The sequence below is a fragment of the Rhinopithecus roxellana genome, chromosome 2, assembly GCF_007565055.1.
Source record: "Rhinopithecus roxellana isolate Shanxi Qingling chromosome 2, ASM756505v1, whole genome shotgun sequence".
Classification (NCBI taxonomy): domain Eukaryota; kingdom Metazoa; phylum Chordata; class Mammalia; order Primates; family Cercopithecidae; genus Rhinopithecus; species Rhinopithecus roxellana.
The window spans coordinates 163,074,788-163,146,876 of NC_044550.1; the positions used below are offsets into that span (position 1 = coordinate 163,074,788).

General features: G+C 39.9%; 1 long non-coding RNA gene across 3 annotated transcripts; it reads right to left on the reverse strand.

Moving 5' to 3' along the window:
- Nucleotides 1-5,366: 5,366 nt before the first annotated feature.
- Nucleotides 5,367-46,722, reverse strand: LOC104656321. 3 transcript variants are annotated; one of them, XR_004055335.1, is made up of 5 exons: nucleotides 46,629-46,722; nucleotides 30,089-30,229; nucleotides 18,204-18,421; nucleotides 11,652-12,244; nucleotides 5,367-5,671 (listed from the first exon to the last, which is right to left on the reverse strand). It is a non-coding gene; the product is annotated as an uncharacterized LOC104656321 (long non-coding RNA). The 3 variants fall into 3 exon arrangements; XR_004055336.1 differs by lacking the exon at nucleotides 5,367-5,671 and adding an exon at nucleotides 18,772-18,878 and having other exon boundaries at nucleotides 10,336-12,244; XR_004055334.1 differs by lacking the exon at nucleotides 5,367-5,671 and having other exon boundaries at nucleotides 10,336-12,244.
- Nucleotides 46,723-72,089: the final 25,367 nt, after the last annotated feature.

Genomic DNA, 72,089 nt, shown 5'->3' on the forward strand with positions numbered 1-72,089 from the left:
GAATGCAAGATAAACAGAAATACCACGAAAAATTGTCTAGGAATTAGAAACATAAAACCTTTTATGTTTCAGAAATAAAGGCCATAAAAACAAAATATCTATATTTAACTGCTCCTGTGGATGGTAATGAGATATTTGTAGAAGAGAAAAAGCTTATAAGGCATCTGTGCACTGCCTTGTTTAGATCAGGTTAGATTACAATGTAATGACTAACCAACTGCAGGTTTTACGGTTAAACAAAACTTCATCTTATTTATGTATGTGGTCTCTTTATTGCTCTGCAAAATTTCTGCTTCTTAGCATTGAATATGGACTGAACTCTCATCTACTTAACATTCAGAAAAACAGGGTCATTTTTTTCTTAAGGGATCAAGTGTACCAATTGAAATAAATTACCAAAGTAAAGTAGTCATGAGGGAGTCTCAGAAGAGGTTCTGGTCTTCCCATTCAACAGCCTAGGAGATGTGCTCATTAGCTAAGCCTTGGGACCTCTGCCCAGACCTCAGTTTCTCTTGGTTTCTTCTCAGTCTATGACCTCTCCTTCCTCTAAGCTTGTGTCCTGTTGGGATCCACCTCCACATCCAGGCCTACCCCAATTCCTGTGCAAGTCCTTGAGAATGAAACAGCATCCTGAGTCTTCCATTCAACAGCATTTAGAATGCCAAGTAGGAATTGAGAAGATGTTAGTCATGTTATTAGAGCAATGATTAATAATAATTGCCATTTACTGAAAAGTCACAGTTGATTGCCAGAGGGTTTAGCATTTTGCATGGATTGTGTATTTCATTTACTCATCACAACAACTCTATGGGATAGATACCGTTATAGCCCCATTTTAAACTGAGGAAACTGAGGCCTAGAGGAGTCAAACCCTTTCCTAAGGCCATTCAATTGGTTTATGTCAAAACCAGGATTAAAACCCATCCTGGTAAACTACAGAGGTTGTGTGATTAGCCACTGGGTCAATGTTTCCCAAACTTTGGTCAGTTTCATACCACTGTAAATGTCTTTATTTATTTTCTTAAAATTCCATTTTTATTAAATCATTTGAAATAAATAAGATGTTTAAAAAGATGTTACCTGAGGTTTTTACATAATAGTTAAAAATTTTAAATGTTTAATAATAAAAGATGTATTAGATTTTACTATGCTAGAGAAGAAAACTTTGCGATCATTATAGATGAACATATATATATTAATACTTTCAGTTTATATGTTTAGTGTCTTTAAAAAGACATTATTGACTCCAGTTATATATCTTTCCTACAATATTAAAGTTAATATTGATATATGGAAATATAAGTTGTTTACCACGTACTTTCTAAGATCATCTTGAACACCACCCAAATTCATTTGACAAATATTTATTAGGTCTTTGCTAATGTGCCAGGCATGACATATAGCAAGAAAATAAGAAAGGCAAAAACCGTTGGAGAAAGACATGACCATTAAAGAATAGAACATTCTGCTGATGTCCCACAAGGAGCCCAAGGTGACAGTTATTCTAGAAGAGCACAGCTGGGTTGGAGTGGACAGATTTGATGGGGACAGAAGAGGCAGTGTCCCATTTTACGTCATGACTAGTGGGGGCTCTCAGGACAGGACACCAGAAACAAAGAGTAGGACTCAGCCCTACTCTAAGAGTACTCCAACTAAGAGAAGGTTGGACTCAGCTCACTGGTGGAGCATACTGGTCCTCCTCAGGTATCCATCCCCGCTGGTTTCTGGATGTGCAGTTAGAACCAGAATGGAGCTCAGTTTTTCAAAAAAGAAAAATATCCAAAGGAACAAGTGTGTGGAAAGGCCTAAGATCTTTCCATCTAGGCAGAGAGCAAATGAAACCAATTAGCCATTTTCCTGTCACCTCTGCAGGATTCTTACCTAGCCTGGATTTCTACCTCCTAATCATCTGTGAAAGAAGCACAACAACCAGGAAGCACAGAAATAAACATTAATAACTGCTGAAGCGAGTCTTGCTGGAATGGACACTCTCTGTGGGCAGGAACTTACTGTATCTTGATGCCTGGAACATCCCATGGCATAGGGTCGATCCTCAATAGCTATTTGTTGAATTAATAGATAAATTAGAACAAGTACCTTCCTTCCTTTGGAACAGTAAGTTGAAGAGGTAAACAAGTGATGCATATCAAAAATTCACTCATGTATTGTATAGTTTAGACTTTTCTAGTATCCCCTGAAGAAACACCCTTGCCCTAAGAGATGTGATATTCAATCTAGTTTTATACTGATGCAAGTTACTACACTTTCTCAGAATGCCTTTTCTCCCCAAATCCTTCTCCCATAAAAAATTCAAAATTTATTGGGGATTTACCACTCTGAGTGAATCATATATATTATTTAAATATTTAAATATGTAAAACTTACAACCAGGAAGCAGGTACTACATTATCACAACTTTACCAAAAAAAAAAAAGAAAAAATTGGGTTACAAAAGATTTTGAGAACATGCAGCTTGTGAGTGTTAGAAACAAGAGACAAACCCAGGCAGTCCGTGATCTTAACCACTGTTTTATTGCCCTCCCAGTGCTCTCAACACCAGCTCTAATCCCCAGTGCAGAATTGCAAGATACTGGCACCCACCTTCAGGGCCTCATCCTCTCCTCTCTGTGACCATTCATCCATTTCAGCCTTTAATACCACCCTCACTGCTTTGTCTAGAAACAGCATGTGATGGTTAATTTTATGTGTCATTTGACTGAGCCACGAAGTGCCCAGATATTGGTTAAAGATTATTTGGGTATGTCTGTGGATGCTTCTGGATGAGATTAACATTCAAATCAGTAGACTTGAGTAGATTGCCCTTCTCAATGGGAGTTGGCCCCCTCCAATCTGTTGAAGACTTAAATAGAATAAAAGTCCTCACTATTTTTGACCTGGGCTATTGGTCATCTCCTGCCTTCAGACTCAGACTCAGACTGAAACTACATCATCAGCTTTACTAGGTCTTAGCCTCTATAATTGTGTGAGTCAATTCCTTATAATAAATGTGTTTATATATATAAATAAACAAACACACATGCACACATCCTTTTTGGTTCTGTTTCTCTGGAAAACACTACATAGCCACACCAACCTATGCTTATTTCCAAATAGGAAGATAGGTCATTTATCAAAGCATACATTTACTAGGGCGTGATTCCCATGTTAACTGCCATGCATCTGCTGATGAGTAGAAAGAAAATGAATCATTTTTAGGTTAATAATTTATATTCCCTCTTTATCCTCCTGTCTCATTTGAATGAGAGTGAAGACAAGTCTTGACCAGTGCACCAAGATGGAAACAGTATGTGTGGAATAAACTAGGCCTCTGCAGTTAGACCCAGTCAACTGGGGCTAACTCCATGTCTGCCAGATTCCATCTTGTTCACTTCCTCTTGTGCTTCTCCACGATGGTTTCTCACATCAAACTCTAATGCTCAGCTCTAACATGGTTCATCTGGTGTCTTGGGTACCATCCTAGTGGTCTTTTTACCTCTCTTAGTTTGTCAGCCAAGAAGATGACTCTCCTTTTTGGATCTTATCTCTGTTCCTGGCACCTGATTAGTTTAACAATTTGGCTTAAGGAGCTCTCCAGGAGCTGATACATTAAGGCCTCACCTCCCAGTTCCCTTCATAAGTCAACTAGTTTCCAACGTTTTGACTAATTAGCTGCAATCATGTCTAATGCCTTTTCCCTGTCTCAGGTTCTACAATTCTACACACTGAGGGACAACTATTAAAAGGTTACTAATTTTTCACTTCATTATCTGTATAATCAGAAGCAGCAATGAGTCAATGAAAAGGTCATTGAGATTGAAATCAAAAGAACTAAATTTGAATCTCTACTTTAATACATTAAGTCCCTTAGATTCAGTCATCTCATCAGTGTAAATGATAATAAAGCCTCACTCACTAATGTTTTAAGGTTTCATTAAGATAATGTGCATGAAAGTGTGTGTTAATTATTGTAAGCTACAAAAAAAGTCAAATGAGTTTTTATTATTGTCAGCTTCATCCTGTACTGAGAAGATTTTCTAACATCATTGGAACTAAAAGAGAGGATCAATTCAGAGCAACACACATTTCCTGGTCACCTGCTTCTATGCCAGACTGTGTGTCTGTTGCTAGGTATAATGGGCACACGAGGAACTCACAGCTTGGTTGGCACCAGAGGTGGTAAATAACCCCAGTTAAGATTTGGAAATACCTAGCACTCAATAGGTATTTTTTCAAAAAGAGAGAAGAAAGAAAGAAAGAGAGAGAGAGAAAGAAAGAAGGAAAGAAAGAAAGAAAGAAAGAAAGAAAGAAAGAAAGAAAGAAAGAAAGAAAGAAAGAAAGAAAGAAAGAAAGAAAGAAAGAAAGAAAGAAAGAAAGGGAAACTTGTAAATACCAAATTATGTCTGAAGATTAGTGAAGACTCATTTGCCATTTGGAAAAGCAAGTCAGGCATGAGTCTCTCCAAATAAAAGTCTCTTAAATACCTGTATATCACCTTTAAAAACAAGTGCTTCCTGGAGTGATGTCTGGTATGTCTTCATTAACTAGATTCGATTTGTAGTAAGCCCTCTAGAGGCCGGTTGACATTATCGTCTGCATTTTCTCCTAGGAGCCATTAGTTCTTGCTTTAAGTAGTAACTAATTTTCCAGGTGTGGACGGAATTCAGTACTCAATATCAGTTTTTAAAAAGAAAAATAGGCCAGGCGCGGTGGCTCAAGCCTGTAATCCCAGCACTTTGGGAGGCCGAGACGGGCGGATCACGAGGTCAGGAGATTAAGACCATCCTGGCTAACACGGTGAAACCCCGTCTCTACTAAAAAAAAAAAAAATACAAAAAACTAGCTGGGCGAGGTGGCGGGCGCCTGTAGTCCCAGCTACTCAGGAGGCTGAGGCAGGAGAATGGCGTAAACCCAGGAGGCGGAGCTTGCAGTGAGCTGAGATGCGGCCACTGCGCTCGCTCCAGCCTGGGCGACAGAGCGAGACTCCGTCTCAAAAAAAAAAGAAAAATAATATTAAAATTGTAAAAATATTAATTTACTTGAACTTGGTTTATATTTTCAGAAAAATGAAAACCTTGGAAGCAAAATTTGAAGACGCATAATACTCTTGTATCCTCTGATATGTTTATTCCTAACTTACAGCTATCTTTATTCTTTGTTTAACTGAATTCTTATTTTCTCCTCTCACTACTTAGCAAAAACATATTCTTATGAACTTTGAAGTTTGTAAAGAATACTATCTGTTGAATGTTTGCTCAGGTTCTTGATGAACCCTTACATGTTCACTTTCTTTTATCTTTCACAAAAAATAAAAAAATAAAAAAAAACTTTTAGGCTTTAGAAAACAATGAGCTCTTTTTAATGTCTCATAAATTCTAGTGCTCCAGCTTATCTTTGTTTTGTGACAGGTATAAGTTTTGCACAACAAAGTAGTTTTTTAAGTTCCCTCCTCTATCATTATCTATGGGCCATATAGCTAATCTGGCAGTTGATCCTGGACCATCTTTTGAGAGTTGTATCTTGGATATCTTTTTTTAAAAACATGCAAGAATCAAACTTAATATTACTCTTTTTGAGATCAATCAGGATTTATACATGGTAAAAAGTCAGTGAATGGCTGGTGATTGAGTTGAAGTAATTCTAGGTTTCCAGTTTCTCTTCCCACCTTAAGCATCTGAAAGAAAGAAAAAGGTTTTAGAATTTGCTTGTACACAAGAGTAGATTCCCAGTGATAACCATAGATTTTCTCTGACCTTGATGACCTTGAAGCTGTTTAGTAATTATGTCTATATTGGAATAATGATTGTTTGAACTGCAAATGATAGATAGACTTGATATCCTTGTCAGTTTTTGGTATAATTTTTAAATGTCACTTGTCCCAGGAAGAGGAAAAGAATATAAAGACACTGGGACAGAAACCCAAAGTCCCTGTGGGAAAGAAAGGAGTTGCTGAAATGGAATTAGGGAAGGGGCAGAGGCTTGCCATTTATGCTAGCTACCTTGATGGAATAATCAGATCATTACTTGATTTTGTCTTTTTATTTTCTGGAAGATGTTCTCTTTCTTCCCTCTCTTCCTCCATTTCTTTCTGTATACCTGTTTTGGAAGAATTTTGACTCCCCTGAAAGCTTTGGTTTCCAAAAGAAGGGACTTATACTAGCCAAAGAAGGTTGACCTCTTTTAGCTCTCCCTGCTTCCCAGGTATATTCATCAGGGTTCTCTAGAGAAGAATAACTTTCTTTAACCTTCTCCAGAGAAACAAAGTTTTCTCTTATAAATATATTGTCATAGGTAGCAACAAACTGGAGCCTGTGGCATGGGCAGTAAAGGAATTTGCCAAGACAGTTGCAGATTAAAAAAAAAAAAGACAGATTTTTTTTTTTTGGAGAAATTATGAAAATACATTACAAGGGCCAGGCATGATGGCTCACACCTGTTATCCCAGCATTTTGGGAGACCAAGGTGGCCAGGTCATGTGAGGTCAGGAGTTCAAGGCCAGCCTGGTCAACATTACGAAACCTCGTCTCTACAGAAAAGAAAAAAATGCACACACAAAATTTGACCAGATGTGTTGGTGGGCACCTGTAAGCCCAGTTACTTGGGAGGCTGAGGTAGGAGAATCGCTTGAACCCAGGAGGCGAAGGTTGCAGTGAGATAAGATCACACCATTGCACTCCAGCCTGGGTGACAGAGAGAGACTCCATCTCAAAAATAAAAATAAAGATGAACATCAATGCAAAAATCCTCAATGAAATACTGGCAAACCGAATCCAGCAGCACATCAAAAAGCTTATCCACCATGATCAAGTGGCCTTCATCCCTGGGATGCAAGACTGGTTCAACATATGCAAATCAACAAATGTAATCCAGCATATAAACAGAACCAAAGAAAAAAATCATATGATTATCTCAATAGATGCAGAAAAGGCCTTTGACAAAATTCAACAGCCCTTCGTGCTAAAAACTCTCAATAAATTTGGTATTGATGGAACGTATCTCAAAATAATACTAGCTATTTATGACAAACCCACAGCCAATGTCATACTGAATGGGCAAAAACTGGAAGCATTCCCTTTGAAAACTGGCACAAGACAGGGATGCCCTCTCTCACCACTCCTATTCAACATAGCGTTGGAAGTTCTGGCTAGGGCAATCAGGCAAGAGAAAGAAATCAAGTGTATTCAGTTAGGAAAAGAAGAAGTCAAATTGTCCCTGTTTGCAGATGACATGATTGTATATTTAGAAAACCCCATCGTCTCAGCCCCACATATCCTTAAGCTGATAAACAACGTCAGCAAAGTCTCAGGATACAAAATTAATGTGCAAAAATCACAAGCATTCCTATACACCAGTAACAGACAAACAGAGAGCCAAATTATGAATGAACTCCCATTCACAATTGCTTCAAAGAGAATAAAATACCTAGGAATCCAACTTACAAGGGATGTAAAGGACCTCTTCAAGGAGAATTACAAACCACTGCTCAGTGAAATCAAAGAAGATACAAACAAATGGAAGAACATATCATGCTCATGGATAGGAAGAATCAATATCGTGAAAATGGCCATACTGCCCAAGGTAATTTATAGATTCAATGCCATCCCCATCAAGCTACCAATGAGTTTCTTCACAGAATTGGAAAAAACTGCTTTAAAGTTCATTTGGAACCAAAACAGAGCCAGCATTGCCAAGACAATCCTAAGTCAAAAAAACAAAGCTGAAGGCATCACACTACCTGACTTCAAACTATACTACAAGGCTACAGTAACCAAAACAGCATGGTACTGGTACGAAAACAGAGATATAAACCAATGGAACAGAACAGAGTCCTCAAAAATAATACCACACATCTACAGCCATCTGATCTTTGACAAACCTGAGAGAAACAAGAAATGGGGAAAGGATTCCCTATTTAATAAATGGTGCTGGGAAAATTGGCTAGCCATGAGTAGAAAGCTGAAACTGGATCCTTTCCTTACTCCTTATACGAAAATTAATTCAAGATGGATTAGAGACTTAAATGTTAGACCTAAAACCATAAAAACCCTAGAAGAAAACCTAGGTAATACCATTCAGGACATAGGCATGGGCAAGGACTTCATGTCTAAAACACCAAAAGCAACGGCAACAAAAGCCAAAATTGACAAATGGGATCTAATTAAACTAAAGAGCTTCTGTACAGCAAAAGAAACTACCATCAGAGTGAACAGGCAACCTACAGAATGGGAAAAAATTTTTGCAATCTACTCATCTGACAAAGGGCTAATATCCAGAACCTACAAAGAACTCAAACAAATTTACAAGAAAAAAACAAACAACCCCATCAAAAAGTGGGCAAAGGATATGAACAGACATTTCTCAAAAGAAGACATTCATACAGCCAACAGACACATGAAAAAATGCTCATCATCACTGGCCATCAGAGAAATGCAAATCAAAACCACAATGAGATACCATCTCACACAGTTAGAATGGCAATCATTAAAAAGTCAGGAAACAACAGGTGTTGGAGAGGGTGTGGAGAAACAGAAACACTTTTACACTGTTGATGGGACTGTAAACTAGTTCAACCATTATGGAAAACAGTATGGCGATTCCTCAAGGATCTATAACTAGAAGTACCATATGACCCAGCCATCCCATTACTGGGTATATACCCAAAGGATTATAAGTCATGCTGCTATAAAGACACATGCACACATATGTTCATTGCAGCACTATTCACAATAGCAAAGACTTGGAATCAACCCAAATCTCCATCTGTGACAGACTGGATTAAGAAAATGTGACACATATACACCATGGAATACTATGCAGCCATAAAAAAGGATGAGTTTGTACCCTTTGTAGGGACATGGATGCAACTGGAAACCATCATTCTCAGCAAACTATCACAAGAAGAGAAAACCAAACACCGCATGTTCTCACTCATAGGTGGGAACTGAACAATGAGATTACTTGGTCTCGGGAAGGGGAACATCACACACTGGGGCCTATCATGGGGAGGGGGGAGGGATTGCATTGGGAGTTATACATGATATAAATGATGAATTGATGGGTGCTGACGAGTTGATGGGTGCAGCACACCAACATGGCACAAATATACATATGTAACAAACCTGCACGTTATGCACATGTACCCTAGAACTTAAAGTATAATAATAAAAATAAAATAAAAATAAAAACAATAGAGAAAATACATTGCAAGGATGCAAGGGGCAGGCTAGCAAGGGAGGAAAGAGAGGAGCTGACTGCGAGGAGACAAAGGCTTGCTGGGAATTTTATAGGATGGTGCTTGTGCTGGAGAGGGCTATATGCAGTACTGATAATGTCAAGGTTGAGGGAGCTAACTTGTATTTTTCTATCAGCCGACCGTCTGGTGATAAGTCAGGTGCAGGATGATTGTGAGTTATTTGTGCTGGAGGGCTCTAAGTCCTGGACCATGATAAAGGCAGATTTATATCTTATCTCCTTTATCTTTTTGCTTTCCTGTGTTCCCATCAGTCTGAATCCTTTTTGTTATTAGTACTCCACATATATCTATAAGAGAATATTTTATTGAATGTAACTGTAAGAGAAGATTTATTATAGAAATTGACTTGCAAGATTAGGAAGACTAAGACTTCCATGATCTGTTATCTGCAAGATGGGGAAACTTGAAAGCCAGTGGTAAAATTCAGTCTGAGTCTGAAGGCCCAAGAACCAGGAGCACTGAGGTGCGAGAGCAGAAGAAGATAGATGTCCCAGCTTAGAGAGAGAGAGTGAATTTGTGATATTTAGATCCTCAAGAAATTGAATGATGCCCACGCACATTGGAGAGGGTGATCTTTTTTACTTAATCTACTGATTCAAATGCTAACATTCTGCAGAAACACCTGCACAGATGTACCCAGAAATAATGTTTAATCAGCTTTCTGGACATCCCAGTCAAGTTGACACATAAAACTGGCCATTACACCAGCAGAAGAGAAGTAGCTTATTTAAGAGGTGAACATGTGAGAAGTAATTAAAAAGGATCAGCTCAGCTCTTTCCAGGAGGAACCTGTGGCTGCCTATCTATGGCAATGGCTAGGTTTATAAGTCTGTGTAATTTGGGGGTAAAATACAAGCAAGTCTATTTGATTATAAACCTAAAGTCATGTTCTACCCCAGACTTTCTCCTGCATCTTACCCTCAATGGTTCTTGGGAGTATTACTTATAGCTACCTGAAATCTGAAATTTCCTTCCCTGTCCTTTTGATTTGAGGTGGATTTCAAAATTACATATAAAACAAACAAGATAAAATGCTAGTAAGTAGAAAAACAGAAGAGAAGGATAAAAAGTTAGAAAAAATAGAATAAAGGGAGTTGATTCTTTATTCATTCATTTGACACATGCTTTTTGCTACTCCACTGTGTCAGGTTCTATTCTCTGTTGGGCTGTGTAACAGACAGACAAGGTTCCTTCATCATGGATTTTATAGAGCACATACACAGGACCATGAGATCCTACACTTTTTGTAGAGGTAAGAGGCAAAGTGTGTACTGATCTTAAAATAACAGTCTAAGAAAAGAAAAACCATGATCAATAAACATGATGTGTGGAAATTTTTGCCTACTCAAAGGACAGTTGAACAACTATGTGAGGTTCACTTCCACTCTTCCACTAGGACACTGAGCTTTGAATAAGTTTAACTGCAGTCACAGAGAAGTACGACTATTTATTTTCAGTATCAAAGAGTTTCACACAACTTTTTCTACTTATCTACCTGCCTCATTCACTTTCCCCATTTAAAAAAAAAAAATCTAAAATCTGTGACAGTTTTGATACAATGAACAGTAAAACCCTAAAGCAAATATTGCACTTTGGCTTGTTCTTAATACGTATTAGAATGCATCCCTTGCTTCTCTTTTCTTCCATTTCCTGCCATGTTTTTGTTGATTTTTTAAAGTGCTTTTTATTAATTTATCACTTATGCATCCTGGATCCTTTCAAAAAGGTACCAACTGATGTAAGATGGTTATTTAACTTTTCAGAACACGTTGGGGGCTTGACATTTCATCTCTTCATCTAATTTCTGACTTGTCATTAAAACTGATTCTGAACAATCACTTCTGACTCCCAACAATCGTCAGCATTTGACGTTGTAAATATTTCTTCCTTGTATAATTTAAACCTCACGAGAGGCTAGAGATGAAATGTGGTCATTGACGTTTCACAACTTAGAAAAAAAGAAGAAAGATATTTAGATTAAATAAAATGCTATGTTCACCCTGTTGGAGCCATAGCAGCTAAAACAACATCCAGATAAAGGAGTAAAACAGTCTCTGAAACCCAGGTTGCTTTTCCACTCCAGGATGTCATACTTTCATGACAACACCTGGACATAGTTCACAGTGATGTCTACGATTCTGATAACGGCTTCTAAGTGGTTTCCTAATGGAAACCAAGCCAATTTTCTTTTGTCTAGTCTGTGATTAAGGAAACTAAAACTGAAGTATAATACACAAATCTTCCTCATATTAAAAACAAAGAACATCAACAATAAGAAAAAACAGAATCACAGCTCAGAGGGAGTGGTGAAGCCAAAAACGCAACTGTGTTGCAACATCTGGATAATCCAGACATTCTCAATAGTTGGCAATGAGAAAGCTCAGATAGAAGTCAGCATTACTTTTTCAACAGTGATGATCAGAAGCCTTGGCAGTTCAACAAATTCGTTGCACTTTACCACAAATCTGCATTGTTTATTCTCAGCGGTAGCTCTCTTGATCTAAAATCTTCACGGAATTTTGCTCCTTAACGTCAAAAGTATTCAGCTAGCTATTTAAACTATTGGATTTTGTAGCAGTAATACAAAAACAGGCTAATAAATTTTGTTCTTAGAGGCCTAATATTAGTCACTGACCAATTTTGAACAATTCAATAAGAATACAGTTATCGAAACGTGGTGTATTCTGTGAAGCACCTTCTCCATGTTAACCCCAAACTTGTGTCATTGAAAGTGGTTCAAAATCTCCATTTCAGTCATTTCCAAAGGGAATACCTTCCCGCAGAGCCCAATAGACCCAATATTACAGAATCTGTTCACATGGTTACTAATTGTTGGATGTCTCTGGGATGTTTTTATCCATTTCCCAAATTCTTATGCTGTGCCATCTTCTTGGCCATTGTCTTTTGCTTCTGGTTGAATCAGGTCTTCTGGAAACTTAGTCTCAAAGATGGAGCAGATGCTAAATGACTGAGATATACCCATAGAGTTGGAACCTAAAGGCAGACACAAAAACATAAGGTGTGATTCATGCCCATCAAACCTATGAATTGTTTCTGCAATTAGGTTTTCATTTCCACTGAATAGCTCTACAATTCTTTGACAGCTGTGATTCCATTGACTTCGGGGTAGTTTAGCAATGGGAATTGGCTACAGTCTCAAGTCACCATCTGTTCAATCCTCATGTCCAGCTTTCTCCTGAGTGGCTTTACTTTCTGAAACCAATCAGCAGAATTGAAATATATGTTGTCATTTTACAGCATCAAGTTTGGTGAATCCATATCTCTGCCATAACAGTCTAAAATTTTAGTTGAGGGTTTAAAGTTGTTGGTTGTTTAGTCATCTGATTTACCAAACTCTTTAATCTGAAAAAGCAGATCAAAGAACCTCTTTCAAATTTTTTCCTGACTTAATCATCCACCTATATTAAATACACAAAATTATATTTCAACTTTTTTTAAAGTAGGTAGTACTAAGTATGCAGAACATTTACAGCCTTTATCACCTCCTCCATTAAAATGTGCAATAAACTAATTTTTACAAAATTCAGAGCCTTATCTCTCTTGATGCTTGGGATAATTGAAACCAAGTTCACCAATGTACTCTTGTGACTCGTATTCATTACATACCTCTTCTTTTATTCCTTCATCGTAGGTCTTCCTATAATAATTGAATTCTACTTTTAGTGCAGACCAAAATGCTTTAATTTCTTATGGGAAGGTAGGTTCACACATTCTATGTCAGTAGGTAGTGTTTATGTTTTGTAGCATCCTCAAGGTAAATGCATTTGACCTCATGTTGATTGTCCCTCTGAGGTGGTCAGACAAGTGAGTAGGGAAGAGCTGGTGTCATAGTGTGCTTTGGGCTGCCATAACAGATGACTGGGGACTGCATAATTTTATAAAGAAAAGGGATTTATCTGTCACAGTTCTGGAGTCTGGAAAGTCCAAGATCAAGGCACCAGCATCTGTGGTGTCTGGTGTCTGGTGAGGGCCTTCTTGCTGCATGCTTACGTGCCAAGTAAAAAGACAGGCAGAGACCAATATTATGTCCTCGTATGGCAGAAGAGTAGAAGAGAGTGAACCCACTCCCATGAACACTTTCTACTGTGGCAATATCTATTCATGAGGAAGGAGGCCTCATGACATAAAAACTTCTTATTAGGATCCAACTCCCAATGCTGTTGCATTGGGAATAAGTTTCTGATACAGACGTTTTGGGGGACATTCAGACCATAGCAGCTGGCTACTGGAACTGGGGTTCCTGTGAATGCCCTTGACGCATTGGTATCTGATTCTAAACTCTGAGGTCTGCTACTTTACAGAGCTGCAGAGGGGACACCAAGGGAACTAAATCAAAGCCATTCACAAATGTTTTCCTCCAGAGGTCCCTCCTTGTTTCTGCAGCTCCTTCTTTTTATCAACACCTGATAGTCTGGCTTGTCAATCTCCTTTTGGATTTGGATAACTGTTTCTACATATCCCTTGTGTTCATATTTGGTAACTCGCTTGCCAGTGATTCTTCACCCTACTTTTCCCACTTGTTTTTGGTCCCTGTGTGTATATCATGCTTTGTTGAATTGCTTAAAATCTCCTTGTAACTGAAACTAGCCAGGATCCCATTTGGAACCTTGCTGTTCCTGCATGCTGGTGGTTACCCAAAGGGCCATTGTTTTACCCAGGAGAGGCCATGAGAGTCCTGACAGTGCCATGGGGAAGGGGTTGAGCTGGGGTAGGAGTGAGATACAGATGGTTTCTAGCCGTGTTCACTTCCTACTAAGGAAAAGCAGGCTTGTTTGTTTGTTTGTTTGTTTGTTTGTTTGTTTGTTTGTTTTTATTCTACTTGTGTCTGAGAAGTCAGTATCTGAACAAACACTGTGAAGTTAAATTCCGACTGTTTTCTGTCTGGTGTTAAACCAAAACACATTTCTTTGGGTTTCCTAAAATAATGCAACATATTAGGATAAGGAGGTTAAAAAACAAGTCTTTAGAGTCAGACAGGCCTAAACCCAACCTGTCCCATTCCTTTCACTACTCCTCTGAAGCCATGAATGCTTAACCTAGGTCCTCAGCCCCTCTGTGTCAGTTCCTGTCTGCAAAATGGGGATAAAAGTAGCACCTACCTCAAAAAATATTATGAACATTATGTGTAAAATCACATACAATGTGTCAAGTCAAGTACATGGAATACTTATGATGATAACAACATACCACATTCTGTTGACCAGGTTTTATTCTCTAACACTTTACATTAGATTTGCTCATTTAATCCTAGCAGGTGCTATCTTTGTCTTTACTTTGTAGATGACGAAGCCGAGGTTAAGAAAGATTAATATATGTTACCCGAGATCACAAAGCCAACAAGGAAATGGGCTGGGGTTTGACACCAGATCTCTTTTATTCTGTAGCTTCTGTTCTAAAGATAGTGCTTTAGAACAGAAAAGTAAGGCATCCTGTAGAGCTTTCTATTAAGTGGTGAAGTGAAGGTAGACCTCTAGTGAGAAATTGAAACTGGAAGCCAATTTTCAGATAAGTGTGCTATACAGTGTACCAGGAGGAGATCACAAAAATTATTGGTGAGATATTTGAATTATCAAAATCAGTCCTTCATTGCTATCAGTGTCCTTGATGCTTTGTGTGATTTTCTGCATTGATGAAACAGATATTGGGTGTCTACTCAGTACCAGGTGGTATAAAGTGCCATTGATACCAATAGAGATAATTGTTACCCCAACTCTCACCTTCCTTAGCCCCATTCCCTAAACCACATCTTTTACCATGACTTTTTAGGGGACCCCATGAGCGTTAGCTAAAAAGAAATTTTCCAGAATGGTATACTAAGAAAAATTTCATTAGGACTTGGGCCTGGGATCAAATCATGGCAATAAAACCTGATGTTTGAATATCTTAAGACTTGGTTTTCTCAGATATAAAATATGAAAAACTAGCAGGTAGTAAAACATCAGATCTCACCCCACTGCCCGGAGTCAAATCGTGTCCTCCCAAAAACACATGTTGAAGTCCTAACCCGGAGTACGTGCACAGGTGATCTTCTTTGGACATAGGGTTTTTGCAGATTTGATTAAATTAATATGAGGTCATTACATTGTGCATTAATTTAATATGACTAGTGTCCTAACAAGGGAAGAATTTGAACACAGACACAGAAACACAGGAATACTATCATGTGAATATACAAAGACATATAGACACAATGAGGGAAGGCCATGTGAAGATAGAGTCAGAGATTGGAGTGATACATCTACAAACCAAGGAATATCAAGGGTCGTTCGTCTACAGCCACCAGAGACTAGGAGAGAGGCCTGGAACAGATTCTCCTTCAGAATCTGCAGAAGAAATCAGCCCTCCCAACACCTTGATCTTGGACTTCTGGACTCCAGAACTGGGAAACAATAAATTTAGACTGTTTTAGGCCACAAATTTTGTGATACTTTGTTACAGGAGCAATAGGAAACTAATACACCTGCCAAGTAATGAAGTCAGGAAATAATTTCTTAGGAAATTTAAAATGATAGATGCCGGAGGAGAGAACCCGCTCTTAGGGGGCCTGTTGCATCAAACAATGGAAGCCAAGTCACGGTGAGTTGAAATCCAGTTCCTATTGGGGATTAGAAGGTTATCTGCTAACAACTTTCTCTCTTAGTCCAATTCTTCCTAGAGGAATGTAATCCTTACACCCACTAACCCACTGTTTTCAGCTTCTTCAATATGTACACTTGTCTTCACCCACCTGCCTTTTTTCTTTTTTCTGTTTATCTTTCAACACTACTTTTGTAGTCCACCTGTACCTCAATTCAAACTTCATCTACTTTCTACTATCCTTTATTACTTTAATTTAACTTGAGCACAGATATGCTGCTTCTGTGCCCAATAATTGACTTTGTTCTATTTGTTTTTCAACCTGGCCATGTGTAGGGGTCCCATCAACTCTCACATTTCACTCACTCCTTCTTGAAAAACCTGTTTCAACACTTCTGTAGATACAAGGAAGCTAGTAGCTTAGTTTTGTATCTAATGTATTTTAAATAGTCCCTAAATGTTTCATTCTTTGTTGAAGAAAGAAGCTAAGGGAAGGGGAAATGAAAGTGCCTTTTCCAAATTAGGTGATTGGTGAATTTCAACAGACCCAAGACTCCTTGATAACAATAGTAACAGCCAGATTCAGACAAGCTGGCTTTGAATTCCCAAATCTCTGCTCTGGCACGGGCTAGCTCAGTGCCCTGGCAGGAATTCCATAATTTCCATATGCCAAAATGGTCAGGCTGTAAAATGAGGTAACAGTGCTGCCTGTCTTAAAGAATAGTTGGGCTGGGCACAGTGGCTCACGCCTGTAATCCCAGCACTTTGGGAGGCCAAGGTGGGCGGATAATCTGAGGTCAGGAGTTTGAAACCAGCCTGGCCAACATGATGAAACCCCATCTCTACTAAAAATACAAAAATTAGCTGGGTGTAGGGGCAGAGGCCTGTTATCCCAGCTACTCGGGAGGCTGAGGCAGGAGAACTGCCGGGAGGCAGAGGTTGCAGTGAACTGAGATCATGCCATTGCACTCCAGCCTGGGCGACAAGAGCAAAACTCCGTCTCAAAACAAAACAACAAAAATGTTGGGAAGGTAAGAGGATTAATAATGCATGTGTATTTTATGCCTGGTTATTAGTAAGGTCTCAGTAAATGTTAGCTCTTCCTATTTGTCTCCTAGATTTTCGGCAAATATTTCATTTTTACAATAATGCATTCACACAGTTGTGTTCACTATTTGTTTAATAAAGACCTTTGCATACTTATTTTTATGCAGTCTCTTAATAAGAAATTAAAGCATAAAATTGAAATATAAATCTAATAAAAAACGGAATAAATTTTTAAAAATTCCATGCTAGTAAATCTTGGTGGATTTTTTTTTAACTGTTTGCTGCAGTTGATTTTACACCAGCATTTTATGAAGTATATTTTATTTTTTCTAAGTATTCAATTACATCAAATAGGTATACTAGTACAGGCTGATAGCTATACCTGGAAATAACAGTAAATTTTAAAAAGCTTTTTTTTTAAAAAAAAAAAAAAACCTTTCATTGTTACTGTCAAAGCTTTTCCTGTTTGTCTAGATTGTGCACTTTAGGAATGAAAAGAAAAATTGAATTATAGTGGAGGGAAGTTATACTCATTGGCATGAATTATAGGAGAAAAGCATGCAAGGAAAGCAGTCCAATAAACCAAGGCAATTCTAGCTCTGGTCATTATATAAATTTAACATTACATTGTGGATATAAATGTCTTGAGTGAGTAGTTGATTCCTACTGGGATGGAGAAAATGTAAAGGGAGCTGATATGCTTTCAAATAGACAATCTTAAGTCTTAATTTGAATAAATTTGGCCCAGAGGGTTTTTTTTGTTTCCTTTGATGAGTTTTTTTTTAATTTTCTTCTTTTATTTATCTGTTTTTGGAGGGGGCTACTATATTATATGATTTAGCAATTAAACGATTTAAGCTAATTAATGATTGAATGGAAAGATGAGTGGATCAATACATTTATAAAAGTCTGTTTTCTCCAAACATTCTAAAAGACAGATACCATATGTCTAGCATGTAATAGGCACTTGATAAACTATTTTGACGGACTAATTCAATTTTATAGATCCTTTATTATCCCGGATACCTGGCAAATTCTGCATCCAATAGGCATCAAAGTTGGTTGTTTGTGTACTGTCATTTGGCATGTATCTGTCTGATGTAAAGACAAATTTACATGAGCCAGAGGCAACGTGAGCAGATTCTGATCATCAAGATCTACTCCCAAGAAAAGGTGAGGACACAGGAGGTGGAAGTACTAAAGGAAAGAGGAAACTTCCCTCTTCCCACCACTTACTTTAATGGAGTGAGTCAAGCATAAGACTTTAAAATTAGAAGGAATGAATTTAGTGTCCATGTCTGTCACTTACTTGCTATAAGATACTGGACAATTTTCTTAGCTACGCCGAGTCTCATATTTTCTCACTTGTAAAAGGGGAAATATGCTTTCTCAGTGTTTTCCCAGTGGTGAGGATTCAATCAAAGAAATCTCATGAACGTGTGCATTAAACTTTAATGTGCTTTGCAGATATGAGACAATAACCACATCATCCACATCAGATGCAATAGAGAAGGTCAACTCTGTAAACTGTAAAAGCATAAAAGGTTAGAGACCATCCACAGACAACTGAGGTTTAGAGACCTGCGAACTTCATGATCATAGGACTCTGTTGAATGAACCTTTTAATCCTTCGTTTTTAAGCAGTTTGTATAATGTGAAATTAAATAGCAAAGCTTGACAGCAAAAGGAACAACAAAGGTATTTTTCAACATACTCAACCTCTTCCACAGTCATTCCTGTAACTCCCAATCATACTTTTACTAAGTAACAAAAACGATGCTTTCTTCCTAGCAAAACCCAAACAGCCACAATCTGGACTGTTCCTGGAATCTCAGATGTTGTGTAAGACAGAAATGCATTATAAAACATGAGCTTACCTCCCCTCAGTGCAGCTTTATTGCATATTTATGCTTGTAGTTCCTGGGTGCTTCTGAGGCAGGAGAAATGCTTGTTTACCACTTGGACTGGTTCCATTTCCACTCACCTGTGTGGAGTTTAATCTGAGAACCCCCTTCTGAGCCCCTTAAAGCTTTTTTTTTTTTTTTTTTTTTTTTTTTTTTTTTTTTTTTTTGATGCAAAAGGAGCCTGGGGAGTCTACATAAATCCAAAGACTCCACATCAGGCACTGGCAGAAAGAATGTGTTGAGCTATGAGGCTTTTCCAGACCTTGCAGGATCAAAAACACAAGGGTGATATAGCAAGTGCACAGTGTCACAAGAGACAGGCGCCAAATCACACATGCTAATCAGAATGCCTGAAGGTTGGCAGAATTCAGGCAGCAATTTCTCTTCCACCGATCTCCACTTGACTTTTCTTGGGAACCAACAGGGAGATGTTGAGTTTGACTATTAATGAGTCAGTGCACACTTTATTGGTCCTAAAGCACATTTGTCATGGCAATTTACATGAGTTAGCACCATGTTTCTAAAGCTTACTACGGAATCTAGCAAGCATTTGTTTTAATGAGCTAACACACCCAGAATGACTTATACTTTTTATGGTATTTATTACATATTGTCATAAACACTATTAACTTAAATTATGGAACCATTTGCACACTAAAAGAGAAAACAAAGTGTTCATCATTAGAGCAAGAAAGAATCTTTGGAGACACCCACTCCAGCACTTTGTATTCTGATGTATATAGAAGAAAATCTGGTGGCATTCTTTGTCTCATCTTAGCTAAAAGGAAATCTGAAGATCGGCAACTTGGCTGGGGTCCTGGAAGTCTGGGATGGAGAGGGAAGGACCATGGACTACAGTGGGTTAAATATAGGGACCTTCCATTGGGTAGAACCCATGAGAAAAACCGAGCCCATCTTTAGATAAACAGGGAGCCAAGTTATCAATCCTTAATAACTAGGAAGGATAGTCCAAGTCATGGGAAAATTTAAGGATAACATACAGATTAACAGAACCTGGAGAGACTCCTGGAGTAGGTAAAACATAGCACCAGGCACATTTCATGTTAGACTGTGCTCTTGGCTGTGTGGCAAGAAGCTCTGTCAACTTGGACTTAAGCTTTTCATAATAGTTACTAATTTCCTGGCTCTTAGTATACATGTCCACTTGTAACTGGCATAAACTGGTTTTAAAGGACATACTTTAATGTGATGTGTCTCTCTAGGATTTTCTGGAATGTGAATATTCATCGTCTCCCACATTTCATTAATCTCTCACACCCAAAGCTCTTTCCTGATGATGCTGCCTTCCCGAGAGTTAATGTGAAATGGTGATTTAAGAGTGTAGACTCTGGTTCACCAACAAGCTATCTGTCCTTGGGACACTTCTTAACCTCTGTGTTGTAGGCAAATAACTCAACCTCTGTGCTGTATGTAAACAGGCACAATAGTAATCTCTTTAGGGTTAGTGTGAGGATTGAGTTATAATATGCTGGATCCCTTCTGGAAGATGGCCGAATAGGAACAGCTCCAGTCTCCAACTTCCAGTGCGAGCGACACAGAAGACCGGTGATTTCTGCATTTTCAACTGAGGTACTGGGGACATCTCACTAGGGAGTGCCGGACAATCGGTGCTGGTCAGCTGCTGCAGCCTGACCAGCGAGAGCTGAAGCAGGGAGAGGCATCGCCTCACCTGGGAAGTGCAAGGGGGAAGGGAATCCCTTTTCCTAGCCAGGGGAACTGAGACACACAACACCTGGAAAATCGGGTAACTCCCACCCCAATACCGCGCTTTAAGCAACGGGCACACCAGAAGAATATATCCCTCACCTGGCAGGGAGGGTCCCACGCCCACGGAGCCTCCCTCATTGTTAACACAGCAGTCTGCGGCGATCTAACCGCAAGGCAGCAGCAAGGCTGGGGGAGGGGCGCCCGCCATTGCTGAGGCTTAAGTAGGTAAACAAAGCCGCTGGGAAGCTTGAACTGGGTGGAGCTCACAGCAGCTCAAGGAAACCTGCCTGTCTCTATAGTCTCCACCTCTGGGGGCAGGGCTCAGCTAAAAAACAACAGGGGAAACAGCAGAGGCCTGAGCAGACGCAAACGACTCTGTCTGACAGCTTTGAAGAGAGCAGTGGATCTCCCAACACGGAGTTTGAGATCTGAGAACGGACAGACTGCCTGCACAAGTGGGTCACTGACCACTGAGTAGCCTAACTGGGAGATATCCCCCACTAGGGGCAGTCTGACACCCCACACCTCACAGGGTGGAGTACACCCCTGAGAGGAAGCTTCCAAAGTAAGAATCAGACAGGTACACTCGCTGTTCAGCAATATTCTATCTTCTGCAACCTCTGCTGCTGATACCCAGGCAAACAGGGTCTGGAGTGGACCTCAAGCAATCTCCAACAGACCTATAGCTGAGGTTCCTGACTGTCAGAAGGAAAACTATCAAACAGGAAGGACACCTATACCAAATCCCCATCGGTACGTCACCATCATCAAAGACCAGAGACAGATAAAACCACAAAGATGGGGAAAAAGTGGGGCAGAAAAGCTGGAAATTCAAAAAATAAGAGCGCATCTCCCCCTGCAAAGGAGTGCAGCCCATCACCAGCAACAGATCGAAGCTGGTCAGAGAATGACTTTGATGAGATGAGAGAAGAAGGCTTCAGTCCATCAAACTTCTCAGAGAAAAAGGAGGAATTATGTACCCAGCGCAAAGAAACTAAAAATCTTGAAAAAAGAGTGGAAGAATTGACAGCTAGACTAATTAATGCAGAGAAGGTCATAAACGAAATGACAGAGATGAAAACCATGACACGAGAAATACTTGACAAATGCACAAGCTTCAGTAACCGACTCGATCAACTGGAAGAAAGAGTATCAGCGATTGAGGATCAAATGAATGAAATGAAGCGAGAAGAGAAACCAAAAGAAAAAAGAAGAAAAAGAAATGAACAAAGCCTGCAAGAAGTATGGGATTATGTAAAAAGACCAAATCTACGTCTGATTGGTGTGCCTGAAAGTGAGGGGGAAAATGGAACCAAGTTGGAAAACACTCTTCAGGATATCATCCAGGAGAACTTCCCCAACCTAGTAGGGCAGGCCAACATTCAAATTCAGGAAATACAGAGAACACCACAAAGATACTCCTCCAGAAGAGCAACTCCAAGACACATAATTGCCAGATTCACCAAAGTTGAAATGAAGGAAAAAATCTTAAGGGCAGCCAGAGAGAAAGGTCGGGTTACCCACAAAGGGAAGCCCATCAGACTAACAGCAGATCTCTTGGTAGAAACTCTACAAGCCAGAAGAGAGTGGGGGCCAATATTCAATGTTCTTAAAGAAAAGAATTTTCAACCCAGAATTTCATATCCAGCCAAACTAAGTTTCATAAGTGAGGGAGAAATAAAATCCTTTACAGATAAGCAAATGCTTAGAGATTTTGTCACCACCAGGCCTGCCTTACAAGAGACCCTGAAGGAAGCCCTAAACATGGAAAGGAACAAACAGTACCAGCCATTGCAAAAACATGCCAAAATGTAAAGACCATCGAGGCTAGGAAGAAACTGCATCAACTAACGAGCAAAATAACCAGTTAATATCATAATGGCAGGATCAAGTTCACACATAACAATATTAACCTTAAATGTAATGGACTAAATGCTCCAATTAAAAGACACAGACTGGCAAACTGGATAAAGAGTCAAGACCCATGAGTCTGCTGTATTCAGGAGACCCATCTCACATGCAGAGACATACATAGGCTCAAAATAAAAGGATGGAGGAAGATCTACCAAGCAAATGGAGAACAAAAAAAAGCAGGGGTTGCAATCCTTGTCTCTGATAAAACAGACTTTAAACCATCAAAGATCAAAAGAGACAAAGAAGGCCATTACATAATGGTAAAGGGATCAATTCAACAGGAAGAGCTAACTATCCTAAATATATATGCACCCAATACAGGAGCACCCAGATTCATAAAGCAAGTCCTTAGAGATTTACAAAGAGACTTCGACTCCCATACAATAATAATGGGAGACTTCAACACTCCACTGTCAACATTAGACAGATCAACGAGACAGAAAGTTAACAAGGATATCCAGGAATTGAACTCATCTCTGCACCAAGCGGACCTAATAGACATCTATAGAACTCTCCACCCCAAATCAACAGAATATACATTCTCCTCAGCACCACATCGCACTTATTCCAAAATTGACCACATAATTGGAAGTAAAGCACTCCTCAGCAAATGTAAAAGAACAGAAATTATAACAAACTGTCTCTCAGACCACAGTGCAATCAAACTAGAACTCAGGACTAAGAAACTCAATCAAAACCGCTCAACTACATGGAAACTGAACAACCTGCTCCTGAATGACTATTGGGTACATAATGAAATGAAGGCAGAAATAAAGATGTTCTTTGAAACCAATGAGAACAAAGATACAACATACCAGAATCTCTGGGACACATTTAAAGCAGTGTGTAGAGGGAAATTTATAGCACTAAATGCCCACAAGAGAAAGCAGGAAAGATCTAAAATTGACACTCTAACATCACAATTAAAAGAACTAGACAGGCAAGAGCAAACACATTCAAAAGCTAGCAGAAGGCAAGAAATAACTAAGATCAGAGCAGAACTGAAGGAGATAGAGACACAAAAATCCCTCCAAAAAATCAATGAATCCAGGAGTTGGTTTTTTGAAAAGATCAACAAAATTGACAGACCGCTAGCAAGACTAATAAAGAAGAAAAGAGAGAGGAATCAAATAGATACAATAAAAAATGATAAAGGGGATATCACCACCGACCCCACAGAAATACAAACTACCATCAGAGAATACTATAAACACCTCTACGCAAATCAACTAGAAAATCTAGAAGAAATGGATAATTTCCTGGACACTTACACTCTCCCAAAACTAAACCAGGAAGAAGTTGAATCCCTGAATAGACCAATAGCAGGCTCTGAAATTGAGGCAACAATTAATAGCCTACCCACCAAAAAAAGTCCAGGACCAGATGGATTCACAGCTGAATTCTACCAGAGGTACAAGGAGGAGCTGGTACCATTCCTTCTGAAACCATTCCAATCAATAGAAAAAGAGGGAATCCTCCCTAACTCATTTTATGAGGCCAACATCATCCTGATACCAAAGCCTGGCAGAGACACAACAAAAAAAGAGAATTTTAGACCAATATCCCTGATGAACATCGATGCAAAAATCTTCAATAAAATACTGGCAAACCAGATTCAGCAGCACATCAAAAAGCTTATCCACCATGATCAAGTGGGCTTCATCCCTGGGATGCAAGGCTGGTTCAACATTCGCAAATCAATAAACATAATCCAGCATATAAACAGAACCAAAGTCAAGAACCACATGATTATCTCAATAGATGCAGAAAAGACTTTTGACAAAATTCAACAGGCCTTCATGCTAAAAACGCTCAATAAATTCGGTATTGATGGAACGTACCTCAAAATAATAAGAGCTATTTATGACAAACCCACAGCTAATATCATACTGAATGGGAAAAAACTGGAAAAATTCCCTTTGAAAACTGGTACAAGACAGGGATGCCCTCTCTCACCACTCCTATTCAACATAGTGTTGGAAGTTCTGGCTAGGGCAATCAGACAAGAGAAAGAAATCAAGGGTATTCACTTAGGAAAAGAAGAAGTCAAATTGTCCCTGTTTGCAGATGACATGATTGTATATTTAGAAAACCCCATTGTCTCAGCCCAAAATCTCCTTAAGCTGATAAGCAACTTCAGCAAAGTCTCAGGATACAAAATTAATGTGCAAAAATCACAAGCATTCTTATACACCAGTAACAGACAAGCAGAGAGCCAAATCAGGAATGAACTTGCATTCACAATTGCTTCAAAGAGAATAAAATACCTAGGAATCCAACTTACAAGGGATGTAAAGGACCTCTTCAAGGAGAACTACAAACCACTGCTCAGTGAAATCAAAGAGGACACAAACAAATGGAAGAACACACCATGCTCATGGATAGGAAGAATCAATATCGTGAAAATGGCCATACTGCCCAAGGTTATTTATAGATTCAATGCCATCCCCATCATGCTACCAATGAGTTTCTTCACAGAATTGGAAAAAACTGCTTTAAAGTTCATATGGAGCCAAAAAAGAGCCTGCATTGCCAAGACAATCCTAAGTCAAAAGGACAAAGCTGGAGGCGTCACGCTACCTAACTTCAAACTATACTACAAGGCTACAGTAACCAAAACAGCATGGTACTGGTACCAAAACAGAGATATAGACCAATGGAACGGAACAGAGTCCTCAGAAATAATACCACACATCTACAGCCATCTGATCTTTGACAAACCTGAGAGAAACAAGAAATGGGGAAAGGATTCCCTATTTGATAAATGGTGCTGGGAAAATTGGCTAGCCATAAGTAGAAAGCTGAAACTGGATCCTTTCCTTACTCCTTATACGAAGATTAATTCAAGATGGATTAGAGACTTAAATGTTAGACCTAAAACCATAAAAACCCTAGAAGAAAATCTAGGTAGTACCATTCAGGACATAGGCATGGGCAAGGACTTCATGTCTAAAACACCAAAAGCAATGGCAGCAAAAGCCAAAATTGACAAATGGGATCTAATTAAACTAAAGAGTTTCTGCACAGCAAAAGAAACTACCATCAGAGTGAACAGGCAACCTACAGAATGGGAGAAAATTTTTGCAATCTACTCATCTGACAAAGGGCTAATATCCAGAATCTACAAAGAACTCAAACAAATATACAAGAAAAAAACAAACAACCCCATCAAAAAGTGGGCAAAGGATATGAACAGACATTTCTCAAAAGAAGACATTCATACAGCCAACAGACACATGAAAAAATGCTCATCATCACTCGCCATCAGAGAAATGCAAATCAAAACCACAATGAGATACCATCTCACACCAGTTAGAATGGCAATCATTAAAAAATCAGGAAACAACAGTTGTTGGAGAGGATGTGGAGAAATAGGAACACTTTTACACTGTTGGGGGGATTGTAAACTAGTTCAACCATGATGGAAAACAGTACGGCAATTCCTCAAGGATCTAGAACTAGATGTGCCATATGACCCAGCCATCCCACTACTGGGTATATACCCAAAGGATTATAAATTATTCTACTACAAAGACACATGCACACGTATGTTTATTACAGCACTATTCACAATAGCAAAGACTTGGAATCAACCCAAATGTCCATCTGTGACAGACTGGATTAAGAAAATGTGGCACATATACACCATGGAATACTATGCAGCCATAAAAAAGGATGAGTTTGCGTCCTTTGTAGGGACATGGATGCAGCTGGAAACCATCATTCTTAGCAAACTATCACAAGAAGAGAAAACCAAACACCGCATGTTCTCACTCATAGGTGGGAACTGAACAATGAGATCACTTGGACTCGGGAAGGGGAACATCACACACTGGGGCCTATCATGGGGAGGGTGGAGGGGGGAGGGATTGCATTGGGAGTTATACATGATATAAATGATGAATTGATGGGTGCTGACGAGTTGATGGGTGCAGCACACCAACATGGCACAAATATACATATGTAACAAACCTGCACGTTATGCACATGTACCCTAGAACTTAAAGTATAATAAAAAAAATGAAAAAAAAAATATGCTGGATCCTTAAAATAGTGCCTGGCAATTAATGAATGCTATTTAGGGGTTTCTAATATTTATTAATTTTAATTATGTATCATCCGTCCCCTGTTGTCTAAGGCTAGCAATGTGCAGAGAAGCAAGCATGTAACAGTTTGGAGTAAAAAAAACTTAACACCATTTGATTTTCAGCTTAATGGGTTTTTTAAAAATTGTTTTTCATTTCGAAATAAGAGAACGCGACACATTGGTGTAAATAAGCAGAATCCCTTTGAATGCAAACTGATGCAGTTATGTTAAATTGGTGACTCAAATTACATAACATTGTTATTACTTTTTTCCACATTTTATCAAGACTATAAACCTTTGGATTGGAAAAAGTTCAATGAACCCCAAATTGAGTAAATGTAAAATTCAAAATCATACAAAACCAATCACTATATCATTTAGAAATATATGTATATATATGAATAAAAACAATAAGTAGGAAAGACAAGATTAACAAAAATTCAGGATTGCAGTTACCCCTGGGGAGAAGAATGGGGGACTCAAAGGCTTTAAGTGTATTGGCAAATTTTTTCCCTCAAGTGACCTAAAGAGTATATTAGTAATATTATTATTCTTTAAATTGAATATGCAGAAGATATGTTTTTCAAGTATGCTAGATATCACAATAAATAGAAAATAAATTAACAAAGTTCATCCATTCTTTTTATGTGCTACTTATAATAACACAAGCCAGAAAGCTGGGAGTCATTCTTGACCACTCCCTCACCAAGCAAATCTAATTAATTATTGCATCTACTTCTCCTTACCTTCACTACCACAATAGACCCAAGCCACCTTGACTCTCACCAAAAACACTGAAGTCCCTCCTGTCTCTTAAACCCCTGCTCTAATCCAATCTCCGGATAGCAGCCAAAGGAAATGCTTTAAACCTTATCTCTCTTCAACTTGTCTATCTCTCCATCCTCTTTGCTATCAGAAGCAACAGAGTGACAAGTAAATTGCCCAAAGCCGCACAGCCAGGAAACAGCAGAGGCAGGACTTTGGGTGATACTGGGAAAGGCTTAGTCACTGCCTCACACAGGGTAATCTCTGGATAAAGGACAGATTTATTTCTCCTTGAATCACTATCTCACCTTCTTTGTCTGCTTAGTTTTCCTTAACTCTGACCTCAAACCACAATTTCCAAGAAATGCCTTCCTAAGCCCCTGGCCCCATTGCAGCAAGTCTCCACTGTTTGTCCTCCCAGCACTTTGTACATTTTTAGTAACATCCCTCCTCCACTGGATTGTGACCTCCACAAGGGTAGGAGCCTCTTTTGCCCACCATAACAGTGCACATCATATACCCTTGCTCACTCTGGTACTCTCCATGTCTATCTCTCAGCGAAAATGATAGGTCACCAACCAGATCTCTCATCTTACATTCCAACAAGAAACAATCTGGTCTGCCGACCCTACCCACAGGGCTGTGTGTGAGACAGGTGGGCTGGGGAACAGAGATCAGCCCTGGCCCATGGAACTCATGATAGCCTGCTTCATGGAAGGGACGTGGTGCCCAGGTGGAAATGAAAGTGACTTTGGACACCCACGACCTCAATCTCTGGAGCCAGTGAACAGGTCCCAAATTAGTCCCTTCTGCCCCTGTTCTTTCAATCATATCCACTCCTCTCACTTGGAGAGGTGGAAGGCATCTGACGTCCACCTCAAGTATGCTGGGGCTACTAGTGACACAGACAAAGATGGCCAAGCAAGATAAAGTCAGGGTAGGGGTGGGAGGGCAGGAGCAGGCATGGCCAAGGCTGTGGAGCTTCTCCAGAGAGCCGAATACGTTTGATCCTGCTCTTTTCCTTGGCAGCACTGAATATATTTACAATTATTGTCCATGATCTTTCTGCTCCACCATAGAGGAAGGGTACCTTCATGCTCCTCTGAATTCTTGTGTCCAGCACAGAGCATGACCAAGGGCGTATGTCCAAGAAATGGGTGATGCGGCCAGCCCCCGTGAGTCCTTCAGGTCTTACTCAGGTACTTCGTTGAGAAGCCTTTATTCCTTGACACATTTCTTAGTTGTTTTGGTGCTCTTCTCCATGGGACTGCATAGCCTTGGTGCTCTTGTATTGTGGGCTCAAAAGACATCTGCCGAATGAATGAATGGACACTTGCAGGCTGACTCTCTCCTGAACAGTTGCTAGGTCCAGTGCTCTCTGCCTGGAATCCTCTTTCCTCTTCATTTACCTGCTCAGTTTATTTCAACATTTGAGGGATTACTAGATGCTACACTCTCTTACTGGACTCAAGGGTCATTTCCTTCAGAAGGCCTCTCTTAATCTTTCCTTTAGGGCTCGTCTTCTCCATGGCCATTGTACCTAGGAGGACCTCTCTGCCCCAAGATCACGATGGTACCTTGAGCACAGAAACCAGATTTGATTCATCTCTCTGTAGCCATCATGCGGCCATGCGTGGCACCAGGGTGGGTTCAGGAAACACCTACAGAAGACATTATCTCTAAGGAGAGCGACAACCACTGAAGCAGACTGATCCTGATTGGGATTCCAGCCCTGCACTTGATAGCATAGCCAAGTTCCTTTCTCTCTATTAGCTTTCTGGGTTAAAACAGCCTACTCAGCCTGGAAACGAGGTCTAAACTATCTGACAGAGTTGCCAGGATAGTCATTATCCCCTCAACCTCAGGAGACAGCAGGGCAGGATAGACTCCCTTAATATCTGGTACTTGGTACTCCAGATAGCTGAGAAATGTGGGAGGAGGAGGAGAAGTTAGAGTGGAATTCATTCTTTTCTGCCCTAGTCTACGGTTCTCCTTTCCCTCCACCATCAAAGTCACCTAGAAAACAGAGCCAAAAAACTAAATACTGATGTTTTCTTTGGGGAGGTAAAAACTCAAGACATTAGGAGTGAGAAGCAAGGGAGGAAGCAAGAGAAGAACTAATGGGAAGTAATACAAGATGATCTATTACCAGGCTGGGCACTGCTTCATGACAAGCCTTGAGGAGGCACAGCAGTTGTGTCCACCTGCTACTTGGGAAGTCTCCCCATAGACTGTGCTATTTTGGAGAAATGGAACTTTGCAGCAATTCATGGAAGGAAGGAAAGAAGGGGGAATTTATCTGCCTGGGAGTTAGCTGTCTCCCATTTTCCATTAGTCAAATTTTACCCCATAAGTATTAACTCTCCCACACTTCTAAGTTTGCTGGTGGAAAATTGGGATGTCAGATCTCATGCCCTGTGGTAGGGCATTTTATCCATGTCTTTAAAGTGGTGGGAAGAGACACAGACTCTATGCATATGGCCAGTGAGTGCGAGGGTGAACCTGATATAGTACATATATCCTGTCCAATACGGTCCAACATTGGTTTTCTCATTTTCTGGAAGAGAACACAAGGCATAGTGATCAAAGATCTTTCCCAAGGTCACATGGTTATTAAGTGGTAAATTTAGGATTTGAGCGCTGCCTGGCTTTGGAAACTGTGGAAGGCCAAGATAAAGAAATTGAATTTTATGTAGCAGGCAAAGGAGTCACTAAAGGGTTTTAAGCTTGAGAGGGACATAAGATAAAGAGCTTTTTAATGAAGCTCCCAATCTCTACTGTGCCCCACCTTCCCACCTGGCTAAACTCCAGTAGAAACAGGTGGCTGCAGAAGAGTTCGAGCATTGAAGACAAGTTTTGAGAAGTCTCTGGGTCCTGAGCTTCATTTGGGCTTCAAGTGTTGCTCCATAATCTTCCTGTGTTCATCCAAGCCTCCACCTACCAAAGAGACAAGCTGGTCAGAGATAGATGTGATCTGGGTAGAAAAGCCAAAATGAGAAGAGACTGTCCTAAAGATGAGGAGAAGGAGGACCATCCATCTCTTCATCATCAGCCTATGCATCTGAAGATCTTGGCATCTGCTAATGAATCCTTTGGTGTTGCCTGAGGTGGTCAGATCTCATAAACTGTCAGCTGCACTGATCATATCTTTGTGATCTGTATCTGTTGTATATCCACATATTTCGCCCAAGCACATCAGAAGGGAGGAAAGGCCATGTATGTGTAGAGCCTGTTACTTTGGCAGTCTGGTGTGCCACCTGACACTGGCTTAGTTCCTCAGCCACCTGATCCATTTCAGCCTGGTATCAGCTGTACATGGGGACTGTGTGGGGTCCAGATCTACTTGAAGGCCAGACAGGAGACCGGTCACCGCAGTGTCACAGGTGGGTGTCCGGAAACCACCACATCTAATATTGCCTTATGGATCAACTACTTCAGTAAAGTTCTGAAAAACTTAAACAACAATTGCTTACTGATTTGTACCTTCATTGCATTTCTGGAATTCAAGCATATAATAAAAATAAGCAAAAAAATACTTTGGCATTTTATAAAAACTAGACATATGTTCTAGGCCCATGTAATTATAATCAGATCTTTTGCTTACGTGAGTGTCAGGCTGGCCATTCAAAATCATGTGGGGCATGGGATAATTCTCTATTTTGTGGGAAGGACTATGTAACGTATTATAGGACATCTAGCCTACCGAAGCCCTGCCCTCTAAACACCAGTAGGCCCCTTCTGTCATTCATCATAATAATAAAAAAGCATCTCCCCAGATTTTAAAAATGCCCCATTGGGTGAATTATTGCCCTCGAAAGTATCCAGGAATGGGAGGCAGCTAATTGGTGAAGTGAAAGCCACACAGTGGGCAAGATTGCCCAGGAAGTTCAGAAAGAATAATAAAAGCCCAGGGACCAGGTCAAGTAAAATACAAACATTTAATAAACAGGAAACGGTAAGAAACAGCCCGAAAAGACTGGAAACAGAAAGAGAACAAGTTTCAAGGCCAAAGGAGAAGAGGAACAGAAAAGGGCAAAGAACGTTTTCTCTAGAAGAGACATCAACAGTGTCAAATGAAGTAGATAAATTAGGTGAAATGAGGAGCTGATGTAAGTCTACTGAATTCGACAGTTCAGAAGTAATTTCTGAATTGTCCCAAGGCTGTCAGTGCTGCCTTTGTGGACTGAGAATGTATTGCAGCAAACTTGAAATTGGACATCAAAACTGGAGACACTGCATTGTCAAATCTTTCTGAAAGGGGGAGATAGATGAGAATTAACGATTGACATAACTCAGTGGATCAAGGCAACTGAATTTTAATTCACATTCCATTGCATTTCCTTCAAGAAGTACCTTATCGTTCCATGCTTGTAAAATGTATAAGCAATGCCTGGCTTCAATCAAACTCTAAAGAAATGTGTTTACTTATTCATTTATTTGCTTTGAAAGCAAAAAACCTTTCTGATTTAAACAAGTGAGACTTTCTTGAATAAATTCTACAGTGGGAAAGTGGACATGCATAGACTTCTCTCTTCCTCTTCTTGAAGTCCCTGGCAATATCTTTAAGTGTGGTCTGTGTACAGCTACAAACTACAGCTCATGTAAACAGTAGCATGTTTCTTTCTCTTTCCCCAACATTAGCGACTCTGACACTTCTCTTTCTTTCCAGGAGACACAGGTCAATATTGCTGTGTCTGAAATCTCATTGCAGGGCTTCACTAGGGCTCTTCACAATAATTACACCTCTTTTCAGAAACATCAACAATACCTGGGCTGTAAAGAATCTCTTTGCCAAAATGTGTCTTTAGTCTTAAAGTTGAATTGGTAAAGAATAGCATCCTCAGCATTTTACATTAAGAGTAGAAAACTTGAGCATGTTTATATGCCAATGAGGGCAAGATAAAGAGGGGAAGGCTGATGGAACTTGTGTTAAAATGATTCAATGATGAAACACGAACATCAAGACTGGAAGAAATTGAACCAAAACTCCTAGATAGAAGGAGACCTTGACCAGGTACGGTGGCTCACGCCGGTAATCCCAGCACTTTGGGAGACCGAGGCGGGTGGATCACGAGGTCAGGAGATCAAGACCATCCTGGCTAACATGGTGAAACCCCGTCTCTACTAAAAATACAAAAAATTAGCCGGGCATGATGGCAGGCGCCTGTAGTCCCAGCTATTCAGGAGGCTGAGGCAGGAGAATGGCGTGAATCCGGGAGGCGGAGGTTGCAGTGAGCGAGATGGCGCCACTGCACTCCAGCCTGGGCAACAGAGCAAGACTCCGTCTCAAAAAAGCCAAACCAAAACAAACAAACACACCAAAAAAAAAAAAAAAAAAAAAAAAAAAAAAAAAAAAAGGAGACCTTCTTTCAGTTTACAGAAGAAAAAAAGAAAGGTATAATCACACCTCTAGGGAGTGGGGCTTGGAGGGTGAGATGGTGCTTTTTAGAAGCTCATATAAAAGGGCCATGTCACTTGGGATGCATTAGACTGCAAATAACAGATGTCCTAAGTAAACTTGGGTTAAACAATAAAGATATTATTATCTCATTTAAGAAGAAATGTATCCAGATTTGTTTAATAATAATGTGAAACAATGAATCGAATTATCTGAAAATGACCATAAAAACTCACTCTCAGTTGCTAGGAAATTCATGAGGGAATGCAGAGTGATTGCTATCTTCTCTAAGTGGGTGGAACAGTAACCAGCCTAAGCATTCTATGGAGTGTGACCATAGCCTCCCTTCCCCTAGCATTCCCAGACAATTTTTGTAAACTCATCATTTTCAATAGATGATCCATGGTCCCTAAACCAGCAGCACCCACATCACCTGGGAACATGTTAGACATGCAAATTCTCAGGGCCACCTTGGAACGCTGAATTAGAAGCCCTGGGGGTGGGGTTCAGTAATCTGTATTTTATCAAGCACTACAAGTTCATGCTAATGGTTAAAAACCACTGCTGTGAACATCTGATACCCAAAATCCAGACGCAGGGACTAGATCATTGAGGGCTTCAAAAGCAATGAAAAGCACTTTACGGAGTCAAGCAGGAGAACAGTTCTGTGTGACACCAATACCATGCTGCCAGTAGCCACGCCCCTGGACCCATTTCAAGTTAATTCTCAAATTCAATTAGGAAAAGCAAAGGTTGCTGATTTTTAGCAAATGTTGCACAAATTTGATCAATCACAAGGGTATTCACAAGAGTATTGCAGAGACAATGTCCTAAAGGTCATGCTGATTCAGTTTTACCTGATAATTTGCCTCAATAATATAAATCTGAGAAGTATAGTAAGAGAAGACGAGACAGACCTAGACTGGCATCCGAGATCTATTTTTGACCATGTGTATCTTAACTTCTCTGAGATAACTTTACTCATAAAGCTCATATACACTGATCTCTTAAAGTTACTGTAAGAGAAAGAGGATAACGTACACTATACATAGTACAGTGTTTGATGTGTCAGAAGAGCTTAGTAAATGATGTGAAAAAAGCTCATTGCTGTGTGGTTTTTGTTGTGAATCTTGTAGCTATTGGTGTCTGGGTGTGATATTGAAAATGTAAAGAGGAGGAATGATAATAGCTGAAGTGAATGTCTTAGAGCTTTCGTAGGAAGTACAGACTGGGAGAGGAAGACACATAAAAAGCTTCCAATGCTGGAGATGCTTAAAATAAATCTTGAAGAATGAGTAAGAGAGAGAAGAGGCTTGAGGAAAGGTGATTCAAAGCTGAGGACACAACGTGGATATTGGCATGGAGGCACAAACAACTCTGCCTTTTAGGGAATATCTAAGGAGTATTGTTTGGATGAAGAGTAGGACCGATGACAAAGAGAGGGATGAGATGAAATTGTAGGCTAAGCCAGGGTCCTGACATGAAGACCCTACTTGGTCTACCTGAGGAATTGGATATATATTTGAAGAAAATGTGAGGACTGGTGAGTTTTTAGCAGGAAAAAGAGATCTGCTTTCAAAACCCTATAGAAGCTAAAGGGAGGAGAACGTATGGAAATAAAGAAGAACTTGGAGTCAGAGGACTTGTTTGGAGCTTGTCATCATGAATCAGGAGAGCAAGATGAGGGCCTGGGAAAAGCCATGAGGGGAGAGTGAGTGATTACACTAAGGTATTTTAATTAAAAAAAAAAAGTTTTCTGATAGATAACAGTATCCTGATTTTCAAGACTTCCCACATTAAGAAGAAAAGAATAAATGGAATGGACTCTGAATATGTCTTATGTGACTATCAATGTGCCGGGAACAATGTGACTTGGTTCTTGAGTTTAACACCTTATAGCATCACAGGGAGAACAAGGCACACGTGCCATGCACTGTTAGGAAAAGTCAAATTAAGTATGTGCTAAATGCTAGTAGGTGTGCTTGAGACACAACTAAAGCAAGATCTTGAAAGAACTATTCTGGCCCCAACCCCAGAGTCCCAGGATTTTTTTTTTTAGTTTCAACTTTGTCATTGCCTTGGAGAGCGGTGACCTTCACTGTCCCGTTTGGGTCTTATTTTTCTCCTTTATACAAATGACAAGATTGATTTGAATTGAAAAGATAAGAAAATGACCCAGGCAGTGCTTCTCCAAACAGAGCTTATGCCTGCAACCTGGCATACCAAAAGTTACAGAATAGAAAATAGGCGTCATCTCCTGATAATAAATAATTCAGATACTATCCGTCTGTTAAAATAAATGTAGACATAATGACTTTTGCATACAATGTAAATATTCATACATTTTAAAGATAAAACACAAAACTTCAAAGACGTATCTAGCTTGCAAGGTATAATAGACAGACTTCTAAGATGGCCCTCAATGATTTAACACCTTCTGGCATATACATCCTTTTGCATTTCCCGTCCCTTGAGTATATGCTAACCCTAGTCACATAAAAAGAAATAATTAGTAGGGTGAACAGACAAACTGCAGGATGGGAGAAAATATTTGCAATCTATACATACAACAAGGGTCTTGACATGGTTTGGACCTGTGCCTCACCCAAATCTCATATCACAGTGTAATCCCCAAAGTTGGAGGTGGGGCCTGATGGAAGGTGATTTGTTCATGGAGATGGTTTCTCATGAATGGTTTAATACCATCCCCTTTGTACTGTCCTCATGATAGTGAGTGAGTTATCATGAGATCTTGTCATTTTTAAAGTGTGTAATACACTCCTCTGTCTCTTCCTTCTGATCCAGCCATGTGTGAAAGTTTCTTGAGGTCACTGCAGAGGCCAAGCAGATGCTAGCATTGTGCTTCCTTTACAGCTGCCAAACCGTGAGCTCATTAAACCTCTTTGCTTTATAAATTACCCAGTCTCAGGTATTTCTTTATAGAGATGTGAGAATGGACTAATATAGGTCTAATATGCAGAATTTACAAGAAACTAAAACAACTCAACAAAAAACCCCAAGTAATCTCATTAAAAGTGGGCTAAAGACATTAACAGACATTGTTTAAAAGAATACAAATGGCCAACAAGCATACGAAAAGATGTTCAACATCACTAATTATCTGAGAAATGCAAATTAAAATCACAATGAGATACCATTTACACAAATCAGAATGGCTATTACTAAAAAGACAAAAAATAACAGATTGGTCAAAATTTTGGAGAAAAAGGAGCTCTTATACACTGTTGGTGGGAATGTAAATTAGTACAATCTCTATGGAAAACAGCATGGCTAGTTCTCAAACAACTAAAAATAGAACTACCATAGAATCTAGCAATTCTACTACTGAGTATCCATCCAAAGGCAGGAAAAAAATCATAAAAAGATACCTACACTGGTATATTTTTCCCAGCACAATTCACAATAAAAAAGATACAGAATCAACCTAAGTATCCAACAATGGAAGATGAGATTAAATGAGGTATATATACACAGTGAAATACTATTCATTCATAAAAAAGAATGTCTTTTACAGCGACATGCATGGAACTGAAGGCCATTATCTTAAGTGAAACAACTCTGACACAGAAAGAAAAATATTCTTACTTGTAAGTGGGAGCTAAAGAATGTGTAAACATGGAAACAAAGAGTAGAATGATGGACAATAAAAACCTAGAGGGGTGCTGGGGTGGGAGGGGGGTCTTGATGGGAGGTCACTTGGCAAGTTCAATGTGCGTTGCTCCAGTGCAAGCCTTGACTTCACCGCAACGAAATACATCAAATGTAGCAAATTGCACTTACACCCTATGAATGTATATATTTTTTAAAAAAGGAAATAGAATACAGCAAAAGTAATAGAAATAAATTTGCAAGTTTGGGTTAGAAAAAATTAGAAACTCTCACTCTCTCTTTCCTCTCATTTAATCCCACCGATGAAGCCAGTTTTCATGTTGTCAGCTGCCCTACTGAGATGACCACCCGGTCAGAAACAGCCAGCAAAGAACTAAAGCCCTCAGTCAGACCACCCAAAAGGACTGAACCCTGCCAATGACTAGATGCATGAACTTGCAAGCATATTCTTCCGTATTTGAGTCTTGAAATGATTGCAACCCTGGCTGACCCTTTGATTGTAAGAGATCCAGTGACCCCAGATAAGGTGTACCTGGATTTCAGCCCCATGGAAACAATGAGATAATATAGGTTTGTTATTGTGGTAATCTGTTATGCAATGCAACATACCCAAGAGATCACTTTGGGCTATGGTCAGAAACACCCACTAAAATAGTCTCTCCCTTGTCTCTGCCATTAGCAGCAGTTGGTGGAAATGTCTATGAAACATCCTTAAGAAGAGCAACATTTAATTAGGTGAGGCTAAGTGAAGGGGTGTTCCATTGAAAGTGTGACTCCTCAGATTCCAGATCTGTAGAAAAAAAACTTCTCTGGGTGGGAAGGAGTTTATTTCTGCTGCTCCTTCTCAATAATTTTTTGGAAATAAATGAAAGTAAGGGAGATTTGTAAAGACTGCCCTTGGAGATAGTAAATGAAATTATTATTGGCATCCATAACTCAAAGACAATGTGGATGAAGATGTGTAATGTGAATGTAAACTGTGAAATTTTTATATGTGTTTTATTTCACTTTAACGTGGAAGTGTGGGTTGGCAGACAGACTTATATAGGTGGCAGATATTTCTTACAATTAGCAGAAATTATTTACTAGTTTGTGCTTATCATAGGAAAAATGGAGGTTCTAGAGGAGGACAACCTGAGTTAAAATTCCAGCTCATCTGCTCACTAGTAGGGCAAGTAAATTGCCTCTGTTTCTTCCTCTGTAGAATGAGTAGAATAATAATAATAATATAATAATAATAATAATACCTCTTTATTGGTTTGTTGTAAGGATCAAATGAATTAATTTTTGACATGTTGCATAAATTATCTATTACTACATCTATGTAACAAACAACCCTCAAACTTAGTGGCTTAAAACAACAATGTCTTTTTGCTTATGAGTCTACAGGTAATCTGGATGGCTCTGCTGATCTGAACTAGTATTGGTAGATCTCAGCGGGACTGGCTCAGGAGTCTGAGGTCAGCTGGTGGATTGGCTGGGGGCTGGTTTCTCTACGGTGGTCTCATTTACATTTTCTGGCGGTTGGGTAACTGTTGGCTGGGGTGATGGAATTTGCATGGGCCACATGTCTCAGATCTTTCAGTAGCCTACCTTGAACTTGTCCATAAGGTAGCAGCAGTGTTCCAAAAGAAAAAGAGGAAGCATGCAAGACTTTTGACACCTAGGCTTCTAACTGGCACAACACCACTTCTGCCTTGTTTTATTGGTCAAAGAAAACCACAAGGCCAGCCTAGACTGTACCACTTGATAGAACTACAAGTTCATACAACAAAGGGAAGGGAATAATTGTCACTATCTTTGCCAACAATCCTCCATAGTTGTTGGAACTGAAATGTTAGCTATTGTTACTATGATTAGATGAGGTTGTGGCATAATAATAAATAAAATCCTAGAATATCAGAGTTTTAAGAGCCCTGAAAGAACAATTAGTTTATATATTCAATGTTTTTATTGTATAAATAGGAAATGTAAGGAAAGCCAAGCCATTTGTTTTAGGTTTCTTGTTTAATGATAAGCTTGGTCTAAAACCCAAATCTTCTGACACCTGGGCAATATTCTTCTCAAAGACTCTGAACCCTAATATATATGACTATCTATGAATGTACATGACTACATTATTATTATTTATATATATACATGTAATTATAGTCCTATTTTTACTTAGTCTACAAAATATTTTCTAGATATTTGCTTCTTTACTTGTTAGTTTAGGCATTTGAATGCAAAGATTTTGTTTTTTTTGTGTGTGTGTGCTGATTGTATTCAGTGACGCCTAAAGGATGCTATCAAGGATCTTTGGACAAGGATCACAGAATGTTGAATTGAAAACATTTCCCAAAGCCCCAAGACATATTTCAACACTCACCTCCAGAAACCATTGTTGCATGGCTGCCCAAGATAAGACCGGCCCTATTTTATAATTCAGCTTTACTTCAGGGCAGAGGGAGTGAGGCAGAGCATCATAAACCCAGCCAATGGAATGTGTTATAAAAGCCCTTGTTCTTTCACCCTAAGGACAAGCTGTGGAGAAATGATATGGAAAATGTGGATATAGAGTCCCTGCTTCGAGAGAGCAGTGAATTCTTAGAAAAGTCAGTGTAATCCTCCCAGTGACTATAATTGCCATGGAAGCCCAGAGGGCTACACAGGGAGACACAATTGTGTTTGCTGCTGCTATTGTTGTTGTGTTGCCATTTTTGGTTGTTGCTCTAATGGTCCTTGGCACATGGCATGGTGTCATTCATGCATTTGGGGAATATCTCAATAATGGGGAGCCAAGTGTTTTTTCCTTGTGTGTTGCTTTTGTCAGGGTGATCTAGATCATGCTACAGTAACAATCAATTCCCAAACCCCAATACGTTAAAACAAAAAATGTGTGCTTCTTACTCTCATGAAATGCTCATTATGGATAAACTGGAAGCTGTACTGTTTCTCTCTTCAGTGCTCAGGTTGGCAGAACAGCCTACTCAAAATAACTGCAGATTGTTGTGGCAGAGGAGAAGACAAGATAGCGATTGAGAACTCGTTCTAAGATGTCTTCCCGAAAGAGGTTGGTAAAGCAACTCCTACAGCCATGCCTAACTGCAAGGGAAGAGAGAAGTACAATTTTACAAGATGCCCAGAAAAAAACCCCAGAAACTGTAATACTTTGAGGAATTTGAATGTCTACTAGGCACATACCATCAAGTTAAGGTTACATTAGAGGCTAATGAGTGGCAGGTATATGAATATGTGCATCAACATTAAACCCTCAGATTTTATGACAAAGCTTACAATGTCCCATTCTCTTTAGGCAAATGAGATTCTCCCTTGTTTCACTCCTACTTATTAGAAAGATACAGACAAGGCGGTAAGACTTCTGTTCATGGGTAATCTCTTCTTTACTCCCATCCCATGGTAACCACCTCATCTGCTATTTTTATGGGATTTTGTTTCACGAAATTCCTTCTCTCTTCTGTATCTCCAGACACATCATGTATCTGGTGTCCCCACTCCCAGCGATCACCCTTTCTCTTCCCATCTTTTCACAATCAAGAATCTTAAGCATACTCAGAAGCAACTCTGTTCACTCTCTAGTCTCACATTCATCACATTTTCAGGTTCTACTCATACTCTAAGGGGAGGGAATAAGAAAAGGGTGAGAGTCAATGAGGTCATCTTAGAATTCTGCCTGCCACACCAAAGGCCAAAGAACAAGAAACGTCAAGTATAGGTGGGAGCACTATTTCTCTTGCTTAAAATCTCTAACCCAATAGGATAACACCTGTTGAACAGAAGAAAAAAAGTGAATGAATAAGAACATGACTGAGGCCTCTGAATCATTCTCTATAAGGCTACCTTTATCCCTAACAGGCAGCACCTGTAGTACTTGTTAGTAGTACCCTGGGGGAGTGTACTACCAGTTAGGGGTAGACTACCCAGACATCATGGATATCTTGGTCATCTGAAAATTCTGGCACCCCAACAGGAATGCTTCTCACTGTCTTACCCTCAATGTGGCATAATGCCCTGGCATAAAACCTCTGCCACTGGATGGTCAGAGTTCACATTCCACCTATCCTTTTACTATTTTGTCATGCTATCCAAAGTCACTGAACCTCACGTAGACTTAGCCTTTTTTTTTTTTGTAAATATAACAATAATAACTGCCTCATAGTGTTTTCACAAAGATTAATTAAAATGTTGTAAGCACATATCTAGGCACACACTGAGTGCTCAACAAATGTTAGTTACCATTGTTATTATTGCTGTTGTCACTTTCACCTATTCCTTTAAAGCATCAGCACCTTGTTGCTCACCTCTTTTCTTTTTCCTCCCGTTAGTCTTCTTCTTTCACAGAAACAATCAGAAGCCTATCACATTTGCTAAAGTGCTGATACCAACAAAACAAATCACCTCTTAGCCAGCTCACTCTCCCAAAAAGGAGTAGGATTAATTTGTGCTCCCTCCCTATCACCCACTTCCTGGAACTAGACCACAAGGCAGAAAGTAGAACATGGGGGCTGAGAAGGCCTTTTATTTTCTTTGTTTGAATACAGTGATGTGGATAGAAAGGGCCTAAAGAGGGGCTAAAGGTCTCAGAAAGACAATCACAGATGGTTTATTAGAAATGGCTTTTCCATTAACCATCTGTGTGACCTTGGGCATGTTGTACTTCACCACTGCAGTCCTGTGTCCACTCCTTTGCAGAAAGAGGAGCTTACCCTGTGAGATCTGGCATCTTCTACTGACGTTCTGACATCCGTGATATGAGGGCAGCACTGCAAACAGCCCAGAGCCTCCTGTGCAGGAATGGAACACACATTGTCCTGATGGCTGAGGAAGGTTCAGCTCATTGATTTGACCAGCCTTGTATTGCCAGCAAAGAAAATGGTACCTCCCTCCATGAGATAAAGCTGAAAGTCATGGAGCAGAAAGGCAGCAGAAATGGAAACTCATTGATACCAATACTCTCCAGGTCTATAATATTACGCTGAATTCTACAGAGCCCTTCCATGTACATCATCAATCTGGATTTCACAGACAATGGCATGGGGTAGGTAGAGTGGTTATTAGTATCTACATTTGTGAGAGACCTACGTTCAGGCCTCTGCCCAAGATGAGAGCAAAGGTTAAGACCCAGATGTAGCACGGTAAACAAGTTAAAGAGATTTTAGGTCTACAGCCTTAGATTTTTGTCTGTTGTCTCTCTGCTAGTTGACCTTGGAACAAGACCTTTTACAAATTCTCTACTCTGAGATTTGCACTTTCCTGGCCTATAGAGGAGGAATAATAATAATAATAATAACTAAAATATCAAAGGTGATTGCAAAGTCTACATCAGATCATGTATATGATTCCACTACACTGACTATAAAATGGTGAGCTTAGTTAGTTTTTTTGAATTGCCATGGCACCTGGCACTGCATTGTACTCACTCTTCCAGAAATGATCACCCATAGACAGGCAAAATAATCTACATCATGTGTCTGGCAGATTTATATTCCTGAAGCTACTCCTTCATCTATCTCATTCTATGTGTCACGTAACAGGCTTAGCAAACCCCTTACACTTCTCTCCCCAAATCTACATCCCTGTCTTAAAAACTATCATAAGCTTCAGCCTCACCAATGACTTTTATGGTGATTAGACCCTCTTAATTCATCCACTGCCCCCTCCTCTGAACTCAGAGATGGATGGTGGCCTGTCAATCTGTCCAATTGGGTAATATCTACCTTGGTAGAGAGACACTACCTACCTGATTATTAGCAGGCCACAAGAAACAGAAGGAACACACACTTGGGAGGAGTAAAAACAAGTAATTCCAACTCTAAGCTGTTGGAACTTTAAATTATTTTGCGCCTTAAAGGAATAAGGTCACAGGACCTGAGTCAGGTAATAGGCAGCTACAACATAGGCAGCTGTCAACTTTGTTTTTCTTACTATGGATTAGCCTCCTCCCTCACCTGTAGTGTTTTGTAAAATGTAAATGACTAAAGGGCACCAGGGAAGGGAAGACCCCCTACCCTCTTATTGTTGATTTTTGTTATAGAGTTACTTCCCTCTTACCTCTCTCGCACAAAGACCACGGCTGTCAAATTATCTAATCTAGCAGTCCCAACCTTTTTGACACTAGGGACGAGTTTCACAAACGATAATTTTTTCATGGGCAGGGGCAGAGTGGAAGGGATGGTTTCGAGATGAAACTGTTCCACAAGAAGTATGCAACATAGGTCCCTCACATGCACGGTTCACAGTAGGGCTCATACTTCTATGATAATCTAATGCCACCATTGATCTGACAGGAGGCAGAGCTCAGGGGATAATGCTTGCCCAACCACTCTCACCTTCTGCTGAGTGGCCCAGGACCACTGGTCTGTAGCCCAGGTCTTGGGGACCTCTGGTCTACTGGAAGGTTAAACATACTCTTTTAAATTGGAAAGGAAATGAAAACAGGTTGTACAGGAAAGAAAAACTGTAACTAATTAAATTGTTTTAACTCATAAACCAGCCTTGTATAGAAAATGTTGTAATCCTGTTAAATTTTTGTGTTTGTTTTCTTCCTTCATAGGCAAAATCTTAACTTTTAACTTCAAAGAACTGACCTCACTTCTCTGATGTCTGTGTTTTCCAGGTGGCCGTTCCCAGCTTTTTATGTGAATACCCTCTTTAAACTGGATTCTGATCTTTCTGCCACTGGCCTGCTGGGTGACTTTGGTGAAGTCACTGAATCCATCAGAAGCACAGTTTTCTTTTCTACAAAGTAGACAATACAATTCCTGTCCTCCAGTCCCACAGATCTCTGAGCATCAATAATGGAGGTGTTGTAGAATCGCTTTGTGAATTCATGTGCTGCAGAGACAGTCCTTGTTCATGATTTGTTATGTAAATATTGTAATTTTGTTTGATTGTTTACTGAAGTCATGTCTGAAAACTCCCATCTGTAACTAATCTCTGACTCAATGAACTTCCATGATAATGTTTTAAGAGAGAAAAAGAAAGAAAAATCATATTCTGGATACCTACTAAAAGCTAGGTAATATATTAAATTTACTTGTATTGCTTATCTCATTTTAGTCCCACAACAACCCTCTGAGGAAAATAGGATTCTCTCTTCCCAGAAGGTAAGCGACTCTCTTGGGTTTCTGGCCTGAGTGACCACAGGCTTAGTGATGCCAATGACAGACAAAGGAGGATTCATGGGCTCTGAGCAGATCCTGGGGGGTTACTTGCTGATATACCCAGAGGGAGCTGTCCTGCAGGCAGACAGAACTCAGGTCTGCACCTGGAAGGGGTCTTGGCTGAGCCTGGACACTTGTGGGTCATTCATGATGAGGAAAAAGAGACTGAGTGTGTGAATGTGGTCAGTCAGGGAAAATGTATAGACTGAAATATGGAGATTACAATGGAATACTTGGGACTAATATTTAAAAAATGGACTGAAGAAGAGAATGAGATGGAGAAGATTCAGGAACTGCTAGAGATGGAGAAGATTCAGGAACTGCTAGAGAACCAAGGGGAGTGTGACAGTGAAGAAAGATCTCACTTAACGTTAGGCTTTTGGAAATGGCAACTCCAAACAAAATGATATGTGACAAAACCAATTTTACCACTGGCTAATTGATATTAACAAGACTTAAGTTTGTACTCCATATTCTGGTCAGAAAAACATCATTATACTTCTAAATGGAAACTCCAAACACTCTAATATTAAACGTTGACATAAATATGAGATATGCATGTGTTGAAGAAAGATTAATAAAAACAAGTTAGATAATCATTTACTCATTTATTCTAGTACAGGGTTTTGGGTGGCTGCAGCCTGTCCCAGCAGCTCAGGAGCCAAGTGAGACCCAACTCTGGCCAGAATGCCATCCCATCACAGCGCACACTCACACCCACATCCACACTCCTTCGGACTGGGACCACTGAGACACACCAACAAACCTAATGTGCAGTTTTGACGTGTGGGAGGAAACTGGAGTACTCAGAGAAAACACATGCAGACACAGACGTGGAGAGAACTTGCAAACTCCATACAGACAGTGGCCCCAGCTGGGCATCAAATCTTTTTTCATAAACGTTATAATGAAACATTGTTGAATTAAACAACATTATTTGAGAAATTGCTACATGCCGCTGCCAAATTCAGCAACAGGAATTTCAAATGGGAGGAAGAGTTTGACGATGCTTACAATTGTTTGATTTTTATAATATAAGGATTAAAAAATGTCCAGTGAATTTGGCAGTAACTTCTTCATTAACCATAGGGAGGCCATCTTCAGTGGAGTTATGGCAGAGGAAGGCTGCATCACTGTGGTTTAAGGAATGAGTGGGAAGGGAGGAGCATGCAGAGGGAATTAGTTGACAACCCCATGAGAAAGTACAGACTGGTGAGTGATAACCAGGAAAGGATGAAGCCTCCAGGGAGAGGGTTGTGCATGCAAAATGGCTGATAAACTTACAGAAAGTCAGCAGTTGTTTGCAGAGGAATGGTGAATCTGGAGTCCTGACATCTTGTGCACTACTCAGAGATAGCTGAAGAAATGTGGTAGCAGCCCAAAGCTGAAAAGAGACATTGGTAAGCTACAGCACGTCCAACAAAAGTGATGAACATAAGAAAGTAGTTCAACATTTCCAATGATGCACATACACACAATACACAAAAAACACATATACAACATATGCATCACACACACATTGAGCACACAGCACACACAATACAACACACAAACACATATACAACACATGCATATTATACACATACACACAACATGCATAAACCATGTATACAATGCATCATATGCACATCAGACACACATTACATACACAGCACATCCAGTACAGGTAACACACATGTGCAATATACATCCACCCACTAGAAAACACACATAGCATATATGGGACACACATGTGCATATATGCACCACATGCTTGTATGCACAAAACATCCACATAACACATACACACACACACGTACACACACACACACACACACAGTAGAATTGCTTAGCAAGCCAAGGATGTATATACTATAGTCCCAGCAAGAAGCATGGGAGGAAGAGAAGAGACTGATGTGTACTAGTCTTTGAAGGGCTACAAGCTCACGTGTTTAATCAAGCAGAGAGAAGAGAAGGCAACCAAGAAAAAAAGCACGAGAACAAGATGTGCTCACCTTCAATCTTTGCCAGTGCAAGCCACAGTACCATTGTGGGAGCAGAAACTGTAACCCTCTGAGCATACCCTTGGGTGTCCAGCACTGAACTGGAGTGAACTACTATTCCTTTACAAAAGAGAAAAGACACTCAGACTGTCCCCCCCACCCCCATTTTTTTATTTGCAATAAATGAGTGGTCTCTTGGAAACTCTCCCATGTCTACTTCAAATGTGCTGTTTGAAATGCTGAATATAAATCATTGTACTATAAAGACACATACACATATATGTTTATTGCAGCACTATTTACAATAGCAAAGACAGGGAACCAGCACAAATGCCCATTAACGATAGACTGGATAAGGAAACTGTGGTACATATACACCATAGAATACTATGCAGCCATAAAAAGGAATGAGATCATGTCCTTTGTGGGGACATGGATGAAGCTGGAAGCTATCAGCCTCAGCAAACTAACACAGGAACAGAAAACCAAACACCACATGATCTCACTCTTAAATGGGAGCTGAACAATGAAAATACATGGACACAGGGAGGGGAACAACACACACTGGGGCCCATTAGGTGGGGGGTGAGGGGAGGGAACCCAGAGGATGGATTAATAGGTGCAGCAAACCACCATGGCACATGTATATAACAAAGCTCCACGTTCTGCACGTGTAACCTGGAACTTCAAGTTAAAAAAAAGAAAAAAGAAAAGAAAAAACAAATGCTGAAGTCATCGGGAGACCATTCCATATAGTCTCTACAGACTCAATTCCTGTTGATAGAAAAAAGAGACTTAAACAAAGGGCACTGGGCCAAACCTGAGGTAGAAAGAAAAGACGTTTTCTGCCATTGATGGGCATCATCATTTCATACTAAGGCCACCCCACCCTTCCATACTAAGTCTTGGAAAGTGTTTTGTTTTATCTGACTGAGTTCTTTTTTGTTTTCTACATAGGAAGAATCCCAGACAAACGTGAAAATTCATTCTTTTCCTTGTTGCCTCCAGTGAAAAGAGACGGGGATGAGGGAGAAATTTACCATTTACTCTTTTTTTTTTCTTTTTTTTAAAGGTTTTTCCTATTTTCTTATTCCCCCCTGAGTAAAAAACTCTGGAAATGGTCTCCAGGCTCTCAACAACAATATTCTGTTTTCATTTCTTACCGCATTTTCTTTCTTTCCCAGGTCTCTTCTGACAGTGCCAAGTTGCACACTGGGTTGTCATAGAATGTTCTAAAGTTGTGTGAAAGGAACTGGCGCAAAGGAAAAGAAAATTTTTTCTCCTACTCTGCTTAAATTAGTCATTGTCTCCAGCAGCGATATCCATTTCCTGTTACTTTCCTGGTCTGGCTTCTTTTTTTTTTTTTTCCTGCAGATATGCTGATTTGAGCTCAGTGCATGCATTCACCCCAGAAGTTTCCAGGATGCCAAGAAAGATCCTTGCCAACAGACCTTATCATGTTCCTCTTGAAATGGTTTTGTCATTCTTTGGATGACTGTGGAACATCTAGTCTCATACGTGCCTATTTTTTTTTATTGGGTTTCTGCACAGTCACAACCCAATAATGCACAATGGTAAGATGTCCCAACTGACACAAAACTAAAGAGTCAAAATACCCTCCGTTGTCAATCACTGCCTAGCTCAGAGGCTATTTCGAGATTTGCCTTGAGTTCTAAGAATTGGCCCAAGGTGCATTTATCTTTGAAAATACATGTTCTGTACAGTGCTTCTTCTTTTCGCCTGGGAAAGTCCTGGTTTGTATCTATCGCCCAGGAGTAATCATTTATAGTACTCATTTCATTCTCACAAGTGTCTCAGTTTGCACAGCAAGTTCCATAGCCAGCAAGGATACAGTATACATTGGAGACACAAAGATAGAAAAGACAGTATCTTTGCCTTAAAGGAGCTCAGTCTTTTTAGAAAGACAGGCAAGTAGATGATTATAATATAAGAGCTAAGATAAATGAATGAATAGAGTTATATGACTTCATCCCACTGTCTCTGTTCCTTCTGTCCAGCACACTGTCCAGAACACAGAGGTGTTTGGTAATTTTATTGTTGCTGCTTTTGTTTTAACCAATCACAATGTTCTTTCTATAGACAGAATGTTCCCAATAATGGTTCATTCTCCCTTCTTTCTGCCCCATCTTTTCTTGCTCCATTCTTTTCTTCCATAACTCTTGAGTGTCCTGGACATACAACCTCAAAAAAAAAAAAAAAAAAAAAAAAATCAAGAGCATGGATGAAAATCACACGGGTAACAAACTTACATACTAGCTCAGAGTCCCTCCTCAATCTTCACAGAAAAACCACAGGAGGTGCTGTTGCTGCCCCTCCCCACATGTTCTGTAGCCCTGAGTGCCAAGTTACATCTGTCCCTCATGGCCCCGATTTGTAGCTTTTTCCAGCTGTTTCTGATTCTGCTATGTTGGCTACTGGTAATATAGGCAGGTCTCACTAATAATACTTAAGATCGATTCTCATGTTTTATCCAAATACAGTCAAGTTAATGCTGGGATTGACCTAACGGCTCCTACTATGCCCAGGGAGGGCACGATCACTGCCAAAATCATGGGCTATAGCCTCACTCTTCTGTGGCCATGCATAAGGGCCCTTCTTGAGATGAGGGCAGGTGCTTCTCCACCCCAGTTATAACTCTTCTTATTTTCTGAAAAGGATGACTTCACTTATCATTTACTCATAAGATTCTCTTTGCAAGCAACTCTTGTGTACAACTCCCACAAATGAATCATTCAAGCTGGGAGGATCCATCTGAGTAAAAATGCAGCCCCCATCTACAAATGTTAAATGTTCCTGGATAATTTTTATCAACTTTTAAATTAAAATGTCATTACAAATTTAAGACAGAAGGAAAGGGTAGGAGAGAGGCCAGGATGGGAGAAGTGTTTTAGAATGTATTGAGTTGTGTAAGCTGTTTCTTTACTTCTTTACGCTAAAGTGTTCTGAATTTCTGACATTTTGATATTTTTAGTAGCTTCAAATCCTGAAGTTTGTGAGTAGAAAATTGTGAGGCACTGACTTGCCAAGTGGCAAAGAAATAAAAACAAAAATGAAAACCAGAAAAGTTAAGTGAACAACTGCAATTCTGTGAGATAAAGGCTAAAGCTGAGATGAGAGCAGAGACCTCTGACGGCACAGAGGCAGGTGACTAAATGGGGGATGGAGGGACGCAAGAACATAGGATGTTATTGTCTCTCAGTTTCTTCTTGGGTTGTTCCCTAAGACATCTTGTCTCCTAAGATTGTTAAGTTCTTCCATGAAAAGGACAGTATTTTATTTCTCTGCCTCATTTGTCCATGTTACTTTATAGTGCTAGCACAGTAGAGAAGCTTCAAACACAGGTGGTTTCTTGCTTGCTTGTTTGATTGATTGGATAAACAAAAAGAGAGAGGAAATGAGATACTCTGGAAAAGTCCTAGAGCACTTGACTATTACTCTCAAATCTTCCAGTAATTCTCCATGTGACCTCGAACAATCACTTACCTCTTAGTTTTTTCAACTGTAAAATAAGTATGACCAGATAATCAACAAGTTCCAAACTAGTTTTAAAACTTCAGGAGCCTATAATTGTGACTGTTAGATCAAGTTAAAGGAGAAACTGCAGGGCTTGATAACGCATACACAAAAGACATTTTAAGGGCTGAACTTGGACCTTGGTTTCTCTATTATAAATCAAAGATATTAGAATAGATTATCTTTTTTATTGCCTCCTTCTAAAACACAAGAAATATCTGAATCAAAATGCTAATCTTCATCTTCAAAAACCAAATTCCAATGACATAGTATCAGTCCTCAATAAGGCAAAGGAATAGACTTTATTCACGTGTAATTCACTGGCCCATGGATAAGAAGCCTGTATTTTCAGTGGGTTCATTTTTATCTAAGTCATAAAATCTCAATTCTGTCCCAAACAGGGTATTTTCTTTTTCAATACAAGAGGCAATTCATTTTACTGTTACTTGAAACTAAAGGAATCCAATAAGCTGGATTGGAGCCAAAGAAGACCATAATGACAAAATGATTGATCCTTTCATAATGTTATTCTAAGATTGGAGAAATGCAATATAGACAATATTCATTTATACTACCAACCAGTATTCATCTCTGTAACAGAATGTAATACTCCTTTGCATTTATTAAGTACCTGCCACCACTAGAAATACAAAGTAAAAGGCATTCACTGTTAATTTTCAGGCATGGTCAAATATTATTTGTTATGCCCCTACTGACATGAAGAATCTACATGGGAACTTGAGGCAGAAATGTCAGCTCTTTGCATAGTGAGAACAATAAAAGTGGTGTGTCTGGAATCCATTGGTGGAAGCAGAAATTAAGTAAGCAGACAGTATTTGAAAATAAGGACAAAAAAAGGATATTTTAAGCAATGTGAGCTGCCCAACAGTGGAGGCTGGCAAAGGGTATTAATCCCAGAGATGAGGCTCTAGACGAGTTGCATTACATGCCACCTTGGTAAATCTTTGCAGCACCCATCTGAGACAAATTTTAATTTCCATCACACAGATGAAAAGGCAGAGTCTTGAGGGAGTTAAGCCTTTCTCCTTGAGCTATTGAGCTGTTACATGATTAAGCCAAAACTTGAAATGAATTTTGACTGATCCTAAAAGTCCATATATTTTCATTATGTTACAGTGCATTCATGAAGTAGTTTCATTTCATCCCCTAATATTCTCAAAGAAAGGCCAGCTGATAAAAACAATAGGAATAGTGAATATTTTTTTAGTTCTTTAAGTCTACCATCCTTGGTTGAGAATAGTCTTGAACTATTTGAGGTCTTCAGGAACACCTCCCTGTCAAGTATTCTGTACTAACTTAATGGGGCAGGTGTCATAATTGAGAATTGTCACAGGGTTGTATGAATCCTGAGGATGGGAAAGCTTAACATGGAAGGCTTTCTGAAGGAATAGAAAGGTAGAGGAAGGTCTAGTGCCCCTATCATGAGTTGACTACTCTTCCAAGCCTTCCTCAGACTCTCTAAGATCCTGTGATTTTCAAGTTTCTCCCAGCCACCTACCAAGACAATGCTGGGGAAACGTCTCTGAGCTTACCACAGTGGTCATGCCATTCTTGAATCCTTGTACTTACGGAGGGCTTATCACTTCCCCAAAGCCATGCTCACTAAAGTTTGATCTACGATGTGCTGACTCATTCCATTTTTGTACAGCTCTAACTCCTAGAAAATGTTCTATGTATTCGGTTGAGTATTTTTTATAATTTCAAACCACTTATCTTCTTTGTCATTTGAAGTCAAACAGAAAAAAAATTAACATGAGCCTTTAAAGTACTTCAGAAAAAACATATACTTTCCCAAGAGTATGAGGGTGGAGACGGTGAAGGTGTCACCCAGACACAAGTTCACTCTTAGTTTGCTTCTTGCCTGTGCTATGAGTACTTGATCATAGGTAAGTTATTTTGCCTGACAAACCCCTCTACACCAAGCCATAGTTTTCTTCTCTGAAAAATGAGTGGGTTGGATGTAATGAATTTCTGAAACTTCACCCATGATGTATTCCAGGTGAGTCTCTTTGACCCTTCAGAATAAACAGATCTAGTTTATTCATGCCCTGCTCTTGCTGTTTTCCAGGATTTTCACTGGGAAGAGGAATTTAGACCTTGTACACATTTTACCACATAACCTAAGGATCCTCCCATAAGGAACTTTTCATCTTGTTCTCACCACCTAATCTCAAGGATCCAGAGCAAGAAAAACTCTCATCCCCTTCTCCCACAAAAATATAGCATTGCATTTCAAATGTGCTTAACTTTAAACACACACCATTGCCATCACCATTAGCAGCCTGGGCCTGAAACTTTTATTAATATTTCCAAATATTCTCCTATCAGAGTCTATTTTATGTCTTAACAACTTGTTGAGATATCATTGATATATGTGAATAAAAATCATACAGCTAATATAATACTCAATGGTGAAAATATGAAAGCTTTTCCTCCAAGAACAGGAACAAGTCGAAGATACCCACTTTCATCTGTTCTGTTCAACATGGCTGGAAATCCTAACCAGAGCAATAGGGCAAGAAAAAGAAATAAACATCACCAGAATTGGAAAGGAAGAAGTAAAATTTTCTGTTTGCAGATAACATGATCTTACATATAAAAAATTCCTAAAGACATCAGAAAAGAAAAATTAGAACTAACAAAATCAATTCAGTAAATTTCAGGACACAAAATCAATATATAGAAATCAGTGGTATTTCTATACATTAAGAATGAACTACCTAAAAATGAATTTTTAAGTAAATCTCATTTATAAAAGCTTCAAAAAGCATAAAATACTCAGGAATAAACTTAACCAAGAAGATAAAAGACTTGTACACTAAAAACTACAAAACACTGGTGAAGAAATTAAAGAACACATAAGCAAATGGAAAGACATCTTGTGTTCAATGATTAGAAGACCTAGTATTCTTAAAATGTTTATACTACCCAAACTAATTTACAGATTCAATGCTATTCCTTTCAAAGTACTTTAAAAAATGAACCCTTGAAGTAATCTTTATATTTTGAAATAGTTTTTTTAATCACAAAATGCATTATAGGTAATGATTCTTAATTTCTTGGTTACTGCTTGTACTAATCAATGATCCATGTCACCCAACTTTGAAAATTCTGATCTTTGGGAAGGTAACCCACAGAAGGAAATTGTTAGAATTCCAACAAGTGGAGGCAATTATTATATGCATTGACCATTTCGACATTGATGTTGGCCAACATCTAATTTCTGTTTGATATTTTGATACATTTAATGGTTTATAAACCCTCACTCAACTCTTTACTAGTGCTCAGGGGCTGAAGACAACAGATGGGGATCTTCTGTTCAAAGTCTTCCATGCCCTACTGTGCACTTTAAACCTACAACAGCTTTGTGTTGTAAAGACTTCAGCTTAAACTACTAAGGGAAATCGCAGGTGGATATAGGAGAGGGTAGGCAGTGGTACTGTCTGAGGTGGTCACTTACCTTTGATAGAGACACACAAGGTCAGAGCACCCCATGTAGTTTGTGCCCTGTCAAGTGAATGACTCTTTGATGTCAAGTCAGGCAAAGATAGGATTTGTCCTGATCACAAATGTTGAAAGTTGATTCCAATCCCCAAAAAATTAAGGTTGAAGAGTTTGAAATTGGGAAAGGGAACTGGTTTCCCTTAGCCCTGTACTGACCAAGTCCTAGAAGTAATTGCAATGCTTGATTCTTATTACTCAAGGCACTTTATGACTCTATAAGGATCAGTGTGGTTTCCCCACACTCAGACTCTCAGGGGCTGTATTGCTCAAAGAATCTCACTCTTTAGAGCTAAAGAATCCGTACACTTCTCTTTGTCTTTCATGTTTATTTGAAACAAAATTCAACCTCCATTCACAATTGTGCTGACATTTTTAACTTTACTTTTCTGTTGTGCAACAAAATAAATGTTTTCCCCATCCATTTTATGACTGCTGAAATGTTCCTGGGATTTGCTTTGGTAAAAACACCTCAGATGACCCAACACACCATCCAAGAATTTGACTGAGAATGGAAGATGAAGATTTTACATTGAGTTTAACCAAATCTCCTGTGGTGGGTATCTAATGTTTTAGTCTAACTACCATCTAATTAATTCTTTAGTGACGGCTCTCCTTCCTTTTCCTCCCTTCCCCCAGAAGATAAGCATCTGACCCAAGATGGAGCAACAATAGTAGCTCACTTCTCAGGTTACAAGAATTGAAGCCATATGCAGAGAAAAGCAAAGAGAGTTGAGGAAAGAGAGCCCTTCCACATCGCCTTCTACTCTCATATTCCTACCTTTCCCACTATAGATATCAATTTCAACTAACTCAAGTTTGCTACTAAAAGATGTCATGAATAAAAGAGGAAGATTTGCGGACTGGGGCCAGTATGCCCTGCTGCGGTCTGGGTTCTACTCCTACATACTCTTTCCTGCTGTCTTCACCTCATCAAGCCACCTAACTTCTCAGAATAACATTTTCTCTCAACAGAAATATGTAAATAAATACCTACATACATTAACCATGTCTTTTTGTTTTCTATATTTTTGATGCTTTAACATCTTGAAGGCTTGCTGACTCTGGAGGGATTGCCTTTCCCAGGACTAGCTAATTCCTACAAACAAAGGACTTGCCTTCATTTGCAAACCAGCCAATACAGAGCCCATACCCTTGACCATCTCATTTATCGGGCTCTAACACTTCAGGTCACTATTCCTTTGCCCTAATCACCCCAGTGCCAGCACCAGGCAACTAAGGACAGCTCCTATGCCCCCAAAACTGCTGAAATAATTCAAACTAGACAACCTTAAACTATTTACTCTACTTCACCTGTTCCTTCCCAATAAAGCAACAATAAAGGCTCTTACCCCAGTTTTCCTCTCGCTCTCTCTGCCTCCTGATCAATCTTAGTGCTTTCCTGTGTGGCTCCTGTGGCATGGTGGGCTTCCTCTTTCTGGCAACTGTAATACATTATCTTATCTGGCAATTTTCTCCTGATCTGTTGGACTCGCCACACCCGAATATTAATAAAACCTATATTTTAAAAAACTACCTCCCAAGACTGAATGAGAGGAAAGCACCTTGAGTTATGCTAGGTGTGGTGGATTTTGAATATTTAGCTCTTCAATAAACGTGAGCAAAATACTTACTAATAGTCATTAGTAAGAGCTGAAGGGAATTTGAGAGTGACAAAAGCTCTTGCACTTTGGATCACAGTGGTTGATAGTCAGATTGTTTCCTTACAAACCTTGAGAGAAATGTATTGTTTAATAAATGTACATGATAAGTTTTATCTCATTTACTCACGCTATGGACATATATTAGGACCTTTTCTGTGCTAGAGCAATGAACCAATCAGATATATTGTCCTGCCCTCGTGAAACTTAATCTTATGCTTTAAAGATGTTGAAAAATGTAAGGCTACAAAAGTGATATATACGGTGGGCACTAAATAAATGCTTTAAATGATGACTGGGAACTCCCCTTCCTCTTGCTTAAGGGGAAATAGAAAAAAACAATAATATTTAAGATTATTTTCTATACTTTAAATAGCCTATCCTTCTATTTGTTCTATACTTTTCTGTTATTAATTTTAAACCTATCTTAATAATATAATCATCTAAGTAATAATAGCCTGTATATAATCTAAATAATAATGCTTCAAACACATACAGTGCTTTACAGTTTACAACCCACTCACATATACTAGAAACTATGAATGTTGAATATTAACTTACAAAGTACTTTAGTCTGGACTACCCCTAAAATCTGTTTGTTTTGTTTTGAGATGCAGTCTTGCTCTGTCACCCAGGCTGGACATGGGTCAGTAACATGATCTCGGCTCACTGCAACCTCTGCTTCCCAGGTTCAAGTGATTCCTGCCTCAGCTTCCCAAGTAGTTGGGATTATAGGCGTGCACCACTGCACCCGGCTAATTTGTGTGTGTGTGTGTGTAAGTTTAGTAGAGATTGGGTTTCATAAAATCTTGATACTCAAATCTGAGCAGTTAAACCTAGTACTGGCTAGAACCAAAGCTCTGACTTCCTCCAATCTCAAATAGAGAGTAATTAGAGTTTGGCAGAATGGTGCTGTTGCCATTGTTGAATTAATACATAATAAATCACTGGGTCATAGTTTGGGTGTCTCTGAAAAACAGACAGATAGGGCCTATGATATTCTCCCTGATATTCTCTGATCTTGGAAAAATTACATAGCACACTGTACCTACCAAAAATTAAGTCTATAGAATGTATGGGGGGAGCACCAGGAAGATCAAGATCTCTCCAGCTGTGATGGGTAAGGATGAAAACTGTCTTATCTACATGCTCAAGTCATACTCTCTTTCCTCAGCTGAGCTGTAGAAGGGAGGTGGACTGTCAAATACACGTCTGCAGCTGCTGTCTCAATGTTGTAAAAATTAGCATTTCAGAAGACAAGAGATACTCACTGTCCAAGTCAGATTTCTTTGCAGGTGAAAATAAGGAATTTTCTATTAGAAGCAACACTCTTCTGAAAAGCCAGTCAGAGCAGCAGGCTGAAGGAAAATATTACCTGATTCCCAGCAGTCAGCACCGCGCTCGCTTTCTCAGCCTCAGGGACTCTGCTCAGCCTGAAAGCAGTGCAGAAATTCACCACCAATTTGCAAGCAAGGAGTCTTGAATGCTACTAACCAAATACCTGAAGCCACCCCTGACCCCTGACCTGCCATCCTTGAGGTGGAACTTGGCTGCTTCAATTTTGTGTCAACAGAGTATTGCACAGCAAAAAGGAGGCTGACCGTCTGCTGGAAGAACAGGACCCAAGGGATCCCAGTGGAGGAAACTCTTGAAGTCACTCAGAACCAGAAAACCAAGACTTTGAAAAATGTTGGTAACTGACACACTTTCACACAGGCAAAATTCATGCACGTCAAGCTCATAAGTTGTTTGGGAAAAACAAAAGTGCTGATATCAAGCCACTTAAGCAATCCTTGACGGCACCATGCTTGATTGAAGAATAAAATATGGTGCATCCTCGTGGGCACACTGTGCTGACTTCACAAAATTGCTACAGCTGAAAGCCCAGGGAGCCCTTTCAGCACAATGATGGGTGAATCTCCTGAGGTTTAGAGTTCAAGTTCAGTTCAGGTAATGACTTAGCTACTTTCATGCTTCCTGAAGCTTAATAGAGTCTGGGGGAGGAAGAGGGAGTTGAAACAAGGGAATTGCTTTGAGAGGGGGATTGCAACTGCACAGATCAGAAAAACAGAAAGGACGGCTGGAGAGGCATGACCTTAGCCCAGAGATGGCTCGTGGGGGCGTGCGAGGGCACTAGTCCTTAGCTACAGCAAATGAAAATGGAGAAAGATAAGGTGCCTGCTCTCTTGCTTCTTATTCTAAGACCTTGAGTCAAGGTAAAAACATGAAGGTCATATATACCGTTCCCTTTTATCTCACCTGAAATGCAGTTAGAAATGTGCCTCATCTTTTCTGTCTGCACAGCGTTTCATCCATTTCTCTGGACTAGCACTGACCCATAGTACATTATCTTTCATCCACTCAGTAAATGTATTTTAGGGCCCATCACATGCTGTACAATGTTTTAATTGCTGGCTTTAGAGCCAAATTACCTAGGTTCAAACCCTGACACTACCACTTATTTCTAAGTGACCTTAAACAGGTTATTTTACCTCCCTATGTCTCAGGTCCTTTCAGTAAAATGACGATAATAATGTATCTGCCTCATAGAGTAGGTTGAGAGGATTGTTGCGAAAATTAAATGAGTGAATGTATGAAAAGTGCCAAGAATAGTGCTGTGTGTGCATATAATCAGGCCTATATTGGTGAGGAAAGCAGACACTCATCAATTAGTTACCAAGAAAGTGAAAAATTATATCAACTGTAATCATTATGGAAGAAAAGCATATGGGTCTATGAAAACACCGAAAAGGGAGACATGGATTAATCTGAGAGACGGAGAATCGAAATGAGTTACCCAGAAGTTTGGAAGTGGTCTGGTCCATTTAATTCCAAGCTGGTCCACAACCATCTACCTTCCCCTAGACGAGTGGTTGGTAAACTTTTTCTGTAAAGGACTTGCCATAAATATTTTAGGCTTTGCAGAGTATAAGGTCTCTGCTGCAATTTCTCAACTCTGCCACTGTAATATGGAAGTGAACACAGGCAATGTGGATTGCCTGCCCCTGCACCAAATGTACTCCCAGGTCCCAGACCCTGTCTTAGTCATCTTTGTGTCTACTGTCTCTGATACTAAGAAGGCTTTCCATGAATGTTTGTTTAAGAAATAAAAGATTAAGTAAGCAATACAAGTACCTACTCAGGAGACTACCTTAATCCCAGGTTTCTATTAGGAATGTTGAGGAGTCAAGATACACTATAACTTAATTCTTGCCTGTCAGAAAATGTTTCTCTGATAAATCCACCCTCAATGCTTATCATAACAATTACTATGATATTGTTGCCTCTATTGTCAGCACTCCATCTCAATGATGTCATCACAGTATTATCTTACTTCACATTTAATTTCAACCCAGGAGTTTAAAGAAGGGGTTCTTTGCTCCTTTGAAATAGGGTAAAGGAAACCTAAAAAGAAATTGATAGAGTTTGGATATGAGTCACCTCTAAATCTTATGTTGAATTATAATCCTCATTGTTGATAGTGAGGCCTGGGAGGTAATAGTATCATGGGGGCAGATTTCTCATGAATGGTTTAGCACCAGCTGCTTGGTGCTGTCCTCATGATAGTGAGTGATTTCTCCTGAGATTTGGTCATTTGGAAGTTTGTAGGACCTCACCTTCCATTCTCTCTCTTGCTCCTGCTTTCACCATGTGATGTACCTGCTTCTGCTTCACGCTTTGCTTGAGTAAAAACTCTCTGAGGCCTCTACAGGAGCTGAGCAGATGCCAGTGCCATGCTTGTATAGCCTGCAGAACCGTGAGCCAATTAAACCTATTTTCTTTACAAATTACCCAGCCTTGGATATTTCTTTACGGCAAGGCAAAAATGGTCTAACACAGAGATCTTGTTTTCTAATCCTGTACTCTCGGGCCAAATCTAGCATATGTTTCTGGCTGAGATTATCAGCTTTTGTTCAGAGATAACATGCTTTTCCCTCCACAGCTTTATGTTGTTGCCGGGAAACAGCTGCTCAGAATGATTCTATCCCTCTGCGACCCACACCCTTGCATCTGAGATGATTTGACTAAATCTCACCAATAAAATGTGAACAGGAGAGATAATTATTACTTTCAAGACAAGGAGCTAGAGATGTGTCATGTCTTGCTCACTCTGTCTCCATCTCCAGCTGAAGGTGGAGGTGTTCAAGGCAAAGAGGAGGATGGAGCCACAAGATTCACTTACTACATAGAAAGCTACACATTGACAAGGAATACTCATGTATTAGAATTCTTCAGAAAAACCAAGCCAATAGGGCACATGTGCACACACACACACACACACACACACACACAATGTTAGCTCACAAGATTGTGGAGACTGAGAAGTCCATGATCTGCCTTCTACAAGCTGGAGACCCAGGAAAGCTATTGGTATAGTTCAGAGGCCTGAGAGCCAGAGAGCTAATCCCGTGGATTTCAGTCTGAGTCTGAAGGCCTAAGAACCAGGAGTGTCAGGACAGAAGATCCATGGGACAGCTCAAGCAGTCAGGTAGAATGCAAATTCAACCCCGCTCCACCTTTTTGTTCTATTTGAGTTCTCAATGGATTGGGTGATGACCACTAACATTGGAGAGGACCATCTAATTTACTCAGTCTACCAATTTGAATGCTAATCTCTTCTGGAAACACTCTCACCAACACACCCAGGAATCATATTTTACTAGATATCTGGGCATGTTATGGCCCAGTCAAGTTGACACATAAAATTAGCCATCACGACCCACATATGACTAATATTTGAGTCAGAAATAAATTTTAAGTGTGTTCAACCACTATAATTCTGGTTTTCTTGTTGCTGTTATTATATCACCTAGTGTTACCTTAACTGATATACTTTTTTTTTACTGGAATTTGAAATCCAAGTTAAAATTCAAGACAGACTATGAGCTCCATAAGGTCAAAGTGAGTGCCTTTTTTCTATATGAGAACTTCTTATCCTATCGCCTGGAACCTAGTAGTGCTCAGGATATGACTTTGAGAATTGCCACTAAACTAAATTTTAAGGGTATTCAATGATCTGGAAACATCCCCAGAACTTCCCAGAAACCAGTAGTGAAATCCTGTCAGAAAAGGCCAGGACAAATGAACAGAGAAGCTCCTGAACCACACAGTAGCCCAAGAAACCATGTGCTCCCTCCTTTCAGTGAAGATAATACTGGCATTACCGGTAGTATGAAGTCTACTACAATAAACTATGAGCAGTTAGCAAAAGATTAGCATGTGACAGTCACTGCTTGGAGTTCTACATGCTTATTTATAGTAACTGTAACTGCCTTATGAAATTCGTGTTTGTACGTTGTTTTAGTTTGCTTGGGCTTCCATAACAAAATTCCACAGACCAGATGGCTTACACAACAGAAACTCATTTTTTCACAGTTCTGGAGACTGGAAGACCAAAGTCAAGGTGGCAGCAGGTTTGGTTTCTTCTGAGACCTCTTTCCTTCTCTTGTCAACGACTGTCTTCTCACTGTGTCTTCACATGGTCTTCCCTCTGTACATGTCTACATCCTAATATCCTCTTTTTATAAGGACACCATCAGATTAAGTTAGGATGCTCCCTCATTGCTTTATTTGTACTGAATCACCTCTTTAAAGGCTCCATCTTCAAATACAGTCCCATTCTGAGGTGCTAGGATGTAGGGCCTTGCTATGGTTTGCTTCTCCTCACCAAAACTCATGTTCAAATTTGATCCCCAATGGGGCAACATTGGGAGGTGGGACCTGGTGGGAGATGTTTGAGTCACAGGGTGGATCACTCATGAATGTCTTGGTGCAATTCTTGTTCTTATGGTAGTGCGTGAGTTTTCACTCTGGTGAGACTGGATTAGTTCTCCACATGAATGGTTTACTTTCTGTGAGAGGGGGTATTTACAAAGCCAGGATGCCCCTCAGGTTTAGCTTATTTACACTTGTCCACTTTCCCTTTGACTTTCTCCATTATGATATCATGGAGCCTGAAGGCCCTTGCCAGAAGTCAATGCTGTGCCCTGAGCTTCCCAGCCCACAGAACTAAAGAAACCTCCTGTTTCAATAAATGAGCCAGCCTCAGGTATTCTGTTATTACAGCACTAAATGAACTGACAAATGCTTCTACATATAAATTTTGTAAAGACACAATTCAAACAACAACATACTTGAACCTAACAAGGAAAGAATTGAGGTTTTAGTCAAACTACATATTACAGCCTAGCTTTGTGTCCAGGATTCTGATGAAGAAACCCCTACTTGTTAATATGAAAGCACGGTAGTCCAGCCAGTGGGCATTCCCAAGACTGGGTCCCATTCCTCCATCCCTGGCCCTCTGCACCAGCACTCACAGCCCCCGATTGCTTATCCACCTGTGCTGCCTGTAAACCTCCTGGGAAGAACCTGCTGACCCAACCTTCCAGAAGGTCCTGCAGTTGAAGGGTCTTTTTGGAAATGGTGTTTCTGTGGTAATGCTCTTTAAAAAAAAAAAAGATTAAAGTCTTCCAGGGACTAGCCAGTTCATCTAGCTGTCTCAGCAGCATGACCCCTAGAGAACAGTCTTTTGGAGGCTTTTAAGCAACTTACACAAAAAGTCTTAGGGTTTCATTTTTCTTTTTTTTTCAATCACTTCAGGGTCATGTATCTGCTACCTCTCAGCTCCCTCTTCCTATACCTTGGAGCAGAGGTCCGGTCCTCTAATTCTTCCTTATCTTTCATCTTGAGATGAACTGATACTGTTACAATAATGTATAACAACTGTTCCTTTCTTCCTCATCACTGTGACCTCTGCTCTTGTTAGGATCTTCAGCTCCCAGTGACTTCTTAACTGATCTCTCTCTTTGTGATGTCTTCCCTTCGAATCCATCCTCCTCTCAGGCCATGGGAATGATTTGTTTGAAACCAGAATCTCTCCATGTTATTCCTAAGCTTAATAGTGATCAGTTCATCATGTTACTGGAGGAGGTGAGGAGTATTATCTCCTCAACAAGACCTCAACTCCCTCATCCTCTACCTCACACTCCTGCCCTCCTATAGCATGGAGCTTCTCACAGTCATTGCTCCCACGCTGTGGTTCCTCACCTCCATATCTGTGCTTATCTTGCCCCTAGCCCTAACCTGTGATACTTTCGCCTGTCTTCTTATTATCCTTTATACTGTTTGACATTGTGTCTAAAAGAAGTCTTTTCTGGTTCCTGGGTTAGCTCCCCTCTCTAGCAGCCTATTTCCTGCTACTGCTTCTCTAGCCACTATTCAGGTCTCTACAATTGCAATCACTACATTGCAACATATTTCCCTACTGTGTGGTCAGTTTCCTCAAGACTATGAGCTTCGGCAGAATAGAAGCTAGATAAGTTGCTGTTAAAGTCCTAGTTCTTGGCAGTGTTCCATAAAGAAAAATGGAACCTCACCCAAGCTGAAATAAGCTCATGCTCCCTAAGCCTTCACCTCCAAGTCCCCAGCCCATAAACAGAAAAGATTTTAGGTTAGAAACCATCACACCCTCCTAATAGTGCTCAAACCGAGATAATGCAAGAAACTTGGCAATAACCCCAAATTCTTGTTCATTTTTCAAATCCATTGGCTCAGGGGCACAAATGCAAATAAAATATTAAGAACAACTCAAGGTAGTTCATCATTCCCCAAGGCAAGTATGTAAATTAACTCCAAATAATGTCTCTGGGTTTTTCCAGCCATGGAATTACAATGAAGGAGGATACTGAGTCTTTTTTTTAACTTCAAGTGTACATGTACAGGATGTGTGGGTTTCTTACATAGGTAAACATGTATCCAAGGGGCTTGCTACACAGACTACTTCATTACCTAGGCATTAAGCCTAGCATCCACCAGCCATTCTTCCTGATCCTCTCCCTCCTCCCACCCCTCACCCTCCAAGAAGCCCCAGTGTGTGTTTTTCTCCTCTGTGTCTATGTGCTGTCATCTTTCAGCTCCCACTTATACGTAAAAACATGTGGTGTTTGGTTTTCTGTTTCTGTGTTGGTTTGCTAAGAAAAATGGCCTCCAGCTCCATCCATGTCCCTGCAAAAGACATAATCTCATTCTGTTGTTCTATTATGTGACCACATAGTATTTCATGCTGTATACATACCACGTTTTCTTTATCCAGTCTATCACTGATAGACACTTAGGTTGATTCCATCCTTGCCCACTTTTTAATGGGGTTGTGTGTTTTTTTCTTGTAAATTTGTTTAAGTTCCTTATAGATGTTGGATATTAGACCTTTATCAGATGCCTATTAGCAAAAATCTTCTCCTTTCCTGTGGGTTGTCTCTTTACTCTGTTGACAGTTTCCTTTGCTGTGCAGAAGCTCTTTAATTAGATCCCATTTGTCAATTTTTCCTTTTGTTGTAATTGCTTTTGGCATCTTTGCCATGAAATCTTTCGCCATGCCCATGTCCTAAATGGTACTGCCTAGGTTGTCTTCCAGGGTTTTTATATTTTTGTGTTTTACATTTAAGTCTTTAATCGATCTTGAGTTAATTTTTTATATGGTGTAAGCAAGGGGTCCAGTTTCAATTTTCTGCAAATAGCTAGAAAGTTACCCCAGCACCGTTTATTGAATAAGGAATCTTTCCCTGTTGCTTATTTTGTCACATTTGACCTATGGCTCTTTCTGCTTGCATTTTGCCTCCAATGACGCTTGCTATGAATCCTAGAGAAGCCCCATGTCTCAGCATACTTTTTGCCTAGATGTCACTCTTATTTCCTGATCCTAAGCATAGCCTCACCTGAGAAACACAATAGAAATTGGCCAACAAAGTGCAGACAGAGTTCTGGCTCTCCAACTTCTCGTGAAAAAGAAGGAAAGTCTCTCTTTTAGATAGAAATATACTGTTAAAATATGCCTCTAGTTGATGCATCCAAATTATTACTGTAAAAGCATGGGGCCTACTCCTTTAAGCCAGTGCAACTCAGTTGTTCTGGGCACTGAGATTCTGGCTTTCCATGGCCTCCTTGGGAAGCCTACTTCCTTATATAGTAAATAAGGGCTGTGAGAGTAGAGAATGAATTTTGCTTCATAAACACCATGTGCAAATGAGGGTTGCTTGTCTTAAAAACAAACAAAAAAAAAAAAACAAACAAACAAAAAAAAAAGCAAAGTCCTGAAATACCTGCAGCAAAGGTATCTCCGTAAAAGATTCTGAATAACAGAGTTCTTCTGGGCTGCCTAGAGTCTAAAAAAAGGGGCTAAACACCTTAGGTGTCTGCGTGCACATAGTATGGAAAAATCTCTTCACCATAGAGGGTACTAACTCTCTAACCTACACACAGCCTCACACTTTAATAGCAACAACTGCAGTCTTAGAACCAGGAAATCAGTCTGGCTGTAGATCACAGCTGTGATGTCAACTTGGAGTGTGACTTTGGGAAAGTCACTTTTTGGGGTGGAGCTTCATCTTCCTCACTTCTAAATAAGATGTACTCTATTCAGTTTTTTATTGGAGGAAGTGGGGAAAGGTTCTATATCACATGCCCTTTTGAGATTCTGAAGAAAAAACCATAGACTCAGGAAAAATGCATCTAACATCACTGAGAAACAGATTTCCTGAAGCCCATCCATCAATCCCGTATCTACCCCTGGAATTCAGGTACAGAATCTCTGGGATAGACTTTCCTCTGGCAGTAAAATTCTATGACTCTAAGGAGAAAAGATGCAAAATTAAGCAATAAAATCAACGGCAGAACCCTGGGAAGCCTGCAACATAATCCTGTGTTTCAAAAGGTTCTCATTTCTGAGCAGGATAGTTGACTTTAATTTGCATTTGATTTCCACCTGTGCTTTACAGTATAAATTCTAAGTAATTTGATGAACAGAAATCTCCCTCGTGTCCACCTGTCCCGCTCCATAGCTCACCTGTAATTCCCTGCAAGCCCCCTAGGGTCCCCTCCCTACCCTGAATACCATAGTACAGGGTGACCCCGCAGGCCTGCCCCATGACTTCCCCAAAACCCTCCAGATCCTTTTCATTCACCTCCCTTCATCTTTATTGCCATTGCTCTTCCACATCTACTGTCCAGATAGAGTCCCATTTTTAATTTATTCATTTTACTTATTATTATCTCTTTTTCAAATATATTGAGGGTGACTTATAAAATGGAGAAAGTACTAAATATATTCTAAACATAGAAAAGTAAACTTCAGACTATGGAAAGATGGAGAAGGGAGACAATTGAATCATAAGTGTTAATAACATAACTGCAATTCCTTGCAGTCAGGACACAAAAGAACATCTAACATGGTTTTCCTTATAGGAAAAATAGAAACAGACACATTCCTCATGGGACAAAATTACATTTTTAATTCTGCTGCTAAATTCTGAAAGAGATTTCTCATGTGAGCTCTTATGAAAATAGCAGCATGATGTAATAAGCAATATTGTTAGAATATTAACAATTATATGCACACACATTTCCTGGATGTCTGTTAAGGGCCTAGCAAGCCAGTGGTTCCTAAGGATCTGAAGCATAAACCAGACGTTCTAGACCTCTGTGAGATTTGTGCAAGATACTGACTATAAACCAGTCAATTCTAGAACATTAAGTGCAATGAAAAACGCAGAGAAGGAAAGTTGAGGACAATCCTGCAGAGAACAGTACATTTTATTCAGTCAGATGCTCATTCAGTTAGTGAGTTATTACAAAGCAAACGTTGCCTTCCCGGTGCATGGACCAAGCCATGCTGGAAGCCCATAGGATATTTCAGTGAACAAGATGGAAAATGTCCTCACCCTTGGGAGCTTAACTTAGAGTGAGGGAGATAGAAAACAAAACAATTAACGTGTGTGTGTATGCATGCGCATATCTATGAGGTCAATGATGTTTTAAAAATCAAGAAAAATGAAGCAAGAGAAAGAGAGGAAAGGAAGAGAAAAAAGAGAGCAGAGTTGCTAATTTAACAATGATATTCAGCCAATTCCCACCCAAGAGGAATATTTGAGCAGAGGTCAGAATAAAATGAAAAGCAAAGTATTTAAATATCTGAAGAATAAAAGTTCCAGGCGAAAGGATCAGAAATCACAAAGACCCTATTTTGGGCTGATTTTTTTTTCCAAAAATTTTATATATTGAAGTGCTAAACCCCAGTACCTTAGAATGTGACTGTATTAGGAAATAGGGTCTTTAAAGAGCTGATTAAGTTAAATGGGGTCAATAAGGCAGGCCCTAATCCAATATGACTGGTGTCCTTGTAAGAAGAGGAAATTAGGACTCAGTCACACACAGAGGGAAGAACATATGAAGACACATGGCGAGGAGACATAGCTGCATACCAATGAGAGGGGCCTCAGAGGAAACCAACCTTGCTGACATCTTGATCTGTATCTTCTGGCCTCCAGAACTGGGAGAGGATAAATTTCTGCTGTTTGAGCCATGTAGTTCGTGGCATTTTGTTATGGTAGCCTACAGAATATGAATACAGATCTAAATATAGAAAGTTGTTTGGCATTTATAATAATGATCCTGTTGCCAGAGCAGAGTAGGGGATAGATGGAGTGGAGGTCTGAGTGGAAGTCCTTGGAGGCTGTGAGGACACTGTGGGTATCCAGGCTCATAAACCTTTGTCCCAACTCTATGTTCACCTGCAGCTATAGGGGGACTCATCATCCATGCTGATAGAGTCACACCCTAAAAGCCTGCCTTCTCTACCCTTGGCTGCCTGGCGGTTTTCTCCCACACCATGGAGAGGTGTTGAATCCAAAGTCAGGGCAGGCTTCATGTTGCAGAAGTTTAATGTGCCCCAGGTCAACCCTCCACAATGAAGAAAGGACGTGGTGGATAAGTGCCCAGATTCACTATCCCTTGATGGAACAATTCTTAGCTGTTCCATGAGGTTCCTCAGAGAGTGGTGAAGTCCCAGTTCCACACAGTGATAACCTATTCATCAGGATACTCTTTCCCGGCTTTCTTTCTTCCCTGTCTCATTTTCATCCCAATATGCTATTTGAATTCAAGCCCTTCTTTCAGAGTCGACTTTGGGAATATCCCAAACTAAGATACCATTTTGGACTTTGTTCAAAAATTGTTGTTTTTGGAGAATTTTGAACAAGGACTTAACATGACCTGATTTTTCATGATTTAAGAAAGTGTTTGGCTACTCCTTGGAGAGATGAGCAGCTTAGGTCGGAACTTGAATAACGTATAAGATTTTTAGGAATTTCAGTTAAAAGAATGCAGCATGTAGTAAAGTTCTTTTCAGATCAAAGTTGGGTACATCTGCAGGCAGAGGACAGCCAGCTCCAGTGACTCTGCCTGAGAAAATTACAACTGAGTGTGGGTGACAATGCCATCTCCTCCTCTAGACAATGCTTTCCTTTGTCTCTAGGAGTGACATTCAGACCCGATATCTGGTATAAGCTTCAGTCATCAAAAGTTAAAAGCAAGTAAACTAGCAGTTAGCCAAGAAAGCTGTTATTTATAATGTATAGATGAAGAGACCGAGTCGTCAAAAATAGAAGTAACTTACCCAAGGCCAGTCACCACAAAGCCAGGCAAGTTTTTAGGAACTAAGCCATGACTTAACTTTTCTTTACATCTGGTCTAGTACCTAACATAGATATGGTACTGGGTGGTCAGCAATATGGATTGACAAATAAATGAATGAGCAAGTTACAAGCAACAATCCTAGTTCACTCTCTATTTCTCGATGCCACACTAATGTCCAGTAAAGTCCCAAATATCTGTTCACTACATTCTCTCACTCTTCCTTCTCCCATCCTGTATTGTAGCCCTTAAACTAGGGCTGTGTTTTACAGGGGCTTCCTGAACACAGCTTGGAAAGAGGCCATGAAGATAAACAATGAAGTATATAAGTGAAGTAACATTTCATGAGAGCCCACTTGGGGATCTGGCACTATTCCTCATGCTTTATATACCTCCTTTGGTCTTCCACATTTTAGAGATAAGAAAATAGTGATCCAGAGACATCAAGTCACTTGCACAATGACACAAAACATTTAGAATTGTGAACCAATGAGTCTGACCCCAAAGGTCACACACAACAGATACAACAGACACTGTGAACAAAAAGTGCAGCTGAATATAGACTATGGTGTCTGTGTAAGACCGAAATAATTTCCAAGAATCAAACAAAATATAATAGGTGAGAAGGTAGGCCCATAGAGGACAGAGAACAGGACTGAGAGTGAGGCAACAAAAGTTCCCGTCCAAACATCACCAACGACCAGGGTACGACATGAAAAAGTTACTTAAGTTCTCTATGCCTTTGTTTCTTTATATATAACATGGAAACTTTAATATCTGCTTTAGCGTAGAGTGAAGTTGTACTAACATGCTTTGCTAATAATAAGACACTATTCAAATCAGAAGATAAAGGCGGACAAGATCATCTATTTCAATTTTGCCCTCTTCCCCAGCACAAGCACACATGTACCACAGTGTCCCAGCCCAGATGCGTGAGCCTCCTCTACAGCAAATCTGACACACAGTTTTCACTCATTGTGTTAAAACACCTTTCCCTTCATGAAATTATTCATTTCACTGAGGAGTAGCTGTTAGGAAGACCGGTTCGTCTGCTTTCAACGTGGTCATCTCCCTTTGTCATCTACACACTGATTTTTCCTATAGCTTAGACATAATTCGCATATCACATTTGGGAAATGGCTTAGCCTTTCTGTGCCTTTGTTTGCTCATCCACACAAAGAGTATCTGCTTAGATATTCCGTAAGTGTTCCTTCCATCAGCTATAAATTCCATAGCTCTGTGTAAGGAGAAAAAAAGGAGAGAAGTTTTCTTTGAATGACACTGCTGTCTCCAGTCTAGTTTCTGGCATTAATCAGGATGATCAGATGCAAGTGGCTTCCATAGGCTAAAAGGCAGGTTCATTGTCAGTGCATGGGCAATGGATTCCAACACTTGTTTGAGGGTTGCTTTGGGCTTTTGATATAATTGATAGAATTTCTGTTTCGTGAAAGTCAGAAATGAGCCAGAAACCGTTTATGAACATTTTGAACATGGTCTAGTCTAATCCCATCTTTCTTCCAGTAACCTAAAATTGAGAAGCAAATGAGTTCTCAATTGCCCTAACATTGCAGGAAAACAGCACCAGAATGGGAAGGAACACCCAGGATTTTATTAACTCAATTAAATGTCTGACAAATAAGGTGCTAAATTCACCTCCCAGGATTTCAAATGTTTTGTTTGTCGAATGGGACTCTGATCCTGCCTGGCCCGCCTCACGTAGCTGCCAGAAGAGTGATAATAATTGGCCCAGTTTATATTGTATTTTACAACCTATGATACAAATGAAACAACCACTAACATGAATTGAATGCACATAGGCCCATTAGGAGGAAGCTTTTCACTGGTTCCTTTTGGCCTACATTCAGTGGAAAAAGACCTTAGGTAAATCAATGTGGAGGAGAGCTGGTGGGAAAGGGGAAGGATTGGCATTTGAAATGTGCATCAGTCATTAACACCTTAGTAAGAATACATTTCCAACCCTTCCCTAAGGAGGCTTGGAAAAGGGATATGTGAAGATGAGGCCACATGAGCCACGGAAAGCTCTAAGGAGGGGAGGAGAAAAGGAAAGTGTAGATAATATAGGGAACAGGACCCTCTTTCTCCAAGAGGCACCCTAGAATCATAGCATTTTGGAGTTAGACTAAATCTCATCTGAGATGGCAACTTCAGTGTTGTAGAGTCTGCATTTCATCCATTATGTACCCCCATGAGTCTCAGTATCCTCTTCCATAAACAGGGCTGTACTGGGGGCTGCTGGGAAAATAAAACAAGTCAATGCATGTGGAGGGCTACCTGATACTTGGCCTGGAGAGATGCTGATGTGTCATGACTCTTGGTCCTCTTGCAATGCTGCTTGGGGCTAACTGCACTGCAAGAAGTGGACTTGTTTTTAGATTATTGGAAGATTAGAACCAGGAAAGAACTTCAACACTGCATGATTCTGGCCCTGGGTTCAAAAGTGCATCCTAGGTCCAGTTTTGCCCATAACTTGCTCAACGTTTTTTGAGTAAGCCCAACCCTGCCTCTGAGGCTTCACTTTTCAACCTTTAAACACAAAAGCAGGTTAATTTCCCCATTGAGATCCCTTTTACTTATAACAATTACAGAAACCATTGTGTGCATGTGTGCTAAGAATGGGCTTGTGAGAGCAAACATTTACTTGGGTGTTTACTATGCCATGCCCCAGCACTTGACATGTTTAAGCTTTTTTAGTCACAACAGCCCTATGAGACAGGCCCTTTTATCATTCCTATTTCTCAGAAGAGGAAACAGAAGCACAGAATGATTAAACAACCACCTTGAGATCAAAACATAAAGTCCTCCACATTAAAAACCAGGCAGTGTGGCTCCAGAACTCAGAATCCTTTTACACAAATACTCCTTTTGAGGTAAATATTCATCTAGCCCTATTTCACAGATGGAAAATAACTGAGTTTCAGACATTCTCTAAGAGCCTCAGACAAGTGGCAGACCCAAGACTCACAGCCAAGGTTTTCTGGTCCCAGCACTTGCTCTTTTGAACACTATGGGAGAAGATGTCCTTACCAGCAATTCTGGTCCATCTGGGATCCCACTGAGGTTTTCTCTGAATCTGGCACTTCATCTCCTGGCTTAGGTCTGCCCTGACCAGGGCTCATGTTGTTCCGTCCAGCTTCCTCTTCCACCGACTTCTAAGCTGGCTGAGGGGGAGGGAGTCTGCAGGTGAACGAGCAGATGCTTTTATTTTAGATTTATGAGATTCTGGATCAAGTCCCCAAAGAAGCAGATTAATCACAAGAAGTTATTTTCCTTTTAATTAAAAAATATTATCAACAGAGGCTCCGGCCCTGCTGATTCTCAGAGCAGACAATAAGGGTGAGCACAGCAAGTGAGCAATATTAATTTTCCCCAACTAATTTAAAGATAATATCCCTCACATGTGCCAGCGACTCACCAGTCTGTTTGTGTACCAGCTGTCCTTTACCCTGGGGCTCTGTTGGATTTCCTCTAACTTCTTATTGACTATTGGGAGCATCCCCAAGGAAGGAGATGTTCAGAATACAAGGCAAGGGTTGCAATTAGATAACCAACATCTGCATTGGGATCAACAGTCATCTGGGAAGCTGAATGAAAGCACTTTTAGCTCAAACCTGAGATAGCACCGATTTCACAGGGAAAAGTATGAGCTTCTGGGCTCAGTGATGACATGATGTGACCATGGTGTTAAGAGTTAAATTGTGCTCTGCTCCCCCATTGATATGTTGAAGCCCTAATACCCAGTACCTCAGAATGTGACTGCATTTGGAGACAGAGTATTTAAAGAGGTAATTAACTTAAAATAAGGCCATTAGTGTGGGCCTTGGTCAAATATGACTCTTAACCTTATAAGAAAATCTTATAGGACACAGACACACACAAGCTGGGGGACCATGTGAAGACACAGGGAGAAGGTAGCCATCTGCAAGCCAAGAAGAGGGGCCTCAGAAGAAACCAACTCTGCTGACACCTTGATTTCGGACTTCTTATCTATGTAACTATGAAGAAATATGCTTCTGTTGTCTAAGCCACTCGGTCTGTGGTACTTTTGTTATGGTAGCACTAGCAAACTAATAAACTTAGGCAGACCTATCTCTGGGAAAGTCTTCATATCTGCACAATAGGAAAATGAATTGATCTCCAGGATCCCTTCTGGCCTTGGATTTCTTAGCTGGCCTATCAGAGTGACCATGAAGCTTGCCTGAGCATCCTCTGACACCCTGCCAAAAATAACATAAAGATCTTTAAATACTTAGTAGACGTCAAAGCAGGACTACTTCAGTAAAAGACAACCATTCCCTTCTGTTCTCCAGGCAAGCTCAGAAATCCAGCCATCTTCAGGATCCACACCTAAGTGAAGCTTTCTTTGACCTCTTTTCATGCTACTCCCCACTCTCCTTCCTCTCTGTCCCAGGTTCATATTCTTCCTCTGTACCCATAGCCCACCACATTTGCCACACTATAATGACACTGCTTGCTTGGTACCTTTGATAGATGGATTGCATTAGTGGCCACAAATCATTGTCCTTCTATATCTCTACTTTGCAGCAAGACTTTGTACGTTCTCCTATCAAAGCATAGAGTCTATTTCCCAACCTCTTAAATCTAGGCTGGTCTTATACCTTGCTTTACTCAATAGAATGCAGCAGAAGTGACTTTGCCCCAATTCCAAGCCTATGCCTCAGCCGGCATGCACAACTTCTCTTATTCTCTTAGACTTCCATATCTGCTGTTAAAACAAGCTAAGGCTGTCTTCCTGGTGAATAAGAGATCACATGGAAGACAGACCAGATTTCCCAACCAAGGGACTAATCTTCAGGTAGTCAATACCAAAACAAATAAAAGAGCCTAACCAGGATCAGCAAAACCACCTACCTCACCAAAGCTGACCCTTGACTCATAGATGAGTATAGTTGAAACCAGAAGAACATCCCAGCAAAGCCCAGACTAAACTGCTAATGCACAGAATTATGAGCCAAAGGAACACTTGTTTTTAAGCTATCAAGTTTTGAAATACTTTGTTACACAGCACAAACTAACCAATAAATCACTTTTCTTGCCTCTTCTGCTAGAAAGTCAGCATTTTACAAGCAGATGGTGTTACTTGGTCATTTGTGTAAAGTATGCATTAGAGTAGATGTGCAAAGAAAATGTATTGAATAAGTGAATTGTTGTTTTCATATACTCCTCTGTTCCTACATGATTATGGGAGATTATAGTTTTCAGATTGGAAGCAACAGTATTTCTCATTTCAGATATTCTTCTGTAACATAACTTTGCCTCATTCCCATCAGAAATTGCAGTCCACTCTCCAACCCCTCAGATCTGAATGGTCTCTATAATTGCTTTAACAAAATATAGCAGAAGTGACACTGTGCAAGGTCTGAGCACAGCCTTTAACTTATTTGGTACTCTTGAAAGTCAGCT